The sequence below is a fragment of the Bidens hawaiensis genome, unplaced genomic scaffold (assembly GCF_021521415.1).
Source record: "Bidens hawaiensis isolate Kalapana, Puna unplaced genomic scaffold, B.hawaiensis_p1.1 tig00040808_1, whole genome shotgun sequence".
Classification (NCBI taxonomy): domain Eukaryota; kingdom Viridiplantae; phylum Streptophyta; class Magnoliopsida; order Asterales; family Asteraceae; genus Bidens; species Bidens hawaiensis.
The window spans coordinates 1-71,115 of record NW_027497224.1 but is presented as its reverse complement, the minus strand read 5'-3'; the positions used below and the strand labels follow the sequence as shown (position 1 = coordinate 71,115).

The 71,115-nt window shown below is 35.3% G+C and overlaps 6 protein-coding genes and 3 pseudogenes across 11 annotated transcripts; 6 read left to right on the top strand and 3 right to left on the bottom strand.

Annotated features, from left to right (window-relative positions):
• Nucleotides 1–24,381: 24,381 nt before the first annotated feature.
• Nucleotides 24,382–26,037, top strand: LOC143592455 (glycosyltransferase BC10-like; annotated as a pseudogene). The gene is made up of 2 exons (XR_013145931.1): nt 24,382–24,934; nt 25,401–26,037. The product of XR_013145931.1 is annotated as a glycosyltransferase BC10-like (transcript).
• Nucleotides 26,038–26,311: 274 nt separating this feature from the next.
• Nucleotides 26,312–27,717, bottom strand: LOC143592454 (uncharacterized). Its single transcript, XM_077072369.1, has 8 exons — nt 27,621–27,717; nt 27,404–27,522; nt 27,191–27,297; nt 27,052–27,117; nt 26,853–26,935; nt 26,697–26,743; nt 26,507–26,585; nt 26,312–26,434 (listed from the first exon to the last, which is right to left on the bottom strand). The coding sequence occupies exons 1-8, from the start codon at nt 27,693–27,695 to the stop codon at nt 26,357–26,359; spliced, it is 654 nt and encodes a 217-aa protein (XP_076928484.1). The 5' UTR covers nt 27,696–27,717; the 3' UTR covers nt 26,312–26,356.
• Nucleotides 27,718–33,952: 6,235 nt separating this feature from the next.
• On the top strand, nt 33,953–38,987 carry LOC143592453 (uncharacterized protein At4g15970-like). Of its 2 annotated transcripts, none has more exons than XM_077072368.1 (4): nt 33,953–34,278; nt 35,658–36,017; nt 36,126–36,616; nt 38,821–38,987. In XM_077072368.1, the coding sequence occupies exons 1-4, from the start codon at nt 34,042–34,044 to the stop codon at nt 38,879–38,881; spliced, it is 1,149 nt and encodes a 382-aa protein (XP_076928483.1). In that variant the 5' UTR covers nt 33,953–34,041; the 3' UTR covers nt 38,882–38,987. The 2 variants fall into 2 exon arrangements, with proteins under 2 accessions (XP_076928483.1, XP_076928482.1); XM_077072367.1 differs by having other exon boundaries at nt 35,655–36,017.
• Nucleotides 38,988–43,271: 4,284 nt separating this feature from the next.
• LOC143592452 (SH3 domain-containing protein 1-like) lies at nt 43,272–46,420 on the top strand (annotated as a pseudogene). Its single transcript, XR_013145930.1, has 10 exons — nt 43,272–43,470; nt 44,516–44,620; nt 44,688–44,757; nt 44,835–44,983; nt 45,079–45,184; nt 45,263–45,453; nt 45,536–45,598; nt 45,694–45,816; nt 45,912–45,986; nt 46,127–46,420. The product of XR_013145930.1 is annotated as an SH3 domain-containing protein 1-like (transcript).
• Nucleotides 46,421–47,182: 762 nt separating this feature from the next.
• On the top strand, nt 47,183–49,996 carry LOC143592451 (cytoplasmic 60S subunit biogenesis factor REI1 homolog 2-like). The gene is made up of 4 exons (XM_077072366.1): nt 47,183–47,298; nt 48,705–49,402; nt 49,510–49,725; nt 49,837–49,996. Exons 2-4 carry the CDS (start codon nt 49,032–49,034, stop codon nt 49,994–49,996), a joined length of 747 nt encoding a protein of 248 aa, XP_076928481.1. The 5' UTR covers nt 47,183–47,298; nt 48,705–49,031.
• A 1,252-nt stretch (nt 49,997–51,248) lies between these two features.
• LOC143592458 (L-arabinokinase-like) lies at nt 51,249–54,053 on the top strand. Its single transcript, XM_077072370.1, has 14 exons — nt 51,249–51,456; nt 51,663–51,770; nt 51,877–51,945; nt 52,036–52,116; nt 52,198–52,274; nt 52,452–52,518; nt 52,680–52,737; nt 52,827–52,894; nt 52,981–53,047; nt 53,122–53,171; nt 53,301–53,400; nt 53,465–53,574; nt 53,666–53,785; nt 53,892–54,053. Exons 1-14 carry the CDS (start codon nt 51,358–51,360, stop codon nt 54,051–54,053), a joined length of 1,236 nt encoding a protein of 411 aa, XP_076928485.1. The 5' UTR covers nt 51,249–51,357.
• A 148-nt stretch (nt 54,054–54,201) lies between these two features.
• LOC143592456 (glycosyltransferase family protein 64 C3 pseudogene) lies at nt 54,202–55,628 on the bottom strand (annotated as a pseudogene). The gene is made up of 2 exons (XR_013145932.1): nt 55,123–55,628; nt 54,202–54,760 (listed from the first exon to the last, which is right to left on the bottom strand). The product of XR_013145932.1 is annotated as a glycosyltransferase family protein 64 C3 pseudogene (transcript).
• Nucleotides 55,629–57,277: 1,649 nt separating this feature from the next.
• On the top strand, nt 57,278–57,786 carry LOC143592450 (uncharacterized). Its single transcript, XM_077072365.1, has 2 exons — nt 57,278–57,506; nt 57,599–57,786. The coding sequence occupies exons 1-2, from the start codon at nt 57,278–57,280 to the stop codon at nt 57,784–57,786; spliced, it is 417 nt and encodes a 138-aa protein (XP_076928480.1).
• A 3,396-nt stretch (nt 57,787–61,182) lies between these two features.
• LOC143592445 (putative methyltransferase PMT21) lies at nt 61,183–65,596 on the bottom strand. Of its 2 annotated transcripts, XM_077072358.1 has the most exons (8): nt 65,459–65,596; nt 64,119–64,414; nt 63,842–63,990; nt 63,528–63,723; nt 63,233–63,443; nt 62,360–63,035; nt 61,933–62,010; nt 61,183–61,836 (listed from the first exon to the last, which is right to left on the bottom strand). In XM_077072358.1, exons 2-8 carry the CDS (start codon nt 64,383–64,385, stop codon nt 61,617–61,619), a joined length of 1,797 nt encoding a protein of 598 aa, XP_076928473.1. In that variant the 5' UTR covers nt 64,386–64,414; nt 65,459–65,596; the 3' UTR covers nt 61,183–61,616. The 2 variants fall into 2 exon arrangements, with proteins under 2 accessions (XP_076928473.1, XP_076928472.1); XM_077072357.1 differs by lacking the exon at nt 65,459–65,596 and having other exon boundaries at nt 64,119–64,448.
• Nucleotides 65,597–71,115: the final 5,519 nt, after the last annotated feature.

The following is a 71,115-nucleotide window of genomic DNA, read 5'->3' as shown; positions in this document are numbered from 1 at the left end:
CTACCTTAAGATCAATTTCGGGTAACGGGTAACAATCTTTGGGGCATGCTTTATTCAAGTCTTTGAAATCTATGCACATGCGCCATTGTTTGTTAGACTTCGGTACCATGACGGGATTTGCAACCCATGTTTGATATCTGCTAACGCGTACGATGCCCGCGTCAAGGAGTTCCTTGACTTGGGTTCTACACGCGTTAGCTTGTTCTGCCCCCATTACTCTGCGCTTTTGTATGACTGGCGTAAAAGCCGGGTCACACTTGAGCTTATGCTCTGCCTTACTTCGGGGTACACCAGTCATGTCAGCTGGTGTCCACGCGAAGATGTCAACGTTTTTCTGTAGCAAGCGTTTGAGTAATGTGCGCGTAGGATCAGTGACTGTTGGGCCAATGGTAACAGCCTGGTCAGGGTATTTGCCATTGAAGGCCCATTCTTCTGGTTCGGTGATGGTTGGTTTAGCCATCGTTGGTTTAGGTGTTGATGAGACAGATGCGATGCATACCTGGGGAATACCGGTGATCATCGCTACACCCTCAGCTGTTGGCCATCCCATCATGCCGTGGACTGAAGATACCACGGCGTTGAATCTTGCCATCCCGTCTCTCCCGAAGAGAATGTCGTTTGTGTGGTGTGGCTTCCTCATTACGACAAAGTCCACGTCTTCTGTGCGGGAGTGTTTCCCGTCCGTGAGAATGACGGGAAAGATAGGATACCCAGGGGGGTGTTTGTGCTGCCGTCGAACCCTTCCATCGAGGCGTAGACCGTTTCTAGGCGTTCCTTGCTTTCGTCGTCTAGCTTGTCGAAGAACTGCCTGTACATAACCGTTGACGAGGCGCCGTTGTCAACAAGAGTGCGGGAAGTGATGTAGTGCCCCAGCTGGCTTTTGATGACGATAGGGCCTTCTTTGCTGGGTCCTCCTGGCACTCGCGGGAAGCGCACCTCAGCTTCCTTCCATGCGCATGGTTCTGTCGTTCGTCTTTTTCTTCCTCTGATGTTACTATGAACCATGTGGATGCTGATGTCAACGGGCTTTCGTCCGTTGCTTTTGTATCGTTTATCATTCTTCCCTCCATTTTTGATTGATGCCACAAGGTGTGTAAGTTTTCCATCCTTGACGAATGTTTCAACAATATCCCTCAAGGATATACACTTCTCAGTGGTGTGACCCTTTGTCCCGTGGAAGTCACAAGATTTGCTCTGATCCGCGTCAGGTCGGTGCCGGACCGTTGGAGCTTTTGGCCATGGGAGTTTCTCAGTGGCAAATATCTCCGTGACGCTTTTGGTGAGCGGCGTCCACCGGGGGTATCGGCTTGATAGGTGCGTGTTATCCCTTCCGCCTACTAAAGAGCGAGAGCTGGATGAGGTGTCAAAGTTCACCCTTGACTGCCAAATGCCTAGCTTCCTCTTTTTGTTTTGCCGGGCGGTCCGGACGTTGTTTCCCCTAGTCCCTTGCGTGTAGAGGTTTGTACTTTGGGGGAGATCCCTACCCAGTTGCTTCTCCGTTTCGGCAAAGCGCTTGGCCGCCGTCATGATGGCATCCCATGTGGATGGCATGCCGTCTTTACCCGTCAACGTGCAGATAAGCTCTGGGTATTCGGCGCCCTGGATGAAAGCGGCGCGAACAAGATCTTCGCTTATGGTGCCCAGACTCAGCTTTTTCGAGTTAAAGCGAGTGATGAAGTCTAGTAAAGATTCATCCTCCTCTCTAACACAGTTGAGGATCGTCCACTGTTCTTCAGTATATTTCCTCTGTTGACTGAAGTGTTGGCTAAACTTGTGTTGGAAGTCCGCCCAATCGTAGATGTGGTGGACCGGTAGACGGTCAAACCACGCTCTAGCCGCTCCAACCAGCGTCATCTGGAACATATAACACCACGTGGGTTCCGTCCAGTTGCTGACGGTTGCCCCCGCTATGAATCTGTTCAAGTGATCATCTGGGTCGGATATACCATCAGTGCCGATGTTGGGCATCTGCTTGGCACTCTTCGGGGCGATTGCTTCCGCAATGTCCCTTGCAAACTTGGATGTTCCCGCATTTGCAGCAGTTGGTCTAAAGGTTTTGGAGAAGTCACGTGGGTTTCCCCCCGCGTTCCTTTGTTTGAAGGTTTCTTCAAAATTCCTTCTCGGTTGGAAGTCCGTTTCGTTACGCTTCCCTTTCGCCCTATGGCGAGGGTTTGCGTCACTGTCGGATTCCTCCCGATCATCGTCCGAGGACTCGCACTCATTGCTCATGTTGAGCTGTTGAGTGCTTCCGAATTCGTCAGCCTGTTGGAGTGAACGTAAGCGTTCGTCCAACTCAACTTGGAATTCCTTCTGACGTGCTTCCGCCCACGCTTTAACTTGATCAAGTGTTTGGCGGGGGAGCCTCGTCTGTTGTCTTTCCGCCTGGGTATTAATGAATCCCAGGGGATGATTGTTTACTGCACTTGCCCCGGCTTGGGTAACCGGGGTAGTGTTCGTAAAATTTACTGCACTTGCCCCGACTTGAGTAACCGGGGTAGTGTTCGTAAAATTTTTGTACTCGCCGGTGTTCCTCCCAGTAGCTGGGGTTGTGATTACCGGGGTTTCTTGGTCACTCGCTGGCCTCGGGACCGGAGTAACGTTAACCATCTTTCCAGAAGTTTTGAAAAAACTGAAAAAGAATAAGTTCTAGCTTTTATGCACGGATGGCGCCAATGAAGAAACACTAGTCGACCCCGACAGATTACGGATAATCTGGGGGTTAAATAGATGTTTCCCACGAGGGTTAGGTCCGGCAAAGATGGTTGTTCTTCTGATGACCTGCAAAACAGACACCGTGAGCTCGTCACTGAGAAGGGGGGTACCTCCTTGTGACCACCCTCCGGCGTGAGAATCAGACTAGATTGCTCTTGAATATAAGTGTATATTAAGAGAAATGACTAGAGCAGATATCAGATAATATATGGAGATATAAGATGATAATAAGATGATGATACCGTTCCAAGGTGTTGGAGTATTTATAGCCGAAGGTAGGTGTCCAATAAGGTACAGCCGGCTGTATTATATTCCTTTTCTACCAACTGTGGGCTACGCACGTGCCGTGCTGGTGGTTGGTGGGTAGGCAGCGGCTGATAGTGACATGGCCGGCTGTGTACTATTCCTTTTCCACCAACTGCAGGCTATGTACATGCCGCGACAATGGTTGGTGAGTAGGCAGCGGCTGATAGTGACATTAAGTACTAGAGCGTGCTGCTCGTCGTACTGTTGTCAGTGAGCTGTCGCAGCTTTGGTCAGATCTTTTGTCCATACCTTGGCAGGTATAGTACAAAAGGTCCTCCAGTAGCGTACGGACTGGCTCATTTGGGCGGGAGAATTCCCGGCTTCGGGCGGGAGTATTCCCGACTTGCTCATTCCCTCTTCAGGTGACATTACTGAATTATTTGAGAGTTAGTGCCTTGTGCGTGTAGCCTTGCTGTTAGTGCGGGTAGCCTTCCCTGATGGCTAGTATCCGCAGCTGCGGGAACAGGCGGAGTACGTCACCATTGGGAGGTTTTTCCTGCGGGAACAGCTTGCGTACTGCGCGTAAGGACGTCATCTCTCTGAGCATTGTTGGTCCTGCGGATCCAGTTGGTCTTTGCGCAGACGTGCCTCTTTAAGGTGAGTCTTGCGAATTCAACTGCGCAGACGTCCCTCTTCGAGGTGAGTCTTGCGTGTCCAACTGCGCAGACGTCCCTGTTTAAGGTGAGTCTTGCGGGTCCAACTGCGCAGACGTCCCTGTTCAAGGTGAGTCTTGCGGGTCCAACTGGGCTCTGCTGGGATCTACCTCTTCAGCACCCCATTCATTTAGTCATCTTCATATAAGGCCCGGTCAATGGGCAAAATGCATGGCTTGGAGGTGGAGCCATCGATGATGTAGTTGGCACTTTAAGAAGAAAGTGATGAAGCCATTAACGACTAGCTTGACCAGCATGACTCACACTCTTGATAACTGGGTCCATGTAGCACTTGTGCTATTGTTCCTTCATTTTCATATAGACATCTCCACAATCTAAGAACATGCATGCATTCTAGATTATGCGATTTGCATATATATGATTCTTTCTAATTAAAGTGAAAAGTACATCCTCCCTTACAATTAATCTTGTCTCTCTATTTGACCCCTTAGTCCACCAATTAGGATAGAATGGAATGGAATTGATTGAGCTATCAACATCTGGATGGGAAAATGCAATTATGATATTAATATTATTGGAGTTCTTGAAATGCACAAAATAATGGAGGATTATGACATAGTAACTAATCTTGTAAGTAATTGAAAGATTGTTTTCCAATAAAAGTTGTTGATGTTGCATACTCAAATCTAATTCTTAGCTTAGTTCAGTTGTCACTTTTCTATGTAACATTTTTATTTCATATGCATTAAAAATTGTATGCTACATATTAATGCAATGATCAACATGCTTCTAGTCTAGCAGTGTCAATGTATATACATAATGATAGTTCTCGTTAAATGGCTGAGGGTTTAGTCACGTGATGTACATATATTTCGGTTTAAGAATAAGATTAAAGGATGCGTGAGATAGTGATAACATTGTGAAAAAGCGTATCCCGTCTATTCTTACTCACATAAAACAAGCGATAATATTTCACTTAAGGTTTATTTTTCACTATAAGAAGAAGGATCATCGATGAAAATATTTTTGACTAATTGAAACGACAGTTGTTTATTGTTCTGGTGAGTAAATTACAAAAATAATCCTTAGACCATCCGTAGTGAAGAGTTATGGGGTAGCTTTATGGCCCATAACTCTGGGAAACACCGCCCCCTCTAAGTTAAGAGGTTTTTTTCTTTTTTCAAGTTATACATGACAAAAGGCCCGATAATGACACCAAAATCAAAAAAGCGCCTTTACTTTTTACCTTTAAGAATTAAAAAAAAAACAAATAAACAAAGTTATGGAGAGTTATGACGAGTTTTTTATCAAAATGGGGGAGAGGGGAAAAGTATTTACCAATATGGGTGATTTGAAAACTATTTACCAAAATAGGTTTTCCTTTATAAATTTATCTTTTCTCACTTTCATTCTTATTGAATAATTAATTTCTATTAAAAATTTATATATAAAAAAAACATATATGAGTTTGGAAAATGTTAAAAAACATGGGTTAAAATAAAATTCAACTTTTATATTTTTGTTTTTCATTTCGATTTAGAAATATTCTTATAAAATGTTTCATATTTTCACTTATTTATTATCAAATGAGTTTTTTTTTTCATTTTGTTGAAAAGATGTTCTTGTAAACTTTTTTTTGTATTCATATTTTTGTTTATTTGTTATCACATGAGTTTAAAAAAAATGAGTTTGGAGTTGTTTTATGGTCTAGACCGATGTTTCAATTTTTTATGTTTTATTTTTCTCTTTTGAAATTTCATTTTCATCTTTTTCTATAAATAACATACATGAAAAAATAACTTACATCTCCATTTAAATTTTGTTGAATGAAAAAATGTATTCGAACTAGAGCATTTTTTGTATCATACGCTACACGATTGTCAGTAATTTATCTGTACGATGAAAAATCGAACCAAACCAATTCCGAGTAAATATCATTACCAATATCGATAGTATGTTCAAACTAGTTATTAAAGACTCCTATATAAAATAACTTAAAGAAAATCATAAAAATAACAATAATAAAGAAATTAAAAGCAAAGAGAATAAAAAAATACTTTTTTCTTCTAAATCGTTTTTAATACAACATAACGTAAATGCTGGAAAATTCCAGAAACATTTTTTTGAGTAATTTTGTTTTAAACGAAATGAAAAAAAAGTTGTATTTTATTTAAATCATTTTTTTATCTATGATTTTTATATAAAGTTTTTAATGGAAATTAATTTATTTAATAAGGATGAGTGGGAGAAAAGATAAATTTATTAAGAAAAACATATTTTGGTAAATAGTTTTCAAATCATCTATATTGGTAAATACTTTTCCCCTCGACCCCATTTTGGTAAAAAACTCAAGTTATGACTACACTTTTTTTTTTTTTTGTAAAAAGCCATAAGCGCTACGTGGCGCATAACATCCAGATGTGGGCCTTTATGACTACTCATGGTCTTATAATCAAAATAGATTTAATCACATTATCAAGTGGTGTCACTGAAGCCAAACAGATCCCATGTGTAATGAACTCTTATACTTTACATATAAAACACTTATGAACACCGAAGTTATTATATATATAGATAAAAGTTCAATTTTCGGTGCCACAAAAGTTTCTTTTGAATAGCTTATTAGTTCATACATAATATTTAGTTATATCATTTTGGTTTCTAAACAATAAACATGTTGTAGCCTGATGGTTGTTGGCAATTTGCCTAAACTTTAGGCTACGATGGTTTAGCTCAAGTTCGAGCCCCATCATTTGCATGCTTACGTTTCTATAAAGCAATATTACTTTTTTATTTGATTGTTTTTCTTGGAAGGATCAAGAGAGAACTCATATTTTGGGAGAGAACTAGAAAACTCCTAACACTAGGGTTATAATTGTAAATTTGGTTTTCCTTTAGGTGTTAATAATCGAGTTTATTTATGTGACCTTCCTCCATCAGATGGACTTTACCTAACAACCTACAAATTGTGAATCAACACATCTTGATGATTTAGAACCCTAAATCATTGAATATCGATCTTCTATTTGTGTGTAATTACGCATATACAATCGTTAATCGTGTCTCCAACTTTGATTTCAACCTTGAACATGACAATTGAAGGTATATCTTTCTTATTCATGTGTATTTTTACTAATTTTCATTGTTTCCTTGTTAAATTGATCATATATTGCTTTATCTGAAGTTTTACAATCAATAAACGTACTGTAAGTTCAGAATTTGATGATTATAGGTCAAAAACGGCTGAATTTGTTAATTCTAGGTCAAAAACGGCCAGAATTTGATGATTATATGTAAAAAACGGCTACTAATATAAGAAATAAACATAATTGGTTGGCTTCATGTGTTGATTTGATAGTTTAATTGATTAATCACAAATTAATAGATTATAAGGATATAAATAAACATAATTGGTTGGCTTCATGTACAGACATGTGAACACGTGAAAATCAATTGAATGATGTTCTTTATCTGCTATGATAAAGAGGTTAGATAGGAAAATAATCTAATTAACTACTGTCATATTTATTTTCATATTTACTTAAATGATGTCTTTACCAACTATCATTTTACAATTGTTATACTAATTTTGTTTTTTTTGGGCACTAGGCGGTTTCATGTTGGATTCTTATAGGATCAAGGCAGCCTGTTGTAATCAGGTCAAGATATGTCCAGTTCATACTTAATCAAGATAGAGCAAGGCAACCGATCATGAAACCACAACTGCGAGAAGGTCCATATTGTGAAAGAAGCTGATGTTGCTGCAGTTGATGCCACTGTAACTAGGTCACCGTCCGATCATGTTGTCGACCATTATGTCATACAATCGGACCGCATTGTGATTTCGTACCTTTTACATTGCGTATACGCATTACATTGTTGCATATACTCGGTAAATGCGTATTACACGTGTGTTCATATTATACCTTAAAAACATTGTTATTAATGCCGATCTGTCGACTATTGAAACCTATATGAATGTAATACATGTGCGTATTTGAGTGTTATCCTTGAGTTTTATACATTGCGTATGTGCGCTACACACATATGCAAACTCTAGTGTCTTATGGTGTATTACTGTGTGATATATATAGTTTACGCATTGTTTTGATATATACATGGTCATACTGTAGTACGCATGTGCCACTCAGTTTTATACACATGTTACAGGCGTGTAGTCATATCTTTGTGTATGTGTTTATATACTGCGTACAATCTGCTATATTTTTCTATCTACAAACACGTCGCTTTACATATATACACAACTTTTTGAGTTTTATCTACATTTTTTAAACATCATGTGTACCCTGTATTCTAAAATCCTCGTCCAGCCTTATATGTTCGTGTTAAACTTATACATTATATGTTTTACATACATCATTGAACATTCTATACATGTCTATTGTTTATACCTTACGCATATGCATAACGTACATGTAACGTTTAATCTGTTTTTAATTCAAGTAACAATACACCATTAATGCATAAAATGTTTAACGCGTGTGTCAATCACATGTTACTAGTTTAGGTCTTTAATATCCACACACTTGTATCAAACAAACATACATAATAACACATACATACACATTCTTCCATATCGATCAACCGTTTTCATTCAAGTGCATGTATCAAACAAACAAGCATTCATGTCAAAATGATTCGCATTATCATAAATTACCTAACGCCTTATGCTTTTACAAAACGGTTATTTATTTCATTCATAATGATCAACTATTATCCATCAAAACCCTTAAACAGGACATTTTTAACCATTAACTTTTTTTAGTTTTTGCTTTCCAAATCTCTAGCATCTTACAACATATGCTTCTTGATAGTTTTGGCGAGCTATGTATTTCATCCGAAGAATATTGATTGGTTAAACCATCCTAACATCATCCGTGCTGAAATCAAAATCAACCTAGTTGCTTCCTTTATAGCACCGCATGTGCTGCATCGTGAATATCCGACAAACCGTGACATTATCTGCCCATGGTAACTTCATTTTCCTTGGCCTTTCTGAACTCGCAGCTTCCACCTTCGGGTGTCCAACTAATTTATGTAATTGGAAAATATGTTAGTTTGCGTAAACAAGTGAAAAAACAACCATTATAACAAACATATATGACGATAATATGTATTACTAATTTATTACACATATGCATTGTTAATATGATTAGAAAATATGTTTTTACCTGAATTGACATATGTGTTTCCTGTTGTCCTCCCCTGTTTCTGTGTTGCCTGCTGTCCTCCCCAGTTTCATGCCCTGTTTTTGTGTTGCCTGTTGTCCTCCCCTGTTTCATGCCCTGTTTCCTTTCTTGCCCACACGTTTTCTTGTATGTTGTTTCAATAAAACAGTTGTGTTATTATGTTTGCTCACGTATACAATATGTGTATTATGTGTGTAGTGCGCATATGTAGTACATCTGTAGTGCATATGTGCAATACACTATAACAACATATATGTGTAATACATCTGTAATGCACATATGTAGTGCATCAATAATGCCAGTAATACATCTGTAATGCATATATATATAATGGACCATACTTGCATATGCATGTAATGCATCAATAATTTATCTAAGCCTAAAAGATGACATCATTTATGAAATTTGAACATTACAGCTGTTTACCTACTTTTTTTTTCTTATGATTTATGTTTGATTTCGCTGCATATTTGGACAAATTAGACGATTGAAACAACATTTCTGAAACAGATAATTGTCATTCATTGATCACATGTACGACATACTTAAGTAATATAACTGATTCAAATATATGTAATCAGAATACTATATGTATAAAATGTATCAGTTTGTCTAACCATACTATCAATACTCCTATATTTGTCACTGTTTTTTGAAACGTCTTTACTTTCGTCGTTAGTAATTTTTCCACTGTTTTGCTATCAGTCTGGACATTATTATCTTTATTACGTATATGTATTATACATAACAAACACTCGAACATTATCATCAAAGCTGAAGATTACCATTACTATGTTCAATAGTACATATGTACACTATCAGTCTATAAAGAAACATGCTAAATAACATTACCATTACTATGTTCAATAGTACATATGTGCACTATCAGTCTATAATTAACAATTCTATAGTGAAATACAACATTCATGTATTATATCTATGTAATATTCCATTAATAATGTAAATAATGGACTGATGTATGACACCACGTATACAAAAGGCTCATAACTGGTACTTATGGACGTCTAATCGACACTGCGCATACGAACTGTTCAGATTTGACGCAGTGTACACCTAATCGGCACCTATAACACACATAATCTACAATATATACACAAATCATTCAGAATAGACGCAATATATGCCTAATCTACACTTATTATGTAACTAATCGACACTATTGTTCTTCGATTAACAAGAAAAAGCAAAAACAGAGATGGTTGAACGCGATTTTAGTTTAATGCACCTAATTGATGTAGTAATGTATGAAATTGACTAGTATTATTGCTTACCTGATAGTGGTCATCGTTTTTCTGCTTGAATCCGTAGTCAATTGGACGAAACAGATGATCGATTGGAAGAATAAAAAAACCCTAGGATGATAGTCTGCTCGATGTTGAATGAACGAGAGAATAAAGACTGATTGTTTTTTCTTGTGCAATTCCAAGTTTACCCTTCTTCAATAAACCCCCCCCCCCCCCCCACCATTTTTTCTTTTTGTCCCCTTCTTATTTTTAGCCATTGATTTAGTAAAATCAATTGTTCTAGTGGAGTTCTCTAGTTTTCTCTTTAAAATGAGTTCTCTCTTTATCCCACCCCTATATATATTTATATGCATTTTTATCATTCTATTTTTTTAATATTTTAAGTTGAAGAGTTTATTATCTAGGTTTATTTTTAAAACCATAACAAACAACTCTGATACCGATCGAATTCAAATAGACTCATCGTCGTAATGCCCGCACTTTTACGATTGAGTAAACATCATTTTAAATATGTTACTTGTATCATAAGCTATACAAGTACCGGTATCGTAGCCAAGTTCGTGTCATTTTGATTATAAGTTGTACGCATGCCGATGCTATTTTTATCGACAGTTACACCTTTTTTTATTAGTGTTAGTGTCGTAACGAACTTAAAACCCATACCGTCTGAATTCGAGTTGTTTCGAGAAATGTTATTCTTGTTCCCAAACCATAACGAATGTAGCCAATACCGACCCAACTCGCCGCTAAAACACTCCAATTTTACCGACCAAATGCACGTTAATGCATCGCCGCAACGCGGCGGGGAAATCACTAGTTCTGTTTACCAATGAGATATTAAGATCCAAGAAGTTTTATAGGTAAATTGTTTTGTACTAAAAAAATTCTAATTTAATATCATTAGCCAATAATAATCTCAACTGAGAATATTTTCACTGGTGGTCCAAACATTTAAAAATTTTACACACATTGGACATTCGTTAAAAAAACTTAACGGCGTTAAGTTTTATCTGAATTTCAAATTGATGTTTTAGGGCTTTTGATGGAAGTATGATACAATTCGATTATATATTGTAAAACTTACCACAAAACGATGTTTCAATTCGTGTTTTTGAAGTTCTAGTTTACAAAAATTAATTCAATTGGAGCACAGTTTCAAGATAAGTTTTGCATTAACCGACTCGTTTTCTCTTTTCGATTAAAAGACTTAAAACATTAATTAGAAATCCAGATAAAATTTAACCCCGTTAAGTTATTTTTAACGGAGATCCAATAAGAGTAAATTTTTTAAAATTTCGGACCACCGGCGGGAATATTCTCAGTTAGAATTATTATCGGCAAATGGTATTAAGTGTGGATTATTAAAATCCTGTTTATCAAAAATATGTTAGAGAAGCTTGTGGCTTATAAGATTAAAAACCCATGAACTAATTTATTTTTATGTCAAATAAATAAATAATTTTTTTAAGAGGCAATTAGGCAAACATAACAGGAATAGGTCAGTCAGTTCGTTAACATTAAATAAACTTACATGAAAGCCTTGTAGCTTTAAGTTTTTCTTTTCGAAAAATAAACTTTTATAAATAAACGAGAACACCAAAAAAACCGCTACCTTCACAAAAGGAGCGTAGCCACCAACAAAAAACCATATAGAATAATATAATTTTATAGAATAAAATGTCAAAATGTTTGAATATTTGGGACAAATGTTTGAATCTTTTTATTATGTATAATAACACTAGCAGTTTAACCATTGATTAATTTGATCACTAGCTTAGGTTATTTCTTACGCTTCTCATGTTAAATTTAATATGTATTTTATTTTTGGTGTGCGCATATATCATGTGTATATAAAAATGATTTTGATAGTTAATCTCATTGATGTTATGTGTAACAATTATAAAATAGAGTAGTAATTTTGTCTATAATGAGACTCAAATCCTCAACCTTTTTATTATAATTTTTACTTAAAAATATGTTTCTTGTATCATCCATTCAAGTATCATACAGTATAATCACACCTACATTCATACTAACATACCTATATACACACAGAAAGCCATACTTAATAAATAAGCAAGTAAGCAACTATCTATTGTCACGTGTCATTCTATGAGTCAACCTACTTTTACTCGCTTTTCATTCATTCTTGATATATAAATTTACAACTTATAAAATTAAAACGAAATTTGATTTCAGTTTTAAACAAATCGAGTTTAAAAATTGATTTCAGTTTTAAACAAATCGAGTTTAAAAAGAAAAATGATCCCTTCTCACCGACTCACTTTCAATCGTATCCTATCTTCTAAATATGACTTGAACAGTGAACCTAGAGGTGTAAAAAAAAACCCGTTTGGGACCGGTTTTAGGCAAACCGAACCGAACCGGTTTGGGTTTAAAACCGGTTTCACCCAAACGGGTTTCCAAACTGACCCAAACCGTCAGTTTCAGGACCGGTTCCCCTTCAAATATATCAAACCGGTTTTAAAACCGAACCGGTTTGAGAAAAACCGGTTTAAAACCGGTTAAACCGGTTTATAAACTGAACCAAACCGGTGTGACCAGGTCGGCCTATATTGCTTCGAAACCGGTTTATAAACCGAACCGGTTTTGACCAGGTTTTGACCAGCCTTTGACCAAACCGATTCGGTTTATACAAACCGGTTTTGACCAGCCTTTGACCAAACCGATTCGGTTTATAAACCGGTTCGGTTTGGGTTTAAAACCGGTTTTGTATACCTCTAAGTGAACCTAGTACAGTAGTACATAGCAAGAAGCCCACAAATAGGGTCTGGGCCTGAAAGCTCATTTTTTTTGGGATGAATTAACCTTTGGTGCCGACTTGCTGGCACATGCATAGAAGTCCACAAATAGGCCTAGGCCTGGGCCTGAGCCTAAAAGCTCATTATTTGATAAAAGGAAAAATAAATAAAAAGAAATGTCCATCAGAGTTCGATCCTGAGCCCTGTTAGCTCAAAGCCCTGAAAAACGTCAAGAAGTCCAAAGCATATTAATACACTTCAATATTGATAAATGTAGTTTTCTAAAGATTGAATTTTGCAATTAAAAGGGTATGCGACGTAACTTATTGGCCGTTTGCCTTTTATCTTGATGTAAACATTATATTTTATTAACTCGTAAACAAACCGAACTATTTATTTAAGAGAAAATAGTCTTACTATTTCCTAACAAATTGTTTTCTTTTCTCTCGTTACACTTTGATTGAGTTGTCCATTTACTAAATCAAGATCATAAGTTCATAATTTGTGACTCAAATTTAATGTTTTTATTTGCACTTCCTCGCTTCTTCTGTGTGGGGTATGCTATTATTTATACAAGTTGGAGATCTTGTGCATTGCAGCGATTTCAAACTTGATTTGAGAAGGAACCCTAACGACTCCGTAGGTTACCTCATTGGAAACCCAAAAGGATCCAAACCCTATATATGTAGTTGTTTTAACCCGGTGTGTTGCGGTGATGACACGGTGGGAACTCATTCGGTAACGGTTTGGTTCATTGCACTACCATCAGAAAACTATTTTGTGACTAAAGTTGAAAATGGAAACATGTTGGGTTAAATGTGAAAAAGTTTTTTGTGACCAATTTGTAACAGTCTAAATTTTCGTGACCAAAGTTGAAAGGTTAAAACTTTATGCAATTTGTAAAAGTTTAAAATTTTTGTTGTCAAAGTTGAAAGGCTAGAAGTCTTACTACAATAGTTAAAATGACACAAATAAAGTGTAAAAGTTAAAGTTTTCTTGACCAATTTGTAAAAGTCTAAAAGTTTTATTGTCGGAGTTGAACGTGAAATAGTTTGGTGGCCAAGGTGTAAAAGGGAAAATGTTAGGTGTCCAAGTTCAAAAGGCAAAAGTATAAAGGCAGAAGGTTTGGTAGCTAAAATTTAAAAAATAAAAGTTTGGCGATCAAAATAAAAGGCCAAAGTAAGTTTGGTGGTGTTTGCTGTTCGTTTATATAGTGTATAATATTAGAAAAAATAGTATTTGAAGATGAACAATAATAATAAGCAAAGAGTCTTAACTTGCAGCTCTATAAAGATGAACAATTCACTTATGGTTATGCGAGTTAACAACATGATTCTTACCTGACTTGTTAGACCAATTTTGATGAGGATTAAAGATATAACCGATCTTGTTATCGTCGGTTAATGCTGATTTTGGATTGGACCGGACCTCAAACCCAAAAATCATAAATCCATAAATAATAGACCATATCGAATCTTACACCTCTATTGACAACTACGAACTTAAACACATTAACCCTTTTAAAAAGACGTTTTATCCAACTTCATGATACCGTTTGACTATGATGACCCATTTTTGTTAACCCAATACTTTCAGTCTTTCATGTAGTGTATCTGAAAGATGATCGTCTTGTCCTAAATGGATTATCTTCTAGTATAACATTTTCTTGATTATTAAACAGTTTTATTATTTCATAATATTAACTTTAACATGAGATTTTCCTCATTACAAAAACAGTAACCAAAAAACTTTTAAAACTTACCATTTCGTAACTGTTATATTAGTCTATTAACTAATCTAAATGGAAACTATCTATAAATGCACAGTTATAAAGATCATGGAAACACAATGGTCGCTTTAACTTTAGTATATATACTATCCTTGTACCTGTGTCCCCTTGACTGGCTTTAGTAACTGAGAATAGAAAACCAAACACCAAAGTTAAGGGATCATTGTTTTTTTACATAACACACCTGTCTGTAATTAAATTTTTTTTGAAAATTGACTTTCATTAAAAACAAACACAACCAACGACTATCACCAAGACGGAGAAAGACGCTGAAATCCAAAAACCAAAACCAACAATCACGTTACATCAAATAAACACCAACTTTTCCAATCCACTACCCCTATCTTAGATCTATTTTTGTACCAAAGAAAACCCAAAGATTTTATATCCGCAACCATTTCTGCCACCTTAGTGTTCTTGCCCGAAAAAATCTTTTCATTCCTAGCCCGCCAAATCCTCCAACAAGTAATGATGACAATTCCATGAATAATCAATCTCTTATTCCCCGTCGCACCACAAACCTTATGCACTTCCACCAAATCATTGACATGAAAAACAAAAGATCTAGGGATGTTGCACCATGAACCAATCGCATTCCAAACGGCCATAGAAATGAAACACCCGGTTAACAAGTGCTCGAGCGATTCCTCATTACTCTCACATAAAGCGCAACTATGATCATCACAATGCAAATGACGTCTAGCTAAAGCCTGCTTGGTTGGAAGACTATCCAGAACGGCCCTCCACATAAAAATATTACATTTTTTCGGGACCCAATCGCTCCATTGGAAACTGGAACTCCCAGCATCCACAACGGACCGCACCATCCATCTTTTAATCGCCGAAACCTCGAACTCTTTGCAGCTACCAACCGCCCAAGACCATGAATCTTCACGGTCAACCATCACCACCCCTTGAAGGAGATCTTCCAACTCCTGCTTCTCGATCACCTCCTGTTGGGAGCAAGGAGCTCTAAGCCAATCCCACACAATGCGACGAGAAGATCCAGTGACCACCAACCGATCTGCTAACAAGACATTTTTATGTTTTTCTACCGCATATAAGGACGGATACCTGTCCATAATCGGCGCCGAACCCAACCACAAATCCGTCCAAAACCGAACTTGGCGACCATTCCCAACTGTGGCCCGGATCACTCTATTAAAACCCACACCATCAACCTTAAATTTGTTCCAAAACATAACACAATTCTTCCAAACCCCGGGAACTCCATTATTAACCGGAGCAAGCCCCCAACAGCGCGAGGACCCGTGAATAGACAACACTACTCTTCTCCACATCGCGTGATGATCATTTAGAAATCTCCCAAGCCATTTAGTAATCAGCGCTTGATTATTAACCTCTAAACGAGCGATACCTAAACCCCCTTCTTTTATAGGTTTGGTGACTACCTCCCAAGCCACCCATGACATCTTCCTAACTTCATCCGAACCACCCCATAAGAACCTTCTCATCAAAGCTTCTAAATCATTGGTAACCTTCTTGGGTGCCTTAAAAAGCGAAAAATAATAAGTGGGAAGACTATCCAGCACCGATTTAATAAGGGTTAACCGACCGGCAATAGATAACGAATTAACTTTCCATTTAGATAGCCTCATCTTGAACTTGGACACAACCGGTTCCCAATTAACCACCCTATTCATGTTAGCGCCAACCATAATCCCTAGATAAGAAAACGGGATTCTACCCGGCTTACAACCCATGAAACCAGCTTGGATATCGATCTCACCATCTTCTACACCTACTCCAAATAACACTGATTTATGGAGATTAATCTTTAGCCCCGAACACAAGTAAAATATGCGAAGAATACGTTTCAAGTTATCAAAATTAAAAGAAGACCACTCTCCCATAATCATAGCATCATCCGCATAAAAAAGATGGGATAAAGTAGGACCTTCATTAGGAAGAGTAATACCATGAAACGCACCTATATCACAGGCTTGTTTCAACATACCTGAAAAAGCCTCCATCAGAATAATAAAAAGAAAAGGCGATAGCGGGTCACCTTGACGAATGCCTTTATGACATCCAAATTCGAATGTAGGAGATCCATTAACAAGAACAGACGATCTGCTCGCCAACAAGATACCACTAATCCAATCGCACCAGACCGAAGGAAAACCCATCAAAGAAAGAACCGACAACAAGAACTCCCAATTCACATTATCAAAGGCTTTATCGAAGTCAATCTTGAACATAAAAATTCTTCTCTCCCTCTTCTTAGCCCAAGCAATAACCTCATTAGCCACCAAAGGGCCATCAAGAATATATCTCCCGGATAAGAAAGCCGACTGATGCTCTGAGACAATCTTATTCATAACAGTTTTGAGTCGATTCACTAACACCTTCGACACAGTCTTTAAAATACAACCAATGAGACTTATCGGTCTAAAATCCCCCAAAGAAGACGGATTGTTTACCTTAGGAATTAAGGTGATAAAAGACGAACCAACCCCCGAGCAAAAACTTTTAACCTTATGAAAATGATCAAGAATATCCACAAAATCCTTCTCGAACAACTCCCAATAAAACCGAATGAACCTAAAATTAAAACCATCCGGCCCAGGAGCTTTGTCACCACCGCAATCAAAAACCGCCTTCTTGATCTCATGCACGGAAAAATCACTGATCAAAAAATCCGCCTCCACCAAAGACAAGACCGAAAACCCATATCCAATCAACCGAGGCCGATGTGTAATAGATTCTTTAAACTTACCAGCAAAGAATCGCAAAACTTCCTTTTTAATGAGAACCTGGTTTGTTTCCCACGCCCCATTCACTTCCAACCCCGGAAAATAATTTGAAGCTTTACGTTTATTAATAAAACCGTGAAAAAATCGAGAATTTTCGTCTCCATGAATCGCCCAATTACACCGAGCCTTTTGCTTCAAATCCCGGTAATAATGATTATCCAACTCGCCTAGCCGTCTTTTAATTTCGCTTAAAGACCATGTCTCTTCTTCCAACAAATCCCGGACCTCCAAGGTTTGGTCCAAGTCACGCAACTCTTGCTCCAATAAAACCCTCTCCTCCTTTTCTTTGGCTTTACAATCGATCGCCCATCTAGTGATGGCATCACGCAAAGCTTTAAATTTATACAACAATCTCGCGTCCGGAGAACCATGAAACGAGCCATCAACAAGCGTCTTCTTAACCAACGTCCCAAAATCCTCTCTACCAAGCCATGAATTGAAAAACCTAAACGGTTTGGGACCATAGTTCTTGGAAGAACCAATTTTCAAAACCAACGGACTATGATCCGGCTTATTCCTTTCGAGAGCAATATACTCCGCACACGGCCATTCCATAAAGAAATCCCAATTAACGAAGATTCTGTAAATACGGCTTAATTTATTTCCTGCGACAAAAGTAAAACGCCTCCCTTTCAAGGAGTACTCGTGAAGATTCGAATCATCAATGAAATCGTTAAACTCATTGGCCTCACCCACATTAAACAAAGAATTCCGCCTATCCTCAGCACACCGAACTGAGTTAAAATCTCCTGCCACAATCCACCTCCCATTACCCTCCTCGATCAAATCACGAATTTCCCCCCAAAGAGCTCGTTTAGTAACTAGATTTTGAGGAGAATAAACATTGAGAATATGATACGAGCTACTATTTCCTTTCACAGTGCCCGAAACTAGAAGCCAATTATTATTCTTGACCACCCTTTCCATACGAAAGACTTTAGAATCCCAGATCGATAATAACCCACCCGACCTTCCAGACGAAGGAACCCAATCAAAAGAATACTCACCATAACCCCAAAACCGTCCCACATCCACAGAATCCAAGGAAACAAATTGCGACTTTTGTAAAACAATAAAACTAACCTCATGATGGACTCGAAGACCTCGAATCCAATCGGCTTTGCTAGAACTCCCTAACCCACGAATGTTCAGAGAAAAAACATTCATTGAACACCTTCTTGATAGCCTTCGGAAACAAGAACCTCTTTAACATTAGAAACAAAATCTTGCAAATTCTCAACACCTAACGCCTTACTCAACTCAATGGTCTTCTCCAACTCCACCTCAATCGGACCTTGGTGTTGCACCGGATCTATACCTCTACCAATCATCGAGGGCTCCGCAGTCTCTCCCTCGATGTCTCGAACCACCTCCGTATTAGTAGACATCCCTTTGTTAAGATCCGGTGTTAAGAACACTCCTTCAACACCTGTCTCGATACCCCTAGTAACATCCGAAGGCACGTGCATAATACCGATGAACCTATCAAGATCAAACATATCTTTATCCTCCCTTGGTCTCTTCTTAGGACGCTCCCTAGAACCACTACCCCCACTCCGATTAGAAAATAAAGACTTCCGTCTGAACTTCTTATGTCCCTTGCCTTTCAACACAGAAACATTAGTACTATCAACGTTACCATTCTCGACCGCCTCCTCATTAGAATGATCATAAGAGTTCGAAAATTCACCGACCATCACGTTAGAATTATCATTCACACAACCATCCAACCTATTAACAGCATGTTCCCTGACAGAAAACTCATTAGCTTGAGAACATTCGCCCTCTTCACGATGCACATTATGGAACTCATCCTGCACGATATTATCATCACACTTATCCTCCTCCGGTAAAACGGAACCATCATCCTCTTCATACTCTACTACACATTCCGGTATCCATTCCCCAACATCTTCATCCACCCACACTTTAAAAATTTTTCCCCTCCAATTAATGTCCACCCGATCCACAATCCGTTTGCACTCTTTACTCAACACACCGATGAGAGTATACGATAAGTTGTTCTCTTCTCCTGATAATTAAATGATTAACGTTTTCTTGATTTTTCATCCTTATTCTTATTCGGACTAATACTTTGTTCTATTTCAAATTTTAAGATATAATATTTTATACGAATATGAATTAAAATGTACTACTAAAGAAACACGGATCCACTCCTCGGGTATGAGTCCTGGATCCAATGAGTCCACAGGGTACAATATGATAATTACAGCCAAGATATGAGTATAACTTCCCAAAGTCCAATGACCGGAACCTGCAAAACAGACACCGTGAGTCTCGTTACAGGAAGGACAAGAGGGGGGTTCTTCCTGTAACCACCCTCCGGCGTGAGAATCAGTAACGTTCGTTATGAAGAAAGTACTGAAGTAAATAGACTAGAGTACAGTGGGAGTGAATGAATACCTCATACAATTTGACAAGGTATTTATAGCCGAAGGATGATGGAAGATGATTGGGACAGCTGTCCTCTTCTAGAAGATCTCTAATAACCTTCTGAACACGTGTCCTCTTGTGATAGGTTGAACTATACGTCTCATGTGCATGAGTATAACAACCTGGACACGTGTCACCAAATGATAGGACGGATCGCACCCTGGCCATGTGCATGGTTATAACAACCTGGCCAGGTGTCCTTTATTCACTGGTTAGTATGTCACGTATTCCCCAAGTTAGAATCGTAAACCTTCTTCTAGAGAGTACTTGAGTGATGACAGCTGTCCCGCTGGCACTGTCTTCCGGATGTTTAAGCGGACAGATGTCCTGTCCTGCGAATGACTTTTGAGGATGCCAGGATTTTTCCGCGTGTGTTATGAGGATGTTCCTCCTCAATCGTGATATGCGGGTGATCCATGTGTCCCGCGGGTGTCCTACAAGAGAATTCTCTATGACCCGCTGGTGGTACTTAAGGGTATTTTAGTCTTTTTGGTACCCTACCTCTACAAGTCCCCCCAGTCCAGTGTTTCTTTCGTGTGAAGTCTTTGTGCGGGTGAAATTCTGGACTTAATGTATGTTGGGGATTTTTGTTGTTCGGAAGTTAGGTAGAAAATATCTTCTGTTGGTATGGATAATCATGAAAAAGGACAAGTTGACCACTCGCAGGCGCGTGAACAGATGATGGAACGTTTTTTACGGCTGTCACTGTACCCGACTGTACAACTTTTTCTTTTTTCGAATTTCCCGCGTGACGTGGCAAGTACTGGTTGGGTGATGTTTTTCTCTCTATACTGTTCATATCCCATCGCATTAATTGCGATGGGTATAAATAAGGAGAGACTCCTTTTCGAAGTTTTATCACTTTTTTCTTCTGATTATCTTCATAGTTTCTCTGAATTTTTCATACGTCTTTTCTTCTCTCTATTATAATGTTGAACGTACAAAGTGAAGTCGACGAAATAGAAGTCTCGTGGGATTATGCAGAATACGAAAAACTATTGGAAACTTATGGTATTCCACCTGAATGGGGACCGGAGTTCCCTTTTCCAGGTTCCATAGCCAGTTTCCCACCGCCTGGGAAAATGGCTGTGTATGCTGACTATTTCTTTCATGGAAATTTCCGTTTACCCATAACGAAATTTTTTGAGAGGTTTTTAACCGCCTATGGGATCCATTTATCTCAACTGCATCCGCGTGCTATGATGCGAATTCGTCATTATGAATTTATATGTATAGCGCGAGACATGGTGCCTCAATTGATCGATTTCCTGTTTTTTACCGTCTTGCCAACCGGAACGATTGGTATACGTGTCAAGGATTTTCCGACCGGAGCCTTGGGTATGAAGTTGAAAAGTTGTCCACTGACTGGCGTAATAAATTCTTTTGGGTATCTGAGGATGTGGTGCCTCTTTCAATGGTTCGTCGCCCCGTGAATTCCGCCCTTCCGGAGATTATCACAGCTGCTCATGAGGGTCAAGAGTGGTATCGTGTTCTTACTATGGAACCCTCACCTATGCGTGCGTTGCCGGATGAAGCTTTAGTGTGGGCGGGCATGAGTCGTTTGTGGCCAACATAATTCATGATACCCATTTTTGCAGATCTGAATGAGTGTAAGTTGTCCTGTTTTGTCTCTTCTCTTTCTTGAACATTTTGATGATCCGGGTTCTATCTTTTTCAGGCCGGAGCTCTATGTTCAATGCTCTTTTTGAAAACAGGGGTTGTGTCAGCAAGAGTATCCGCGAGGCGGGAGACCAACCTATTCTTGAGAAAACCAAGTCTCAATTTTTATTTCCAAAGAAAGTTCGCGCTGAACCTGTAACTTCGGATGCCACCTTTGGAACATGTGCGTATGTTCTAAACCCTCTTCCCCTTACTACCGTTGCTTCCGACGGAACGATTGCCATCTTATCATCAAGTGATGATGATGAAGATGTTTCTCAGTTTTCTGCTTCGGAAGAAGAGGGAGACTCTGATGAGGGTGCTTCTGAATTTTCCTCTGTCTCATCTTTATTAGCAGAACTGGAGAAAAAGAGAGCTTTCATAGCTTCTCAAACAGGTCATTCGAACGTGAAGGATGCGGATACTGAGGCGGGACCATCGAAGAAAAAACGAAAAGTGCACCGTCATAAGAAGCCGCAATACAGCCTTGCTGACCGCATTAACATTGTTGAAGGTATTCGTCAACCTTCAAATACTGTATTCTTTTTTATGAGTATTTGGCTTAGTATAACTTTGTTATGTAGATCCGTTGATCTTTAGTGAGGATATATCTGAGAAGCTGTCTACTCCAACTCCTCATGCTGAAAAACCATCATCTCCTTCTCCAAGGGAAGATGTTGAGACTAAGCTGTCTACTCCACCAAGTGACCTTAATATAGAGGGTCAGTCGACCCTTTCTCCAACTGAGACTATTGTGGAAGATAGGGTGTCGACCCCGCCAGCTGATACTTCAACGGAGGGAGCTAATATCCAGTCTGAAACTGATACTTGTTTTGACTATCTTTTTCAAGCTGGAGGTGGTACTGGTGATCAGCAGGACAATCTGCTGTAAATGAAGAAAATGTTAGGAATGTGGAGTCTCCTCCTCCACAACAACCTTTTTCTACCCCAGCTCGCCTCAAACCTTCGGGTTCTCGTTACTACGGGGATACGGGCCTGGACGACAATCATGAACTATTTGTTCCTCCATGGAATATTACCAATGGGTCCCGATTTTCTCATCCTAGGACTTGTATGGACTTTGTTGAGCATTGTGCGCCTCCTGCCGAGATGATGTATCAACGTGATCTTTCCCTCCATGACCTTCATACGAATGTTGCTTATCATCTGGCTAATGCCTTAGCCGGTAGCCAGAAGGTCTTAAGTGAGTGGTGTATTCTAGGCGAGAAGGTGGGGGAAGCTCGTCGGACGGCCGAAGTTGCCAAGAAAGAAGCTGAGTAACATCGTATTGACTTGCTTCACTTGGATACAATTATGTAATTGACGTATGTCCTTGTAGTAATAAACCTCTGATACTCTTAAAAGAAGTTAGTCTTATATTTACTTTATCGTTGACTATATGTATTGGATATTTGATTAACTGAAATTGAAAAACAGTTGTCATGTAAGTATGAAGCTTTCATAAACTTTTTCTGCAAAAACGCATAATAGTTCAAGTAAAAACACAAACAAAAAATACATTTTTATTTATAAAAAGAGTTGGATGGTTTATTTGGTTAGAAAAAAGTCTGGCCCCACATCAAAGCGCCTGACGCATGTTAAACCCCTAATGTCCAAGCCCCTTGACGCACTACACATGTTGGAGTTTAATGCCCCTGCCTAGTGATGTAGCATGCGACATTATTTGGCTATACATGGTCTTGTAAGAACTTAGTTATACGTTTAATCAATATCTTCAATTTCTAACCAAGCATTTAATAATTTATAAATGAAAAAAAACTCAATTTTATATCCGATCAAATGATCAACGACACCAAACTACCAATTTTAATAATAATATATTTTTTTTCTTGAACGGACAAAGAACCCTCCAAATAAGGCTACTACTAAATTTACTATATTGGGATACGCTTGACTTTTGATCCGAGGAAAACCCTCAGTTAAGGCCAATGCCCGTGAACACTCACCCAAAGACACGACAGTGTGTCAGTGTGGTGAGTTAAAACTCGCTCAGTTCAAGGATCTCACTAGTGAATGCCACCTACTTGTCATTCTAATATTATCACATAGTGCCGCCGAAACTAAATGATGGGGCGAAAATTGAACCTAAGTCACATAAAACACCAAATCTCTCACTTATCATACTCGATATTCTCTTTATTCTAGATATGCAGACAAAATTCCTTTAAAAAAAACTGTCGTGGCGTTTCACGTCATGAAACCCCTCTCACGCACACAACATGAGCGGGGCTGTAAACTCACATTTCATTCCATAATTTGTTCAATCATTTCATACATTGTCTCGTATACATCAGACACCAGCAAGCACACAAAGTCATTTTCTTAATCAGTTGGCATATATAAATTAACCAGCACCAATAACATTAATTCGTACTATTATTGTTCCAAGGTCTCTTTTTCCCACCAATTTCTTGGTATGCCATGTTCTTCTTCACTATTTCCCTCTTTTCATTATCTTTAGATCCTTCAGTTGCTTTGATTATTATAAAATGTTAAATCTTTTTTAGATATTGTAGTTGGGATTCTGCTGTTGGATGTAAATTTTTTGGTATTCTTTGTCCTTGGTTAGTTTTAACATCCCTACATTTATAATTTATAATCATAATATCATGATAAAAATCATTACTTTTTTTTTTTTGTAGAATCCAATGTTATTGTCATTTTGCAAATGGGTTTATCTTCTTTTTATTAGATTGATCAAAATCTTGATTGTTGTATATATTATTATGATATTTCAGGGTATACAAGAAGGTTAAAAAACAGTTAAAGATCCATAAAACACCATACCCACATATCAAAATCTCATCTTTTTGTGTTGTGAAGATGAATTCTTGATAATTTACTGTTACCAATGAAGGAAGCCAAAGATCCTCCAACTACCATTACAGTTACCACTAGACCAAACCAATCTAGGGCTTTACTACAAAGGCTTCTTCAACTACTTGCCTTGTTTCTTATTTTATGTTTTATCATTTCTTTGTTTAGTATATATGATCCATAAAACCAGTGTCATTACAACGGTAACTTCATCGATCCCCATTTTACAACCATGTGTCCAAGAACAATCAGTCGAAAATCTTGACCGTTGGATCACGCCTCGTTCAAATCTTATCCATACAATGAGTGACAAAGAGTTGTTTTGGAGAGCTTCTTTTATGCCACATGTGAAAATATATCCGTTTGCATGAGTCCCAAAGATTGCGTTTATGTTCTTGGCTATTGGCCCGTTACCATTGGCTCAGTTATGGGAAAGGTTTTTTCAGGGGCAAAAAAGTCTTTTTTCAATATACGTTCATTCGCTTCCATCGTATGAACCCCGTTTTCCATCCACATCTGCTTTTCATAACAGACAGATCCCAAGTAAGGTATAATACACTTGTATGATGAGTTAGTGTACACCGAAGGGCATTTTAGGCATTTCACTAATAATAAAAAACATCATCATCATCATCATCATCGTACTCAGTATATCCCACCAATAGCCAAGCTATGGTAGGGTCTGAGGAGGGTAAGATGTAGACAGCCTTACCCCTACCCCATAGGGATAGAGAGGCTGCTTCCGATGAGACCCCCGGCTCGATAGTAGTTTTGCATCAAGCCTTGGACATAAGGCACATAGCACTCAATCATCGGGACACCGGCTGATTGGTGCATGTACCATTGTCTTTCGGCTATCAACGCCACCACATGATGCCTGATTAACCTTCTGCCACTTTTAACGTTATTTTCACGAGATTAGTAAAATAACGTTAAAATTAGTGCAATTAGTGCAATAATAAAAAACAATATGTTAATTATTAAATTTTATTAAAATTTTGCATGATTTTGCAGATAGCTGAATGGGGTCAAATGAGCATATGTGATGCCAAAAGAAGATTATTAGCGAATGCGCTTCTCGATATCTCAAATGAATACTTTATTCTTGTATCCGAATCTTGCATTCCCTTATATAATTTCACTATAACTTATGATTACATAACTCGATCCAAATACAGTTTCATAGGCTCGTTTGATGACCCGGGACCACATGGACGTGGTCGGTATGACTCAAACATGTTACCCGAAGTCAACGTCTCACAATGGAGAAAAGGGTCCCAATGGTTTGAAGTCAACCAAAAACTCGCATCGATTGTAATATCTGACGTGACATATTACCCAAAGTTTTTGGAGTTTTACAGGCCTCCTTGTTATGTCGATGAACATTATCTCCAGACTCTGTTAACGATCAGGGTACCAAATATGCTAGCAAACAGAAGTTTGACTTGGGTTGACTGGTCACGAGGTGGGGCCCACCCTGCAATGTTTGGGGCAAATGACGTTACAGATGTGTTCATGAATAAACTTCATGAAGGACGTGAATGTGTTTATAACGATGAACCGTCTTTGATTTGTTATCTGTTTGCTAGGAAGTTTGCTCCTAGTTCTTTACAACGGATGCTTGATATTGCACCAGAATTTTTGGGGTAATGATTCGTTTTAAATTGATATATGCTTGAAGCGGTTTTTTTTAGGTGTAAAGATGAAAATATGAGTTCTCTTTTCTATATTTTCATTTAAAGATTGGGTTTTTGTAGTCTATTAGCTTAGAATTTTGTTAAAAAACCTTAAATATTCAATTCTGTTAGCAAAAGGCTGAAGCTTTTTAGATTTTGGGCTTGATGCTTGTTCTTTGACTGATATAATGGCAGACTGTATATTGAACTTTCAAAAATATCTTTTGATGTTTAAAACATATATACATAGTAATAAGTAAAACTAGTCCTATACAGCTAGTAATATTTACCAAATTAAACGGAGCTCGGGGTGAAGATCTGACCAATTGCTTCAAGAGGAGAAACACTCCAACTTTCTACATGTTTAACAATCTATCATGTGAAACAATATTGGTATTAGCTATGAAGCATTTAGTGTAAATAATAATATTATTTTTGACTTACTCTAAACCGATTATCCAGATCATAGACTGTAATCCCGTCAATGCAAATAAGAGGCCTCCAAGGCAGCTTAAGATACGTCCTGCACATTCGACTTCCAGTTGTTAAACTACTCCTAATGAACTTCAAACCGTGGTTGCTTTAATGATTAATCCCACTTTGAATATTGTTCATCTTAAAATGGTATACAAACCTTAATCTCCATGTTGCCTTCACAGACTCCGTTTCATCATTCAGAACCTGTGTTCCACCACATCAATGAAAACAAGATATCACCAAATAGTCAAATACCCAAAAAAAAAAAACATAACCTTTAACTTAATGAAATACAATAAACAAAAAACAATACCTTTGTAATGTTTTTCAATGAGATTGATGGATCGTCAAAAAACGGTACAAGCAATTTCAAGTTGCGAGAATACAATTCCCTACCTGCAAGTCCACACTATCAGGATACACACACCGATCATTGTACTAATGAAAAGAAGATTATATAATCATGCAATTTATATCGCACTTGAAATGAGTTGAATCATTTAAGTTGTTACCACTGAAACTAATGGTCGGATCTTCAAATACACAATCGTCCGCATAAATCCCAGATGTAAACTTTCCTAAAAATAATTACATAAAGTTATAAAATATGCCTGAATTTGATAATAACATAAATGCAACAAGGTTACCTACCTGTAACAAAATAAGCATTGTCATAGTCTTCCTTCAATACAATCATAATATCATCAATACAAGTAACCGAGGTTTCGTATTTCGGTTCCGGAGCCGCTTCATATAATCTACAATAATAATAAAACATCAATCCCTACAACCTCTTAGGAACCCTAAACTTGTATATCATTATCATCTAAATGATAGAATTAGTACCAAATTAGCAGTGCTTACTCATTTTTGTTGAATGAAGAGAAGAGTCTTAGGATCTCTGTAGCTCCACTGACAACAAATTTCAAGATTTGTGGTGTTTCTTTTGTGTTTGAACATCGAATAATACGATTACGAAAGCTCTGCAGATATTTTGGGGGGAAATTATAGGGTTTTGATGTGTAAAACACTGCGAATTGAATGATAATTGAGGATGAGTTTGAATTTAGAATAAACTTACATGATGTGGTTGAGTATTATTGTGTAATGGTAACCGCACATTGAAGTAGATGGCTCCCGCCATGTTTGTTATCATCGTCTCTCTAGGACGACTGTTTTTCTTTTCTTCTTGAACGGCCATTTTGGCCAAATTTAAAGAGCCCGTTGTCGGGTATGTTGTTTTAACTGGGCTTACCTTATTTCAGTTGTGTTTGATGTAATTTCAAACTTAGGGTCTGTTTGGTATGGGGTAATGGAATGGATGACGTAATGGAATGGACATGGTAATGGAATTGACAAATGAATGAAATGGGTTATTACCATTCCAATAAAATGTTTGGTTACCACATGGGAATGAAATGAATTATTACTTTGTATTGTTGGTAGGTAAGAAAAAAATAAAAAAATAAAATTAAAATGGTAGTGAGTTGTGGTGGTGGTGGTGGTGGGAGCGGTGGCGATAACGGTGGAGGTGGTGTTGGCGGTAACAGTGTAGGTGATGGTGGGCAGCGGTGACAGTGGGCGGCGTGTGTGATGATGGGAAGATTATTGATGGATGCGGCGGGCGGCTAGAGGTGGTGGGTGGGTGGCACTGATGGCGATGGTTTGTGGAGGTGGGTGGTGGCGGCGGTGGACGCCGATGGTGGTGATTGGTGGCAATGGCGGCGGTGGTGGGAAGCATTGAGATATATGTGGCGGGCGGTGCTGGGTGGCTAGCACCAATGGCGATGGTTGGTGGAGGTGGTGGTGGCGGCGGTGGACGGCGATGGTGGTGACTGGTGGCAGCAGCGGTGGTTGGTGGTGATGGTGGTGGGTGTTGATGTTGGGTGGTGGTGGTGGTGTTGGGAGGGTGGTGGAGGTGATGTAGGGTAAAGGAGAGAATATAATGGAAAAAAACATGGGGGTATGAAGGGAATGAAATTGGGGTATTTTAGAGGGAATGGAATGGACTAAGTAATGGGTCATTTCATTCCTTTGGTCAACCAAACACACTATTTTCCATTCTCTCACAATGGGTTATTCCATTCCATCCTCCATTCCTGCATAACAAACGCTACCTGGGTCACAAGTCAATGAACTTGAGAGACAAATAATGAAAAGTCGGTCATAATTGGTTGTGTTTTCTAATTACAATATGTTTCCGGACTATTTGTAATTATAATATATAATGTTTTAGTTAACAACTTAGGTTAATCTATCTAAACCCATAATAGTTATACTGGGAATGGCAAATGGGTTGGGTTTGGTCGAAACGGGTCATGGGTCGGAACAGGTTAGGGTCGAAACAGGTTTGGGTCAGAATGAGTCAATTAAAAAAAAGGTTGTTTTGGTTCGGGTCGGAACGGGTTAGGGTCAACAGGTTCATGTCAGAACGGGTCCGGGTCGGAATGGGTCAAGGTCAAAACGGGTTTCGGATCGGGTTATTTTTTTTTCGAGAACAACGGAAGAAACATCTTTTTTTTTACTTTTTTCGTTTTCGATTTATACTTTGAGTTATGACTTTTTTTTATTAATTTTTTTGTATTGTTTTTTAGAGGTTTTTATTAAGATCAAAAACCCCTAAAAAGAATTAATAAAAAAATATAACTCAAAATATAAATCAAAAACGAAAAAAACAAAATAACTAAAATGTTTCCTTCGTTGTTCTCGTTAAACTGAGAAATGAACTGAAACCGAAAAGTCGACGAAAACAAAACTTAAAACCAAAACTGAACCGAATTGATCGAAACCAGAAAAATCGTTCAAAACGAAACTAGAGAATTGAAACCGAATGGAAATGAAACTGATCAAACCAACCAAAACGAAACAAAAAACCGAAAACGAATCCGGAATCGACCAAAAAGAAACAAAAGAAACGGAAACCCAGCCCGTCCAGTGTGAAAACTCGTGTAGGCTCGAAACCTGGTCCGAGCCAAAACCTAAACAGAATTCGTTTCAATCCAAACCCTAAACCGAACTCGTTCCAATCCAAAACTTGTTTCAACCCGAACTGCTACTTTTCCTTAAGACAATAATCCACATCGACCAATTTCTTTAAATTTGTCGACCTATTTTGACCCGAAAATAAAAAAGTGGAATTTCAAGTGAACCATTTTGACTCATCTTATTGAAATGAGTCTTTAAGTGTCATTTTCGTCATTGTGGTTTGGCAAATAATGCGAATTTTAGTCCAAAAAATTTATTTTTTGCATATGAACCCTCCACGTTTCCCGGTTCTTGCAATTACATCCAAATCGCTAACCCCATTAAATTTAATCGTTAAGTCTGGGATAGACATGTCTTCTAACTCTTTCTTTATTATAATACTTATGTCAGCGAACTGCGGTTTTCGTTATTGTGGTTTCTCCAAATATGTGTTTTTAGTCCAATAGTTTCAAGTTTGCAATTTTCGTACTTGTAGTTTCATTACACTTGCAATTAAACCTGAATTTATTAACCTCGTTAAGTTTGATCGTTAACCCATTTGCGTGCCCTTCACGTGACGACCAGTTTTGTCGTTTTTCTCTCTAAATAAACCTCAATCCTAATTAGCTCCCTCACGTGAGGGGCTCGGGTGTATTTAAGGAAAAAGGAAAAAAAGAATGAACAAAATTGTCCCTCACATGAAGGGCACACTGATGGGTTTAACGACCAGAATTAACGAGATTAGGGAATTCAGGTTTAACTACAAGTGAAATGAAACCACATGGAAGAAAATTGCAAATTTGAAACTACTGGACTAAAACTGCAGATTTGGACAAACCAGATAGACGAAAATCGCAGTTCACTGAAATACGTATTATAATAAAGAAATGGTGAAAAGACATGTCTATCCCTGACTTAACAATTAAATTTAACGGGGTTAGTGATTTGGATGTAATTGGCAAGAACTGGGAAACGTGGAGAGTACATGTGCAAAAAATAAACTTTTTGAACTAAATTCGCATTATTTGTCAAACCACAAGGACGAAAATGACACTTTACTCTATTAAAATCTATGACCCAAACCAACCCATATGATTTTTAATACAACCTAAATTAACTCATTCGAAATGGTTTGGGTCAACATTGTCACCTCTAGTTATACATTAGAGAACACGAGGTGCAACCGAGTTAGGGTTCATCAATCATAAATCAAAACAAGTTAGGGTTTGTCATAGTTAAATCGCTTAGGATTTGAGATATTGTATTCAAGTTTTTGAGATAGTTTTCTTGATCAATAAAGTGTTTGGGAGTTACCGAAACACATGTTCGTTTTTGTGAGTTATATCAATTCGATCTTGAGGCTGTCACTTAACAGTTTTGTGTCATCACAAGAGCATAACTTTATAGCGTAGCGCACGGTGGGACGAAAACCCGAGTGAGCTCGGAATTCAAACTGACCACCTCACAAGACCGAACTCAAATCATTCATTTTCATAGTCCACCAAAAGTAACACAACTAGGAAGGGAGGGAGAGAAAGATATATATATATAGAGAGAGAGAGACGGTGTAACGATATTAAGGAGAATGAAGGCGAGTTGCAGGTTTCCGGCGGGAGAAGAAGGTCCACGTAAGCAAATCACTAACGGAGTTAACATCCATTAGTTGCGGTCCGTTAAAAACAAATATCACTTTAGTTGGGACCGCCACCAGCCAAGTTTAAAGTTATGACTTTTATTTGCCAATAGGGCATAGTTTGGATTATTTAAAACCAATATTCCTTTTTTAAATAGAATTTGGGATTACCCTCAATATCTGAGTGATTCTTTTTCAGAAACGAGATGTCAACTGTTTATACTGATTTTGAGTATTTGACACTCCCCTTGGTCAGTTTATTGCTTGACATATTTTTTTTATTTTCACCTTTGTTCCTTAATAGCCAAACGAATTTTAAATTAATCTAATGAAATAAGTGAACCCTAAATCGATGATCGGTCTCATCTCCATCAATTTTGAATTGCTCTCTTTCGGTAACCCTTCGTTACAAGCTTAACTTATTCATGCTAGTCCCATCTCTTTTCAAAATCTTAACCATGATGGTTTCTGATCTCTTAAATCCACAATTTTATTTGAAGTTTTACATATATATGAACCAAATATGAAATTAATATTGTTGACCATTATGAGTTACAAATTCAAATCTTATTTTGTTTGCTTATGATCTTTAAATGTTTAATTTGGTTTTCAGTCGATTTCTATGGTATTACTATCAAGTTTTATCTTATCTCATCTTTGGTTAACATTAGGGTATTTTAGTGTATTTTTAGCTTGTATTTGATATTTTCAATTTGTAAGGGTTCATATATATAATTGACCCTATAAAAACAGATAAGATAAAGATGCTGAAAGAAAAAGAAAACGTAAATGATGTATAGCATAAAACGTTAAGGGTGTGAGTTGAAAGTAATAAGAAACGTAAAGAATGAATTTTGTAATTTTATAAAAGTTCAACATCTTTATATTTTCATATTTTAATAAACTTTTTTTAAAATGTAGGATTTTGTTACATATGAAAAAAAAATATGAAGTAATGCGTGACGAAAGTGATTACAATAATTATAAACGTCAAAGCCCAAAGATGTCTAAGCATATAATGCACACTAGTGGATGGGTTTGCTTGTCATTTGATTTCGATTTTGGTGTGACATATGTAGAATTTAACTTTGGTTGACGAATTAATAGGTGTTTCTTTTTAGAAAATATAATTAACATTATCCATCTTATACAACTATACTAGTAGATTAGAGCCACATATCTGGTTATATAAACGCATGAAGGTTAATTAGAAAATTATACAGAAGTACCAAAATGATCGCAAAACTGCTATGGATAAATAAGATAACCAATCTTGTTTTGTTTTGGCATAAACGAATCAAACTCAATAAGTTACCGATGTTCCTAAATAGTTGAATTGACATACAAAAAAATACTTACAAATGAATCAAAATTGATACCCTGTGAAATAGAATTTAATAATAGTGTCTATTTAAAAAGAAAAAAACAATGTTTTTTTATATATGATAAAGTATGTTTCATTAAATTATTAGATTTACTTAAAAGTATTTTTAGAACGAAAATAAAAATGTTAATGTTGTCTTGATTTAATGTTAAGTTGCGTGATACCATCGTAAAAGAAATTTGTAAAACTATATCTATCTTGCTATTTTCTTTTAAACGTCTTCGATCTATTTAATTACTTTATAAAACGTCTTTTATATTTGTTATATCCTTATAAACGTTTTTTAATGTAAGTATTTTAAAATTCTCATAGTACAGGTTTCTATTTATGTATTTGAATTATATATATATGTTTCTCTTTTTTACGAACTTGAGATGAGTCTTTGTTTTATGTTAATTATTTATTTATACACAAATTTAATTGATTTTCTAACGTTAATAGTGTTAAGCTCAAAACTTGTTATGAAATGAAAACCATGTAACTTAAATGTGTAATTTTTAAACTTTGTTAATTAAAAAGTGGTTTAAGTTCGTTGCTATGTAGGGGGTGTGACATTAACTAACCGACTAAAATAACAAGTGTTATAAAAGAATAAGTGTTATAAAAGAATGTTAGTTAACCAAGATATTTAAAAAAATTGGCTGAAATGGGATGATCTCCTCATTTTAAGCCCTTTGGGCGTTACCAGGTTAGCCAGAGAGGGGGGCTGGGTGGCGCCAAGGAGGGTATTGTGGTGGGGAGAATGGTTAATGATTGACCTGAATTTGGAGTTACACCCCTCCACCTTCACAACAATTAATCTGGTATAAGCCAAAGTATATGAACTATTTATGTAAAAGAAAAAAAAGTTTATGAATGACAAACTCGCACACCTGTAAATTACATTGTTTTCCCTAAATGCGGATTTGAACTCCTGTCAATTTTAATTGATACACTTTTTAACGCTTTGACACTATTAGGCTACCAATCTTTGATACTTATGTAATTAAATCTGTAAATACAATAATGATTATCAAATATATAATATTAAATAAAAATTATATATAACATATATCCAAGTCAAGCTTGATATATATGTTCACGTTTGAGCTTATAAAAGAAGCTTCAATATAGGCACATGCTTGTTAAACCCGGCTCAATTTAAGCTATAGCTAGCCTATCTCATGTAGCTCATAATACACTTTGCTCATTTACACCTCTAGATACAAACATTTTTTAAAAACATTTTTATTTTTTGTTTTCTCTATCATTTTTTTATAAAGATTTACCCTTATAAGAATTTCAAACTTGTTATTGATATACAACATTTTGGTGTGTATATTGTATTTCTATTGCCATAACTTGAGTTATAAAAATCAACACATCCCTATCACTATGCTTGCGTTATTTAGTTGACAAATTTTTTCTAAATTCTAACAAAAAGTTTAGACTTAATCCAAGTATCCATCCAAGGGTACTAGCTGCCATATACATAAAAAACCAAGAGTCCAAGACATCCCACTCCAAACCACTTGCCACCTTATGGCTGCCATCGGCCAACAACATCACAAACCTCCACCACTATCGCCGCCACCGGAGTTCAACAACCACCACTATATCCTTTCCAACCACCTGAAGTTCCTTCTACAAACTCCTAAAGTAGTTATCATCTTTGCTATGGTGGCACTTTCATCCTTGCTTTTGTATCACTCTTCTCCATCAGTACGATTTCCGGTCTACTATAACCCGTTTTCCGCCACGAAACACCAGCCTAATTCAGTAAGTATTTCACTATTTTGCATTTCTATACCAAGTTATAAAACCATTAGGTTTTTGTTGTTTTTTAGTTTCATCAAGTCATATTAATCTGGATTATCCTAGACTATTATAATCTTTACTTTACCAATTCATAATTTTAAATCTAATAATAACGGTTGAAACTTTGTTAAACATATGGCATTTTAATAGATTAATAAACAATATTTCCATAATTGAACCAGTTCGAAAACTTATTGTCTCACCATTTCACTAATCAGACTGGATTCCAACTAGATAACGTCACAAATATTTTGAATTATGTATATGTATAACTATTTTGATAAGAAAATATGAAGCTGTGTTTATCGTTTGATGTGGTGTTTTATCATTTAACCGTGGATTTATAACTTTAACAAATTGTAAAATATGAAATAAAGAAGAGTGAAAATATTTATTATGAAGCGTTAACAAATCATTAAATGAGATTTTTGAGAAAAAAAAACAAGTAAAAGGGAAAATTGAAATTCAGTCTAACCACCTAGACTGGTTATGTAGCAGGTTTACGATAGAAAAAGTCTTACCATGTTTTAAGAATGATGTGAAACTTTATATAAGTACTAGTAATATAAGAAGATATGGTGGTAACACCAAATATTATGTCAATTCAGTCGATGTGTTTACACTACTAAATGTGATAAAAGTCTGAGTTGGCTAATTTCTTGCAAAACTAAAGTCATTATATACATTGTTTTTCTTCTTTTTTATTTGTCAAAAATGGTACAATTCTAGAAGACCAAATATATCTTGAAAGGGAAAAATAAATAGAAATGAGTATACGATTCAATGTACATATATAGAGAACCATGAGTATGCGAAAGAGAAGGTAGAAACTAAAAGGAGAGTAATACTTAAATAATAATAATAATAATAATAACAACAACAATAATAATAATAATAATAATAATAAACAAAAAAAAAAACAAGATTCCTATGAATGTCTTATGACATGGGTATTATGAAATATTGAAATCTATAAACCAAAAACACACCTTTTTTTATAAACTTTCTTCCAATTCAAAACCTACACATCAAACACGATTTTACCTTTCTTAAGTTATATTAAAATATTACACTAATCTTACTATAATCACATTAATTGATAAAAACAACGTGTCAACAAGAGAAGTATACTTAAATCGAGGGGCCCATTTGTAATTAATATATAGTTATTACATCTAGTTATAAGACTTTATTGTTCATAATAATATTTTAACTTATTCATTTACTTATTTTGAAAATCTTATTTACTGACTTATTTACTACTTTGATCCGGTTATAAATAAATGATATTAATAGCATAACTTATTAATATTGTTTTGGATTCTTTTTGTGCGGAGAAGAAAGTTGACAAACTGATGAGCATACTGAAAGGTGCCGCAACAAGCAACAAGACGATTATAATAACTACTATAAATGATGTTTGGGCGGAACCAAACTCCATGTTTGATCTTTTTCTTGAAAGCTTTAAAGCCGGGAATGAAACCCAAAGATTTATAAAGCACTTAGTTGTTGTAGCTTTGGACCATAAGGCATACACTCGTTGCTTGTTGTTACATCCTTATTGTTACAATCTTAGTACCCATGGAGTCGACTTTTCTAAAGAGGCCTATTTTATGGCACCTGATTATTTGAAAATGATGTGGAGAAGAATCGATTTCCTACGTACTGTTCTAGATTTAGGGTATAACTTCATCTTTACGGTACTACTTTTTCTTTGTCATATATCTATACACAGTGTTCTATTTACACAGTTCTCAACATAATACTGCTTATGAAATAAACGCAACTTTCTTATTTTTATATTAAAGGATGCAGACATCATGTGGTTTAGGGATCCGTTTCCACATTTTCATAAGGATGGTGATTTTCAAATTGCTTGTGATTACTTTAGAGGGAACGCGAGTGATCTAAATAATTTGCCAAATGGTGGTTTCACTTATGTAAAGTCAAATATTAAGACGATTAAATTTTACAAATTTTGGTTTGATTCACGATTAACTTATCCAGGTTTACATGACCAAGATGTGTTCAACAGGATCAAGTTTGATCCCTTCATTCATGACAACGGGTTACAAATCCGATTTCTTGATACGGCTTTCTTTGGTGGATTTTGTGAGCCAAGTAGGGATTTCAACAAGGTGTGCACCATGCATGCAAATTGTTGTGTTGGGTTGGAAAATAAGGTTCGTGATATAAGAATCATGCTCCAAGACTGGCGAAGATACACGCAGTTGCTCGGTAACCAAACTAACATGGTTAGATCATCAGTTAATTCTTGGACAGTTCCTCAATCATGCAGGTATAGTGTGTACATACTACATGTATCATATATGTTTGGTCTCATTTTATCATCACTTTATTGGTCAAGAGCATAAAAGGCTTTGTTAGATTGATCGTATCTAAATAATAATCAAACTATCAAACTTTCTGATAGGGGTGAGGAAAAAGTTGATTAATCGAGCCAAAACCGAATTAACCGACAAAACCTATATAACTAACGACTTGTATTGCCTTTCTAATGATAATTACAGCTCAGGTTTCGTTATGCATTGTTCCCAAAAGAATGGTACCACACCAAACTTGCTTAATGTTTTTATTGGATTTATAACACTAACATAGATTGATTATTTTGGGCCAAAAGTTTTATGTCAAATTTATTAACATGTGTTTAACGAAAATTAGTCTAAAAGTTTGGGGCTAAAATTTATTATTCTGAGCTATTTATGTGTTCATACTCAAAACATTCCACGATTAAATATAAAACAAAAATTGAGCCATAAGAAATCGAACTCCTACATAAATCCTGGTACCAAGAATTCGATTTTAGTTCGGTTTGAGCTCAAAATGAACCCAAATCAAGGATGTGTGTCCTTGATATTGGAATATAGTTAATGGCGCCAACAACTCGGAACGAAGTTCTGTTATTTAATGATGTTATTTAATAATGATAGGAATTATGCATGTGAGGAGTATTTAAGGAATAATTCCTAAAATGATTCAAAACAAGAGAGAGAGAAAAAAATCCTAAATGGATCCAAGTTCCCAAACTAACCCATCAAATATGTATTGAGGAGACGTTTTGGTAAAATAAACGACGGGATTTTAAAACCAATCAAAATGTGACATGTGTAAAGGATCTGACACACCAGACGAGATTTTGTTCCGACCATATTTTTAACTTAATTCACTTTTTATAAAACAATCTACCAAGACGGTTTTTTTATGTTTCTTATCTGGTCCGTTCAAATTATTATTTTTCCTAACTTCATCTTCTTCATCTCTTCATCTTCATCTTTAATTCTCCACAATATTTTTCCTAACCACCAACTCCACCCCCATCACCACCACAAACCACCGTCATAATCCCGATAATACCCTTCTTAACCTCCTCCGGCAAAGAAAAACCGTCGGTGGTGGAAGCTTCGTGTAGTTTAAACCGAGATGGGTTTATGGTGGGTGGGGGTGGGGCTAGTGGAGGTAGTGGTGGTGGCGGGGTTGGGTGAAGGTTGTGGTGATGGATGGTGGTGGTGGTGGTGAGGGTGGGGGTATAACGGTCATTACGTCGTGAAATTGAACCGGGGTAAAGCTCCGGCGAGTTGTTCGGTGGTGGAATCTTCGTGTAGTTTAAGATCGGTTTATGAATTTGTGGAGAACTAAAGATGAAGATGAAGAAGATGAAGTTAGGAAAAAAAAATATGAACTGACCAGATAAAAAACATTAAAAAACCGTCTTGGTAGACTGCTTTATAAAAAGTGAATTTAAGTTAAATATGGTCGGAACATACGAGATTTTTAAAAATATCGTCTGGTGTGTCAGATCCTTTACACATGTCAAAATTTGATTGGTTTAAAAATTCCGTCGTTTATTTTCCCAAAGCGTCGGCTCAGTACATATTTCATGGGTTAGTTTGGGAATGTGGACATAAATAAGATCTTTTTTTCTCTCTCTCTTGTTTTGGATCATTTTGGGAACTGTCCCAATATTTAATTTTAATTTATTCTATGAAAACGTGTACTAGGTCACCAAACTATATATTTGATTTTATTTAATTATAAGAATTTTGGTCAATAACAAGAAAACTTTAAAATTTTGTAAGAAAGGCATTTCATGATGTGTCAACATGTTATAGGTCCCAACTGAATGTCTTCCCGTTTTCTTTTACAAATTACAAAATGCTATATGTCTAGGTTGAATTTATATATCTTATTTTTCTTCGTTTATGTTCATTTGTGTGTGTGTGTGGGTGGGGATGGAAAATGTACATTTAGTTGGTTTAGAAAAATAAAGGAAAATGTATGTGAGTAACCAAGTACTTTTACTTAAAATAAAACAAGCATGTTAGTTGTTCATCGTAAAAAAAGAAGTGGGATGATTAATCAACAAAAAAAAATCCTAACAACTTTGAATTGATATTTAAATATTCCTTATTATTATGTCAAAACTGATTACTTTGGCTCCCTTTGTTACACGTAAAGATCATAATAATTTGCGGGTATTTTTAGGGGCTCTTTCCAAAGGCCTCGTGCTCCCAAGAAGAAAGACGATGATGGAAGTAAGAGTTGATCAATGATCTTGTGAATGGAATGGTGAAAACTGAAAAGTATGTTGATCTTATAAATTAAACGAATATTAATTGTATCGTAATGGTAGATATAATCGTAAATACACTCAAATAATTGTACAAAGCTATTGTGGCCTCTTTGCCTTTATTTTTTAATTTGCTAAGTTAATTGTATCAATACATACTTTAAATATATGTTGTCTTATTTTTATTTTATTTTTCTTGTTTATCTTGAATGGTCTCACATATATTGTAGAATGTTATATTATCTATACATAACTAAACAAGAAAAAGAAAATGAGACTGGTTATACATTTACATAAAGTGGATGAAGTGGTGATCCTGAAGAGAGATTCGAAAAGGATTTTGCCTTGGTGCCGACCATCACGGGAAAAATGAATACACTAACTTATTATTATCATGTAAATAAATTATCATGACATAATATGACAAAAGATAAATCACACGTAAAAAAAAGAGGAAATTGATTTTTAATAATTTAAATTTGACATGATGGTCGGGATTAATCTCAACTTAGAAAATGTTTAGACACAATCCTAACTTTGAACATATTTTTCTCCAGTAATCTCATACTAACTGAAAGTTAACTCTGTTAGTTTTTGATTATGTGAATTGCCTATGTGGCAAAAATATTAATATTATTTTGTAACATACATAAAAAGTTGTCCACATCATAAAAAAATAATAACAACGGGGTTAGCTTAAGTTAGTATGAGATCGTTAAAAAAACCTTCAAAGTTAAGACTGTCTACAAATATTTCCCAAGTCGAGATTAATCCTGGCTACATACAGGATTCTTGTTTCATATTCATCTTGAATAATGTTTTGATACGTGAGATATCACTTTCGTATTAAAGTGTAACATCGTGAAAATTTCGAGTTCAAAATGTCACATTTCCAAAGTTAAGGAACTGGAAATGCCAAATTCCAAACCTTAGGATTTAAAATGAAAATTCTGATTTCTTGTCCTATCGTGATACGTGACGGGAAAAAATACAAGCCCATCGCGTACCGCGACAGAGCTTGGTCAAAACTTCTGGAAGAAGTCAACAGCGATACGCGATCGCTGCTGACCCACGTCATCGCGTGTACCGCGATGACGTGGTCTGACACGTTGTGACACGTGTGCCACGTGCCACGTGGTGCCACGCGTCACAACGCCTGCCACGTGTCAACACGTGGCATGTCTACTGTGTGCGTCAGCAGGCCTATATCGCGATACACGATAGGCCAGCCCAGGGATCCATCGCGTATCACGATGGGACCCAATTTCATGTCTATAAATAGCAGGTTCGGGATCTAATTCTTGGCACACCAAAATCAGTCTCACTTTCTCTCTCTAACATCTCTCTAACTATATTATCATACCTCGAAGTTCGTGCCTTGTTTCCTCGATAAGCGTGCCCCGATTCCTCGATTTCCGTGTTGACGTTTCCTCGATAAGACCAAGATGATATTTGTTCTCGAAAGGCGTGCCATCAAATTTTGAAGATTTGTGGTCATCGTTTGGAGTGTCGAGAAAAGTGAAGCGGCGTTGGAGTGCTGCTCGATTTCGTAGGGTTTCCAATACGCCAATAAGGTTAGGCGTAACAACAAATTTAATATAATATAATATTATATTAAAGGCTTAAGTCTTGAGTCAAGGTTATACTCGATACCTCGATAAAAGAAAAGAAAACATAACAAAGAAATAAAAGAAAGATAAGATATTGAATTGATACGTATATATGTGTGTAAGTATATATGTATGCTCTTTGTTATGAAAATATTATTTAATGAATAATGAGTATTCTTAAATAATAAAATAAAATGATTACGTTTCTTAGAGAAGAAGAAACGTCGGGTTTCAAATATAAACTAAAGGTTTATAATTTACTTTTAAACTAAAGGTTTTCAAGTAAAAGAAACCGAACTAAAGGTTCATCGAGATTGAGATATAAAATAAGACTAAAGGTCTTAAGCCGGATCGTGTATCTGACTAACAAATATTTATACTCGTACTATAGGTACGAGATAAAAAGGGAAAGACCCTCGTACGGTGAGTGAAGCCGATCCCAAAGCAATAAGGTGAATACGCCCCCAAACTTTTATAACTTATTTTAAAATAAGTCAAACATGTTATATGAAATTGTTTACAAGGAACTACGTGTTCCAAAAACCGTTATAAATAAGAGTATGAACCTATCCCTCAGGCTGTGCTATACGTGTGTCTGGATCCTTACATAGGTGATACTACGCGATAAATGGGCACATCGCACCACCCTTGGTCGTAGGACGCTCTCCTGCAGGGAGTACGCCCGTTGTGTATATTTACGGGTACTTAACTAAGTCGAACGCTACGGTGTTTGCTGAGGTGACCTAGAGTAGAGGCTCAAGTTTATAATGTGTTGTTTATGACTTTGTTATTCCTAAGCCACGATAGGCCGAGGCAGGCGTAGTCTCGAGGGGTAATAAAGTAAAATAAGTTATTTTGCGTCAGCGTGTTAACTAGCATTCGTTGCTGACGTATTTTATTTACATTTTGCAGGTGAACAAGTTTAGCACTTGGAATGTCGAAGTGCTACATATATACATCCGATGGCTCGGATTTATTTTGTAATCTTAACATATTATAAATGGTGGTTTTGTAATTAAAAACCAATATCCCATATATATATTATATATTTTTTTATTACAATTTTATAACAACAATTATAAAAAAATATATTGATGACTGATTATTTATTAAAAAAATAAATATATAAACAAATAGGCTCAAGCTCAACAAATAAACAAGTTGTGAGCTCGTTCAAGTTCAGCTCGGTCCAAGTTTTTAACAAGCCAATTTTAAGTGGCTCACAGATCATCAGACTCGTGTGCAAGTCTATAGTTTATAGATTATCTACTACTCCAATAAAAGAATACTACTATGTGTCACTTGTCACTCTCTCAATAATCCTCGCATTTTTAAACCCATTTTGTTATTTGGATCTCTTGTGGGTCATTACCCAACCCAAAATAGCCTTATTCTTATTTATATATAAAACAAGTGTGTTAATGTTTATTTATTTCTTTTTTTTTTCTTTTTATATTTTAACGTCATGTTTATCCTTAAGTAATAAAATGAAGCAATTTAGCTATAGAAAAAGAACATGCCAAATGAGATTGAAGTGGTTGGAACATTACTTTATTATTATTTTTTTAGTATTTTCAGGTATATAAAATAAAAGTCAATTAAAATACTTTCTTCTTTAAAAATTTTTGTTATATACATTGACTACAATATCATAAATTTGTTTATCGACATACTAACCATTTAAATTTATTATTTTGGAATGTTTTGAAAGGCTAGAATCATGTTCTTCTTTTCTTAGCTATCATATATATATATATATATATATATAACTAGGTTTTATTCCCTGTAATATAGGCTTGTTTTATATTACTCATTTATAATATTAATATATTTTTTAGATTTTAATTTATTTATTGTAAGGAAGTTATAATATACTTAAGATTTGATGATGAAAGGGTATCACAAATAAATGAGATGTTATAACCCGGTTTAAAAAAGCTATATGAGTTTGTTGAGACCTGTGACCCGGTTTTTTACTATAAAATTGTTTCTTAAATATAAATAGTATCTTTAAAAAAAACCGGATACTAATTTTTAGTATATCCCTATTTTATATGATTTTCATATGAAATATTTGATTATTTTAATTTTTAATATAATGAGATGTTATAACCCGTTTAAAAGGCTATTTGGGTTTGGTGAGACCCATATCCGTAAATTTAGTTTAAATGCATGATAAACCTTCATTTACAAATAAAGCAATATGACGGTTTGAGAGAATTTAAGAAGATTTCGTTTATATATATTTAAGATTAAGATTTAATACATAATATTGTTTTATTATATATGGTTGCCTTGTACTTGAAAGAACCGGTGTTTTCACACGAACATCTATATCGCTTTGTCAAGATTTACAGGCAGGCATTGATATAATTTTGATTATTGATAAACTAGATATATTGACCAACACAACCGCAAACGTATTGTACAAGTAATTTTTTCTTATTAGTAAATATTTGCGTAATGTTTATTTAGTAATTCCTATAATTTTAATATAAATTATAATTTTATTAACAATATATGATAATTGTGTTATCGATTGTATTTTTATTATTGCTCAAATTTTAAAATGTTCATCTACTCCTCGTATAACACATGTGACTCAAACTAGTTTGCTATAAACAGCAACCTATGGCAATAAACAAAAAGGGAAGAATCGAAAACTACAACAGAGGTAAATAATAATAATAAAAATAAAAAAGAGGCGCGCGTAAACAGTTATAAACTTTGTGAGATGTTTGACGAACTTTCTGTCTATACGCGTCACTATTCGTACCTTTTTCCGCCACTCCAATACCTTCATTCTCTACGCGTTAATAACAGTTCCTTTCATTTCCCAATTTCAAAATCAAAAATAACTTCGATTCTGGGTTAAATAATAATAATAATAATAAAATGGAAGCTATACGAAGGCAAGCGAGCAAACTCAGAGAACAAGTCGCCAAACAGCAGCAGGTATGGTATATATAGTATTATTACTAAACCCTAAGTTACTAAATTTTTATATTAATCAATCACGTCCGATTTATATTTAACTGGTGATTAAAAAGTATTTACTTTATGTTCAATTTGTGAAAGGTTACATCTTTTGTTTTGAAATTTGAAGAAACAAACTGGTTGACTTTTAGTCAACAACTGAACTATCAATTGGAATTTAGGTCAACTCAACTCTATGTGAAATTAAATATTGTCTACTTGTTCTTGTTACTGTCATCAACGAGCCGAGTTGCTCGCAAGCTACTTGAGCTTGGATAGATGAAAAGCTTGTTTAGTTATTGAGCTCGAGCTCGAGTCTTTTTTTATTTTTTTTAAGTTTTTCCTCTTTTAGACTGATATTTATTTTAAATTGCACAACCAAGCTAGAGGCGAGCTTTAGCTTGTTTAAGGTACTAGACGAGCTCAAGCTGAGCTTAGGCTCGTTAAAGGGTTTTTTATATTTTATTTATATATTAATTTTTTTAAAAGATATAAAAGTAGTTAAAAACATGTATACATTAATTAATAGGTAATAAACAAGTCGAGCCCAAGCTTGAAAAGAAAACTCACGAGCCGAGCTCGAGATATCGTAAGTCAAAACAGTTCGGGCTCGGCTCGGCTCATTTACACCCCTGGCTTGGGTCTCGGTTACTTGAAGACATGTTTTATTGGGTATTTGGATTAATAAACAAGCCGGGCCCGAGCTTGGAAAGACAACTCACGAGCCGAGTTCAAGCCCGAGATCTCGTAAGTCAAAACAAGTTGAGCTCGGGCCTTATATCTCTTTATTAAAGCACGTTTATATTTTTGTTCGTGTAACCCTAGTTTAGTCTCTATTTAAACATATCTTGTACTTGTAATTTCTGATCACCGGAGAAGTGAGCAGCAATAATATATTATGGTTAACCACGTAAATCCTCGTGTTCTTATTTTTCTGCAGTTTGTTTGTGTGTGTTTGCAACTCGATCCTAACAATACGAACTATATTTAAAATTGTGATTAGTGGAACTATTCTTTTATGCAGGCTGTATTAAGCCGAATTAGTAAAGATGCTGAAATATTCGATGAACATGAACTTCAATCTCATCAGAAACTTCAAGATCTTTATAATTCTACAAGGGCAACCAAGGTATGTTTGTTTAATTCTTTACTTACGGTGTAACAATCAAGAACCGATCTATTTCTTTCCATGTCAGCATTTCCAAAAGGACATTGTTCGTGCGGTTGAAGGGTTTATGTCAATAGGCAAAAAGCAAAAACAAATAGGTATGCTTTTCAGGATTTCATTGGCTATTTCATTTCTTAGAAATGAAATATAAATAGTTTTCTTTGGCATGTTTTAGATAAAAGGTTTGCCGATGATTGTTGCAAATACGGGACTGAAAATGCTAGCACTGGTTTTCCGCTTGTAAAAGCTGCTTTAGAACTCGGCACTTCACGTAATTCTATTGAAGATAAAAGGGAAACTATGCTTGAGACACTTAACCATTAGGTAGCTTTATTTGTTCCTTTATACGTGTCTTGTTATAATGAGCTAATTTGTTTAGCTTGTTATCTTTATTTAAATGCTTACTAACCTTATTTTAGGTATCCGAGCCACTAAAAGCATCAATAAAGTCCGCTTCATTGGAAGATGCTCGCCACCTTGCACGCAGCTGTGATAGACTCCGCCAAGAAGTTGAGACTCAGGTATGCTTTAGTTCCTGCTGTATGTGTGTATATGTAAGCTGTGTGTCAGTGTGTGTTTAATTGAGATAAACTTTTTGGTTAGCAAATGGAAGTAGGCGCCAAACGAAGGTCAAAGATCCGACTCCTGAGAGCGTGCTAAAACTTAAAAACATGGAAGCGCGGTTAAGTGAGCTCAGATCTTCAATGGTCACGCTTCAGAAAGAAGCAATATCTGCTATGTTATCAGTAGAGGAACAACAGCAACAAATAACTTTCCAGAAGCTTCTTATGATAGTAACTTTTCACTCATATTTGCTTACGATAAAATAGTAGTATGTGGACGGTTAAATGTTTAAAAGTTTGTTCAAATTTGTAGGTGGATGCCGAACGGTCTTATCACCGTGATGTTTTGTCTATTCTAGAGGAGTTACACGCTGAGGTCAGCATTATGTACCAAATCTATACATTGTTAGCTCGAATCGGATGCTTTATAAACTATAACAGATTTCGCTAACATTTTCTTATTGGTGTTAGATGATTTTGGCAATGCAAATGCAAGAATCGTCTCAAACTGCTACCAAGAAAGATATTATTGTTACATCTGGCGAAGTCGGTGTACACAATGAAAATAAAGATTATGACTATTTTATTGGAAAGGTAAAGCAGAGTAGTATTTAACTACTTATAATTGTTTATAGTGAATTCAGCTGCTTTGTTGTAATTCAGTTTAGTTTTTTTTTGTGTGTTATTAGGTGATTCATCCATTTGATGCTCAAGCAGATGGTGAGCTGAGCTTAAGTGTTGATGATTATGTTATAGTTCGTCAGGTAATGGGTCAAAACGGGTCATATTTAATATGGGCCAAAAAGAGGTGGTCGGGTTGACCGATAGACATCTTATTATTCATCTTTAATAAATACGTGTTAAATAACAGTAAGAATATTATATTTGGATTTGTGTGTGATAGGTGTCTCCTAATGGATGGTCTGAAGGTGAATGCAATGGAAAGATTGGGTGGTTTCCATCTGCTTATATAGAAAGACAAGAAATTCAGAAAACTAAGTAATTACAGTGTCTGTATATGCGACTGATGTATTAGTTGTATAAATGTGATTATTTGTATACTTGTATATTGGAGCGATAAACAATCTTTGTATGGTATATAATATATCATACAAATGTACTATAGTTGTATTCAGTGTTTTAATTCGCTTTGAGAGTTGAATTCATCGGAAAATGGTCAGAAAGCGGAATTATTAGGTTATTTATTTACTTAATAATAAGTTTAATCATCTATATTAACTTATTTTAGTAAATAAACAAAGCAATGTTACAAGATGTATCTATCAGAATCTCAAAGAAAAGAGTTCATTTCAATATCTAATCATGTTCTCATTCAGCTATTTGCATTAAATAGAGTAGATTACCGACTTATTTTAGTTATTTAAGCTAGTTATCAGCCAGAATCTCAAAGAAAAGAGTTCATTTCAATAATTGTTAGTTTGATGTTAAACTAAAAAGGATAATTATAAAATAATAACTAGCAATCACATATATTTTATTTACATCTCCTAATTTTAAAAAGATTAAACATTTTAATAAAAAGATCTGAGTAAATAAAAAATATTTTTAAAGGAATTCAAATCATTCTCTGCGTTGTTAATGTATAGAAAGAAAAAATGAAGGCATATGGACAAAAAAATGTATTTAGTTTTTATCTAAAACAAAACACGTGTGTGGTTGATAATGAAAGTTTGATGAATAATGTGTGGCTCGTACTCAAACTCTAACCACCGATAGCGAATGGGTCTACTATACACCGACCATCCCAATCTAATCCCGCATCATTTTTTCAAAAGATGGTTTTAAAAGAGTGTGACATATTTTTCTTCGTTCTTGAATGAAATACTTATTTTTCTTTCTAATTATTATTATTATTATAATAATCCTAACAAATGAGAATGAATTTTCTTTTTCTTTCAAGTTTCATTTCAATATAAGAAACCTCTTCTTCTGTTCTCTGTCTGTGATAATATGTTAGGGTTAAGATGCAATGGCTGCAACACAGAATTCATCGACGAAAACACTCAGAAGATCCATTACATGTCTGAATGGCATCGCTACAACCTCAAACGCAAGGTACTAACAACCATTAGTTTAATTAGGTTTTCAGCTTAATTTCTGTTTCCTAAATTGGTAATTAGTCTCGAGTTAATAGTTTCTCAATTGGTTTGTAACTGGTGAACGATTTTGATCTCTCTATTAATATATATATATATTAAAAAGGAGATTCGATCCTCCTCGCAAAATTACTATTCAATATTTTTATATTTTATTTATTAAAACCACTAAATCCCTAATTCCACATATACAAATGATGGTTTTTATTTCTTTTTATTTTATTTTTTGTTTAAACTAATTAAAATATTTAATAAACTATATTTTTAAACATTAATTTTGGGTAAGTATCGGCTTTACATGTTTTATTTGTCGGTTGTTTAAATGATTTTCTCAAACTTTGCTTAGTAATTTTGTGCAAGTATCTGGTTGGGTGCCACACACCAAATTTGGGCAACCAAATTTTGGCAAGTATCGGCTTTACAATTATCAAAACATTTTTCATCATTTGAAAATATCCACTCGTCGCATGGTTTTATATCCGTGTTTCAACATTTAATACATCGTCTTAAAATATATTTTTGGCTTACTAATTTATGTTTATGAATTTCTGTTGGTACCGCTGATACTAATCGAATTTGTGTTAGTTTACAACTGTAACTTGCAAGTTTTTTTGGTTCTACATATGATATAATTTGTTGTATTTTGGTATTGACGGGTTTTGTTTCTTTTGATTTTAGTTTCGATGTTGTAACTTGATACAAACTGCTTTCGCGTCGACTTGCAACGAATTTATAGTTTTACTTGTGTTTTTTTGTTCGACTAAACGGTCCCGTCCTAAATCCTAGTTTTTATTAAACCTGTCAGTAGTGATCTTTAATTCATAACTTTCTTGCTGTTTTAATTAATTTCATCATCTATGTTAACCAAACCGAACAAGGCCTTGTTCACGCAACAAACGGAATTTCTTGTTCGTGTTCGTCCATTAAGGATATGGACTTGTTCTTGAGTGGTTCACGTACACAAACGAACGATCACAAATGAACACAAACAATGTATTATTTGTTTTGGCTAGCCGAGAATGGCCAGTGTCAACGGTCGGTCCGACTACCAAGTTAATTTACGTATAAATTGATCACATGATATTCACATATATTTTTGTTTTATAGTTAGTAATTTTGTTTATGATAACATAAACAAACAACTAATTGAACATTCACAAACAAAATTGAATGAGTGTGGCCTTTGTTCGTGTTCGTTCATTTAGTTAATGAAACGAAACTCCTTGTTCATGTTCATTTATTGGTTAAACGAACAAACATAAATAAACTTCCTGGCGAACGCCTTCGGTTCATCTACAGCCCTGGATATTCTCATTTGACCAGTATAATTATTAATGTTACTAATGTTGATTTTTGAAATATCAGATTGCAGGTGTTCCAGGAGTTACAGAAGCACTCTTCTTAGCCAGGCAATCCACACTCACCGAAGAGAAAAATAAGCTGAACAAGCCACCTATGCTGTATACATGTCGCATATGTGGCAAAGGATACAGAAGTTCAAATGCACATGCTCAGCATCTAAAATCTAAGGCTCATACTACATTGGCCTATGAGAGTAATGATTAAAATGAGAACACTGCAATAATAAAGCCACTTGCATCTAAGCTTCACCAACATGAAGACGAAGAAAGTGATGGAAGTGATGAATGGGAGGAGGTTGACCAAGATGTTGACTTATCGTCTTTGAATCATATGGAGATGGATGGATCATCCTCTGATGTGGATACGGATGAGGATGAAGATGAGATGGATCCAACTTGTTGTTTTATGTGCGACAGAGAACATAAAACTATTGAAAGCTGCATGATTCATTTGCACAAAAGTCATGGTTTGTTTATACCTGATGTTGAGTATTTGAAAGATGCTGGTGGCTTTTTTACTTATCTTGGACTTAAGGTAAAACGCGATTACATGTGTTTATATTGCAACAATAGCCAACCTTTCAATAGTTTAGAAGCGGTTAGGAAACACATGGCGGCAAAAGGTCATTGCAGAGTGCACTATGGTGATAATGATGGAGAAGAAGAAGGTGAACTAGATGAATTTTATGATTATAGCAGCAGGTATTAAACTATTAAACTATATGTTATAAAATTTCTCATTTTATTATCTTGCAATTCAATTAATGTAATTTTGTGATTATTGACTTAATTTTTTCTTGTAATTTTAGTTATGTTGATGGAAATGGGACGCAGCTCGTTACTGCTGATGTCAGCAGTGACAGCATAGAGCTTGGAAGTGGTGGGTCTGAACTTATTATTACCAGATTAACCGATGATGGAATATCTACAAAAGCCATTGGTTCTCGGGAATATTTGCGTTATTATCGTCAGAGACCACGTCCGTCTGCAAATAGCGTTGTCGACACCACTTTGTTAGCTGCTAGGTAAACATTGCTCAGTATGCCACTTTTTTTCGTATAAACTGTTAACGAAAGATGAATTCTGTTTTTGGTTTGAAGTATGTTGTAACAGTGAAGGTATGTGTGTGAGTGCAGGTATAGGAGCATGGGTTTGACAACAGTGCAGTCGAAGGAGAACATGGTGAGGATGAAGGTGATGAAGCAGATGAATAGGTCAGGGATCGAGGTGATGCGATCCAAAATAGGCATGAAGAGTAACGTCATTCGTAATCTTCCAAAGAATGTTACACATTAGGTCTTTAATATTTACAAGCTGGATGCACTACTTATATTTCATATTGGTCACATTATAAATGCATCATTTGTTTTTAAGGGAATATTTCACTCGACAGTAACCAGTAGGGTGTGTTTATGGGTCGGTTATTCGTTTGGGTAGTATCTATACCTTCTAAAGGTGCAATCAAATCCAGGTAATGGAAAGATGTCACTTTGATATTCATAACATAATGCAAATTGTAAAACTACATAAACAAGAAACTACATTAATTTGACCATTCTATCGACTTTTTCTTTAACCTATGTTTAAACTAAAGAAATCATAATGACTTTATATTGCCTATGATCTTTTCATCTTCACATCTTTACCCCCCAAAACTCTTATCATTTCTCGTCTTCCAAATTCTCCAACAAGCAACAATAATTATCCCATAGAAAGCCGCTTTTTCTATATTCCCAAACTCATCGAATTGGCAAGACCTTAAAGATCTCTCACCTAAAAAACAAGGATAAGAGGAACTTTACACCAATGTGTAATACTCTCCATACAAGCGAAGAAGACACATAGCAACTTGTAAACACATGGTCAGTCGTTTCCACCCTGAGTCACTCAAAGCACACAACCAATTAGCAACCGAAACATTTCTCCAAAGCTAAAGCCTCTTTAGTATGAATCCGGTTCATCTCTAACTTTTCTAACTTGTAGTGCATAACTTCCTACAATAAACAAAACTGTGATTTCGTCATTGTGGGTTGACCAAATATGTGGTGTTAGTCAATACTTTCAAATTTGCGGTTTTCTCCAATAATTTTGTTTTCACTTGTAATTAAACCCAACCAAACTAACACCGTTAACTCTGGTCGTTAAACCCATCAGCGTGTCCCTCACGTGAGGGTAAAATGTGTCTGTTTTCTCCTCAAATAAACCCAACCTTAATTCCCAAACCACATTTACATTTTCGCCGTTCTTTTCTTCAACTTCCACAAACCCTACACAAACAAACGAGGATTACAATTCATCTATGGTGGCTTCGATCATGACACATATGGTAGATAAACACAGCAAACGATTACACAACCAATTAAGAACAATATTGCCCCACTCCAGGGCCACACCGATGAGTTTAACGACTAGAGTTAACAGGGTTAGCTGGGGCGAGTGAAAACAAAAACTATTGAACGAAAACCGAAAAAAGAAAAAGTCCGATTAAAATAGAAAATTTAATCAAACCAGAAGGAAAACAAAAATGAAAATAACAGATTTGACGAACCACCAAATCAGTTTTGTATCTCACACTCCTTCAGAAACTCCATATTTGCTCAGATCAAATCATCAATACTTTAATCAATACCTTCAACTTCAACTCACATTGCTCAGATATGACGATTGAAGATGGATCAGCTTCCCGAAATCCTCATCTTGTGTTCGCCTATTATGTTAGCGGCCATGGATTCGGTCATGCCACACGTGTCGTTGAGGTAATTAGGGTTTAATTCTTTCTTATGATCTTACATTGCCAACTCAAACCATATATCATACATAACTTTACAATTCATTTCTAGACTAAACTGCCATCATCATCCCTAAGGTTCGGTCAATTTCGTCCAATTTGCTAACTTGTTTATCGTTAAGTCAGGGGTATTTTGGTCATTTTACCTATTTGTTTAGATCATCACCTGTGTAGGTTGTTCGGCACCTCATTCTTGCTGGTCATGATGTTCATGTGGTCACCGGTGCACCGGACTTTGTCTTCACTACCGAAATACAATCGCCACGGCTTTTTCTTCGCAAGGTTGATATGGAACTTACTACCAAACTATTTGATATGAAATGATTTTATTATTAGTTATAAATTTAGATCTTTTGATTGTTCTTGATTTCTTTACGTCTTGTAATAGCTAGTGTTGGACTGTGGTGCTGTTCAAGCAGATGCTTTAACGGTGGATCGGCTCGCTTCGTTGGAAAAGGTGTGCCAAGAAACTTGGTTATTATTATTATTATTATTATTATTATCCTTGTATTATTTTAATTTTGGTATATCTTTTTGGTTGATACAGTATTCTGAGACGGTTGTGCATCGTGCTTCTATATTGGCTACAGAAGTTGAGTGGCTAAAATCCATCAAGGCAGACTTAGTGGTAACGAATAATATGTTTAAATACTTATTTAAATTTCTTAACCAGTTAAGATTCACGTGTGGAAATTTTTTTGTGTAATAGGTAACAGATGTTGTTGCGGTTGTATGTCGTGCAGCAGCTGATGCTGGTATACGTTCGGTTTGTGTAGGGAATTTTAGGTAACTGTGAATGTCTAAAATGCCATTTTGTAATAACCAAATGTATGAAACTAGTGGGAACAAAATCAAGTTTACTAATCTCAAGTGATGTGTATCGATGGTCAAAAAAGTAACTTTTAATTTAGAACTTACCTATACCATTGCTCCTGTTATTGTTCTATTATATCGTTATTGCAGTTGGGACTTCATTTATGCAGAATATGTTATGGCTGCTGGACATCATTACAAGTCCATAATTAGTCAGGTACTGTTTTTGCTGTGTTATTTCATATATATTTTCCTTTTCTTGGTTATACAATAAATAAGTTATATTTTCAGGTTTTTTAGTAAATTTTTTTTGTGTTTAAACTTACTTGGTTGATTTTGGGAATAATAGAATTTAATTTGTTTTGATAATTAAAACAGATAGCTGAGGACTATTCACATTGTGAACTTTTAATTCGTCTACCTGGATACTGCCCAAGTAATTGTCCTACATTTTCTTTATTTACATATGCTTGAATATCCTCAAGTTTTTTATTAATATACTTCCTTGAAAAATATCACATGCAGTGCCTGCTTTTAAAGACGTTATTGATGTGCCTTTGGTTGTAAGGAGGCTGCACAAATCACGCCAGGAGGTTTGTACTTTGTAACATAAAATTAAATTTTTTTCCCAAAATTATTTTGATTCGGTATTTTAATAATGTACACTTTTTTTTTGTAGGTGAGGAGTGAAATGGGGATTAGTGAGAATGTGAAGCTTGTTATACTAAATTTTGGTGGACAAATACGTTAATTATTATAGATTGATTTGTTATTTATCTTTATAAATAATAATGTAACGTTTATGAAAATTTGCAGCCAGCAGGTTGGAAGTTAAAAGAGGAATATCTGCCTCCCGGTTGGCTATGCGTGGTATGTGGATCATCCCAACCCAACCTCATCCGGCCTGTTTTAACCTGAACTTATTTTGACCCGCTAAATAACTTGCCATCAAAAAGTATTATTGTACATCAGAAAAACTTCTAATTTATATCTTTTTAGGTTTGTGGGTCATTTGAACAGGAGCTTCCTCCTAATTTCATAAAGCTGCAAAAGGACGCGTATACCCCTGATGTCATGGCAGCATCTGATTGCATGATAGGTTAGTGATGGAATTTCTATACTTTTTAATTTGATAGATTTTAGTTAAATGTATAATATTTTAGGAAAAATTGGATATGGAACTGTTAGTGAAGCCTTGGCATACAAGTTACCCGTTGTATTTGTTCGCAGAGATTATTTCAATGAAGAACCATTTTTGAGAAATATGCTTGAGGTAAATGTTTGATTAGATGGGCAGTTCAGGCGGGTTGGGTAATGGACTAAAGGGTCAACAGGCTCGATTCTAACAAACTTTTTCTTGTTAGTATTATCAAGGTGGTGTAGAGATGAAAAAGAGAGATCTGTTCGCGGGTCATTGGGGACCGTACCTTGAAAGAGCAACTAGTTTAAAACCGAACTATGATGGCGGGCTCGGCGGTGGTCAGGTATTTTCAGTTTCTTCATTATTATCTTTTATTACCATTTCTGGATTCTGGATAAATAAAGTTTCAACTTCATTTATTCTTTGATACTTTTTTCTTATATTTTCAGGTCGCAGCTCGTATTTTACAGGACACAGCTGACGGAAAGATTCATGCATCTTCTGGAAGAGAAGTCAGTATCCCAGAATGGTACGCGAGTGCTGTAAGTGAACTCGGTCTACGAACTGATTCAGTAGATAATAATTGTTGTAGCCTATTTGAGAATTGTTAGCATGCTAGTGTGACATGTTGTCCATCATTCTGCCTTTATTATTGTGACCTCAACTATATAGAGGTTGACATGTTGTATTCATTGAATTCAAAGAAAAGATCATTATACCTTTATGCTGAAAAACACATAAACATTTACAAAAATATTTTTAAAAAAAATTATTAATTTTATTTGAAAATTGTTGATCACAAAACACCAATTTCCCACCTTTCTCACAAAGCCCTTGTTCACTAATGGAGTCAACCATCTTTCCATAACTATACCTCAATGGCATCTTCCCTAATACCCTATGAAACTCTGTTATACAATCCCCTCTCCTCTTTCTATGATCCTTCTTCTTACTACTCAAACCCACCGCGACCTCCTCCGTCGCCATCAATCCCCTTCCACCTTCATTCCTCGCGTCACCCCAATCCCTCACCCGTTTAGCTCCGACCAAAACCGACCCCACACCCGTCGTATTTGCCACTACAAAATTCATCAATATGTCTTCACAATTCCTCATTTCATCCACGATTAATCTCGCTTGCGCCATTGATTTGCCTCCTTCACAACTGTACCGGTACAAATACTCTGTTTTCATTAACATAAATTTGGTGAGTAGGATCGAGTAACGATCTGGATGGACGGTGTAGATCCACGCGCGGTTGGTTAGGTCAAATTCGTGAGATCTAGCGAATAATCCTACCGGTTGTTCTGGATTATTCCTGTAGAATAATGAAAATCCTGTGAGGTGTTATGCATTATTAATCAGCTATATATAAAAACACAGCAGACAAAATAGATAAAAAGCTAAAGGTCGGAAAAAAGGTAATGTGCATAATCTATTGAGTCGCATTGATGCCCCAAACGAGTACATATCATTTGTGCGTACATTTACACTTCAAAGAGATTCATTAATATGACCGAGTGGTGTAGGAATCTGTTATTGTACTTGTAACTTTTTTATTTCGTCTTGTCAGGGGTGTTTTAATAATAATAAACCGCCTTTAAAAAAAATAAAGGAATGCTATCTTCTAATCACACCGACAATATAATCCTCAAACTCTAATAATATATTCTCCAATACCTCCAAATATTAAACGCGAATTCATTCGATTTCCGATCGATCTCAACATCGTCATCGCAGATCAGGACCGCGCGAGTCGAGATCCACGGACGGGGTAAAAACCGATCGTTAAGACTAGACGACGGTTGTCGGATAACCGAGATCGGCGCATCGCCAGGAGACGAAGCCGAGAGGTTATGCGAAAGCTCTAGTAGTGTTTTCACCGGTGTCTTAGGGTTTCCCCATAGCACAACCACCGCAGCTACAGATGGAGAGCTTGAATAGATTCCGGTGATCGTGTGTAAGATCGGAATGCGAGATTCCGAGTAGCCGTTGATCAGTACGGTGAATTGGTCTGATCGGAGATGTTTTTGTGGCGGGAGTGTCCGACGGTTGCAGTGGTGGTTGCCGGAAAGTGGCCGGAAGGAGGTGGTGGTTAAAATAAGTGATGAGGTGATGGTGAGGAAGATGAATATTAGTTGACCGGTGGTCATTATTATTAATTATGAAGCAAAATTAGCCGTTAAAAAGTGTTAAAAGTGTTAAAAGTGTTACGTAATTTGTTGGTAACTGGAAGATTAATATTTAGTTTTAGTGGGTGGTGGAGTGTCCTTTATTATGATTGTTAATGTCTATTGAAAGGGTTGAAAGTGAAAAAAAGAGAAAATTAATGATAAATGTATAAAATGTATTATGTAATTAAAAATGTGAGATAAAATATAGTGATTCTGTCAAACACATAATCTTATATGCGACCTAAAAAGAAGTTGTAATAGGTAGGTTATTGGACGAAGAAACCCATTGCAAGGTTTGAGAGACCAACATTGGAAGAAGATTGAGAGACTTCTTCACCATAATATTTTTTTCTTGTTCTCACCATAATGAATTCGGATTGGTATTGATGACCTGGGTAGCGTAGGGGCAAAATGTGATGTGATTAATAAAGCTGCAGGTAGCGCAGGAGAGATATTGATGACCGTAGGTAGCGCAGGGGAGGAATAAATTGCGTAGTTGAGACAAGGCTGATCAATGCAAATGGTTAGGTTTTAACTTCATTTTTCAAAATACTTATAGAGATAGAGAATTTGCTAGAATGCTCTAATTGACTATCTAGATGTTTTATTTTTTTCAATTTCATCATAAGTGAACATATTTTGTTAACATATGCAGGGTCATCTTTGAGAATTGTTAAAAAAAAAATTGGCTGAAGGTAAAAATAAATTAGGCAATAAGTAAAAGAGGTTTTTTGTTGAGTTTAAACAATTTAATTTTTAATTGTGCTAACTTGGTTATGATTTGGGTTGTATAAAATTTTTTTTGTATAAAAATAGGCTTAGACCATCCACTATCACAACCCAAACCAAACGAACCATTTATTATAAAAATAATTTCTCTCTCTTTCGCCTATCAAACCAACCTAATTAAATATTTTACTCACTATCACAACCAACCTAAACGAATATTTTATTAAATAAAAATGCTTCATCTTTTATAAAATTTATATCAAAATGTTCAATATTTTTTTATAAATAAAACCATGTTGTTACACTTTTTTTTTAATGTTAAAAGTTGTAATTTCATGAAAAAACCAAGATATATATACAAGTTTGTTTGCAAACTTGTGTTGCTGGAATAACCTAGGTTGCAGCCGGTTGTAGACAAAAAAGAATTTTCAATTTTTTAATTAATCTTTTTTTGTCTTTTTGTGCCAACTCGAAACCGATTGTGATAAATGGTCACTATATTGGATAATCTTAAACATGCCTCAAATGAGACTAGAACCAATTCCTTTTGGTGAGAAGTCATACCTCTTTGCCACAAGACTCCTTCCTTTTGGTGAGTTTAAACATTAAATATACATATTGTTTTTTCATAACTATTTTGGGAGAGGAAGGAGTCTTGTGGCTAACTATTTTGTTCAATACCATCTTCAAAACCGGCAAGATGCTTGATGAGTGGAGGAGTAGTGTAATAGTCCCCATCTATGCAAACAAAGGATATGCCTAATGCTGTGGGAATTATAAAGGAATTAAGTTGCTAAGTCATACTATGAAACTCTAGGAAAGGGTTATTGAAGCTAGAATTAGACGGGAAACTCAGGTCACATTGAACCAGTTTGGATTCATGCACTGGCAGTCTACTACGGAGGCGATCGATCCATATACTAAGGAGACTTATGGAAAAGTATAGAGAGAAAATGAGAGATCTGCATATGGTGTTCATTGACCTGGAGAAGGCATACGATAGTGTGCTACGCAGACTACTTTGGGATAGCCTTAAAGGTAGAGGCGTACCAGAGAAATATGTGGACATAGTTCATGATATGTATGCTAGGACTGAAACAAGCGTGCGTGCGCCAGTGGGTGATATCGCCTCCTTCCCCGTGGAGATAGGTCTCCATCAAGGTTTGGCACTGAGCCCATTTCTTTTCGCAGTAGTTCTAGATGAATTGTCAAAGTTAATCCAAGGGACAATCCCGTGGTGCATGATTTTGCAGACGACATTGTTCTAGTTGCTGAGAGTAAACATGATCTGAACATGAGGCTAGAGGAGTGGCGAGCAGCCTTAGAGAAGAAGGGTTTAAGGATGAGTCGTTCAAAACCTGAGTATCTTCACTGTCCCTTTAGTGGGGCAAATGATGAGGAGGAGGTCCAGATTACCATTGAAGGCCAAGTGGTTCCGTAGACAACTAAGTTTAAGTATTTAGGATCGTTTGTTTAAAGCGATGGGGACATAGATAGGGATGTGGCACATCGCGTTCAAGTTGGTGCATATAGAGAGCAACTACAGGAGTTTTATGCGACAGGAGGCTCCCAACTAAATTAAAAGGAAAATTTTATAGGGTTGCCATTAGACGGGCGATGTTGTATGGACCAGATTGTTGGGCCATCAAGAAGGTACACTCATGTAAAATGGAGGTAGCAGAGATGAGAATGCTGAGGTGGATGTGTGGGAATACAATGTCTGATTGAATAAGAAATGACGTTTTTCGAGAAATATTAGGGGTAACTAGTATAGCATATAAGTTAAGGGAAGGAAGACTGAGATGGTTTGGGCACGTAAAGAGAAGAAAAACGACCGATCCTGTTAGATCAGTAGAAAGCATTACTATAGAGGGGAGGAGGAGTAGAGGTAGACCCAAATTGACTTGGGATGAGAGTATTAGGCATGATTTGATAGACTTGCACCTCTCCAAGGATATGGTTGATGTTAGGACTTCTTGGAGACATAGGATTAGGGTTAAAGACTTTTAAGGGTTCGATATAACTTTTTTGGTTAGAATTATGTCTTATGGGTGTAACTTAACGTACTTAGTATTCGTTAACAACAACAACAATAACGACAACAACAATTATTATTATTATTGTTATTTATTTAGCTATATTTTATTTATTGGTTTTTATTTTTATTCTTATCTATTTTTATTTATTTGTTTGTTTACATTTTTAATTTTACTTATATATTTCTTATTTTGTTTGTAGCAATAAGTATTACACATTCTTAAATTCCTACTTTATAATCTACCTGTTTTACTGTTATGTTGCTTGCTTTGGAGTCGGGGGTCTCGTTGAAAGCAGCATCTCTACCCCTAGGTCTAGAGGAAAGGTGTGCTTACATCCCACCCTCCCAGACCCTACTAGTAGCTTGACTATTTGTGAGATTTACTGGATATGGTTGTTGTTGTTGTATTGTTTTTTCATAAAAATACATATAATTTTTTAAAAAAAAATTCGGGCCTAGTAGGGTGTTGACCATCGTGCCCTCCTTGAGAGCCGGCCTTGGGTCGTGCCACCAAAGCTAAACCACAAAGAGAAAGGTGTTATAGAATAGTTCTATAAATGAAATGTTTCTAAATTGTCATGCTATATGAACTGAAATCATCTCTTTGGTCAACGGGCGGCACCTTGCAATTTTACTTACGAATTTAAGCCTCATGCACCCCTAGCGTCTTCAATATGACGCAGGTTGAGCACAACTGTTAGTCAACGTTTATTTTGTATGTTAACAATTAGGGAGGGTAGGGGTAGTATCTTAAAAGCACACACAACAAACAAACCCTAAATCAAATAACCTCTAGCTCACTGGGTTCGCCTCGTTTGTAATCTCATAGTCGGTCTCGCCTTCCGTTGTCATTCACCGGACATCATCGCCTCGTTCACCCAACATCATCGCCTCCTGTCGTCGATCAATAATGACAATCAGAGTATATGCAAATTTGTTGCAAGTTGTATGCAAGTGAATTAGTTAATTAGTTTGTTAATGTAAGTTAAACATGTTAGTTAATCATGTTAATTAGTTAATCGGTCAAAATACAGCTTAGTTAATCAGTTAATCAATTATAAAACTAGCTCCTTTATAAAATGTATTTAAACAATTCAATAGTCAAAATGCAAGTTTTGGTTAGTGAATTAGTTAGTAAATTAGTTAATCAGTCAAATGCAGGTTAGTGAAAGTTGAAATCAGTTTTACTATGGTAAGCACCACAAAGTTATCAAGTTATAAGTTATAACACTACCATTTATATTGTGAACTTGATTGTTATGGTGTTTTTGTCATATGAACCCTTTGTTTGAAGTTGATATCAAAAGTTTAAGTCAAAAGTTTGAAGTGGTCAAACTATCGGGTCAAAGTAGAGTTCTATGTAACAACATAGGTTGAAGTCAAACTAAAGTTACTGAAAGTTATATATGTTGAAGTCAATAGTTCTTGGATTGGTCAAAGTCAGTTGGGTCAAATGAGTATTACCGGGTCAAAATGAAAGTTACTCAGGTCAAAGGGGTATTTAAAAATTAAAATCAAGTGTGTAATAAAATGAAAGTCAACATAGAGGTCAAACCGTCAAACTAACTATTAAGAGTCGAGCATGCATTATTTTAGAAGTAAAAATAAAAAAAATCAATTAATTTATATTTTGGAGTGAAAAACGACATGGGTGCCAATTTCTGTAACATCAACCATAGTGACACAAAATGAAGGGGAATTATGGTATTTCAGACTGATGGATGGGCTCAAACATATCACACTGAAGACGTCGGAGATGCAAGAGGTTTAAATTTGAAAGTGGGGTTTCAAAGTACATCCGTCCGTTAATCACATAAATGAAAAAAATGTACTTAACTCTTGTTTCTATTTCTTAAAAGCACGTTCATTTAATATTAAAAATAAAATAAAATGCTTGACACAAAAGAACATTTTTGGGTCTTTGGATAGAAAAAATCATGGGATTAAGTTCATTCACATGTGAACAACATGGTTTAGTTTCTTTCATTTCTTTTTTTTATTATTTTTTTTTGGAACAGCATGTGAATAACATGTCATATGAACTTTTCAGAATTATTATACATATGATGATAAAGGAAAATAATTCCCTTTTGATCTAAATACATTTAGATATGTTCCTTAATTTTATTAAGTTTTTATGAGTCGTTTTTTAGTTTATTTTGTAGCCCAAACAGATATCATATATTTCAAATAAAGCATACATTCTCTGATACTTTGGTTATGTATAATATTTATTTTGGGTATTAGCCAACATATCCTAAACTCTTAACTATTGACACCCAAATTCGAAGATCATTTGCACTTTTCAAGAGGGTGTGCGTAATTTGATTCGGTTCGATTTTCCTTCTAACATAAAAATAAGTTAGGTTAAATTCAGCTTTTGGATGTATGTTATATATATACAAACCATTGAGATTACTTTATAGATGCGCTTTGCTACGTTTCTTATTCAGTAAGTCAAGTTTAATACACTTTTGACTTTTTCTATAATGTAGTGATAAACAAATGATTCCCTATCGGTCAACTCATGTTTCCACTAGCCTCTTATCATATGAAGGCTATATAACTTCTTTTCTTGAAGGCCATCTTGCCGATGCAAGTTGAAAATGTACATGATCTCATTTGTTAGCAATGTATTGGTAGGTTGTTGTAAGTTTTTTGGTTCCAGCTCTCTTGGTTTCGAAGAAAAAAGTAGTTTAATAAAGTTTTGAGCTTTTATAAATAACACTTTCCTGAAGGCCAATGCTCCAGGGCACCCACATTAGTAAGTAATTACCAATAAACATTGATATAAGTTATGGTCCTTTGTGTACTCCCATTTAAACCACTTTAACCAACACCAAGTTAAACAACCATAGATCATTACTTACACAAGCAAGACATGTTTTGCAAGAACATCACAAACATTAAACAGCCGCGCAAATCCAGTTAAATACAACAAGAATCCGGAGTTACAAAAAACCAACTTCAAGAACATAGGACAAGAAAATCATAGCATACCTGGTTCTGGTTACAAAAATAATCAAAATCCACTTATACTTCTTCTACAACACAAACATATCTATACCAGCTTCATTTTAAATTTATGGCCAACTAATCCTCCTTTTTTTTTTAAAACTCTTATAAATATATATAACTTTATGAAACACCAACTTCATGATATCTTTAGTTTAACTATCTACCTGCTGGTTTCTTGAAAAAAATGATAACTTTTTTTTTAATCTTTGTTGTTACTATGAGTTTTGGTGTGAGTACCAAAGCTTTTTCTTGCAAATCAATATCTTTTCCTTGTCATTATTAACATCTTCAGTGTCTTCTACATGACAATCCCATCTCAACCCTTTAGCAATCGCTGATATCGCGTCCACAAAATACCTTGATTCCCTTATTAACGCGTACCCGTTCGGCCTTAGTATCCGATCCATCTCCAGCAACACATACTTCAGCTCACACCTATTCATTAAACAATAAAAATTCAAATGTCAAATGTCATAATTTCAAGATTTCAAAGATACCATTTCTTTTTACTCTCTAGTTAACACAACATACCTATGACTTTCCGATGTAAAAAGCCCGTCTAGGTGAAGAAGATCATATGTACGAGGATAAGTCGAGAACGCTTCACACCTAATAAAAAATCAAACGAGTTAAATTCGTATAGAAAATATCACAAGACCATCAATCATATATAATGTATAAGGGTTTGGATCAAATACTATTTGACTTTTATTGTGAGAAGTGTACAAATAACTAGAGTAATTATGTTAACATTAGAGTAATTACTATTACTCTATAACTTTTGAACTAGATTAATTATTATTATTATTATTATTACACTATTTTATTTTTTTATAACATAATTACTCTAGTTCAAATCGTTAATTACTCTAGTTATTTGTATGTTTAATATGTTAATTTTATTTGTACGGGATCCCACCCCTAATTATAAAACATTAAACCTATGCATATTTCTTACCAGTCGTGATAAGTTCCGATTAAGCCTCTATCATACACCACAGGAAGTGTATTAGGAGCATAAGATGACACAACATTCATCACCCAAAGCGGATCAGCAATCAAACTAGCAGCCAAGCCTCCATAACGCGTATTCATATCCATCACATTTCGTATCTTATCCGTTCCAATATCCGAAAGCAACGTCTTATAATGATTCACTCTCTTTTTCCACTTCTTATCATCACGGTTAAAGTCACCAGCACTGCTGCCTTTAACATCACCAATTCGGTCAGGTACCACATGTAACCTTTCGGGCCATTTTGGGACCGTTTGCAAGCTCAGTTTATTGTGGTTTAAGTTAGGCACGACCACACACGGTCTCAATGGGGTGTACCACGCAGAATCAGGCTCGGTCCCATCATCGCATTTTGTTGGGTAGTTATCTGGTGCATCAAGCTGTTTGTAACAGTTTTTGTCTGATGATTTCTGCCAAACTGCTATATCACCTTTCTTGTTATACATTTTAAAGCACATTGATGTTAAAAGTTTTTCTAGTTTCTCGTAGTCCGACTTTTGATCGGCGATTGTTGTGTTCCAACCTTGCCATCGCTTCTCGTAGTTTATTGGTGGGCCCGATAGGACCCAAAAGCCTCCTGGTCTTAGGATTCTGTGTACTTCTAGAAGGTAAATTCCACCTGAAAATGTCATTCAAGAAATATATTTAAATAACACATTTTGATCTGAACCCGTTATCCTACCCGCACACCCATTCAACCACCCCCCCCCCCCAAAAAAAAAAAGAAAAGAAAACCTAAAACGACCAATTTTGACCCGCCCGTGTTTCCATCTCTACCACAACATCACTAGTGTGAAGATTTGACAAAAAAAATACCAAATTCAGCCCACGGGATTAGGCATCTTGAGCAATGTGCCATATCGAATGAATTAGAGGGGAACGGAAGACGTTGTGTGGATATGATTCCAAGAATTGCGGGTATCCCTCGTTCCAATGCAAACTGGACTTGGGCCTCATGGTTATCTCTCGGGGCAAGAGAAACGGTTAGGATGCCACGATCAAGCAAGTCACCACCCCAGCTAGCAACCTGGAAAATATTAACTTTCAATATACAAGTTCTACAATACTAAAATTTAACCAATTTAGTTGAGATTAATTTTAGGAAACTTACACCACAACCGGTATCAATGGCGGTACGAACACTTCCATCTTTCATTCCCGGGATTAGATTTTCCATTAGATCAACGTACGCGCTAACGCCATTGGGGAACATAGTACCACCACCCGGAAAGTAAAACTTTTCTCCTTCTTTCCTTAGCCAATGCTGGTTTGACTTCTGTTTGTTGATCCAGTCATACGGGACATTCCTAAAATTGTTAAATATACAAACGTTAAGTTAAAAAAATAGCTCGAAGAGAACGGGTCAAATACTCAAATGGGTCAACCAAGATTGACAGAAAAAGATACAAAAGATTAAAACTTTACCTATACCAACATTCGTCTTTGCTCTTTGGCCATCTGATCGGCTCTTTGTAGCCATCAGGTGGCGGTATCAAACACTCTTTCCTATCAAACACAGGCGGACAATGGCGTTCCATAAACGTAAGCCTATGTCGCCCGTATTTCATCCATCTCTGATTGACACAAACAATCACATTAATCATTAGTCACACAATTCAGCCACAAAAATAGCAAAATATTTAATTTTAATCAAACAAAAAAAAAATATGATAAAGATTCTTCCAACTTCAAAAGTATGTACCTTTGGATCGGTGCAGGGCGTGTAGTCTTGCAAGTCAGCACTGCATTCGGGAAAAGAAACCGATTTCACCTGGATGATCCCGGAATCTATGGGGTCAACTGGTTTAGAAACCTGGTCAACAGAAAGAATTTTGTTCTTCTCAGAACAAAAGATCCCACCAAGATAGAATGAGAGCCCACATACAACCACAAGCATTATTCCTAAGGGCACCACCCTTGAACTTTTTTCAGGTTGTCTTCCAGACTTATTTTCATCTTTATACTTCATTTCTTGCCCTTATAAAATTAATGCACAACCTGTCACACAAAGTTCAAAACTTGTAAGAAAATATGCTATGGGCTGGCAGCGATTAACACATGTATCAAACATGAAAACGAGCGTGAAAATAATCATAAATGATGTACTCTAGGCCCCTAATTTTATTTTATTTTTAAATTTAAAACTGCATAGCACATATTTTTTTTGCTAAACAGGTCTTATCGTGTCTAAAGAGGTGCCCAGTTTGCCAGCGCTTTATAACTTGTGCCCAACAACCAAATTTTGCAAACCATCATATTAATTAAAACAAAAAGATTCAACTTAATTGTCATAACTTTTTTCTCAAGACTTACCTAAACAAGAAAGATTTTTGAGACAAACCTAGTTCAAGGACAGATCTTGATGATCAAAAGAACAAAAGTCAAAGTCAAAATAAAAAAAATTAAAAAATATTTAAAAGAAAAAGAAAAAAAACAAAAAAATTAGTGCATATTTGGTGGCATGATAAGTGGAAAAATCAAGATTATTTGTCAAACTCTGGTGCCAATACAAAATTTCTAATTTCCCAATGAATAGTCATAATTTTGATTTTTAGGTTCAATTTTCATGAACTCTAGTTAAGGGCCCCCTTAGATTGTGCCTTAAGGAAAGAGAAACTGGTTCAATTCACACTTTTATTATTATTATTATTATTATTATTATTATTAGTTACTTTTTTTTTACAATAAAACAGAGTAAAGTTCCAATATTCTTTGATCACCAAACAACCAACCAATTTCTACTTTTATTCTTCGCAAATATCAACAATTCACCAAACATGAAACAATTTACTAATAAAGATTAAAACATAACATAATTCCAAACAAACCCCGCTTCTAATTTAGCTAAAAAAAACAGAACACAATCAACCATCAATTCAATTCATCTAATTATCACATAAAAATCCAATCTTTTTGCATAAAATTAAAAACCCATCTCTTATATCGGATCTACAACACGAAATCACACACGAAAGACAATTGGGTATAAAAAAAGATTGAATAGTTGATGAGCTGAGAATAATTGGGTAGAAATTGGATTACCTGTGATGACGTATGCAATTGATTCTCCGAGAATTAATGAACAGGTTTTATGAAGCCTAAACGACGAACACGGATCCTGTAAATTGGAACCCGAGTTCAAAGAGAGAGATAGTGAACAGAGGATGGTAAAGGAATATATATATATACGGCAACATGCAATATATAATAATAGTATATAATAGAAATATAATATATGATTTATGATACTATATAGAAAAAAAGTAAATATGGTATGTGAATATTTGATATTAAAGTTACCAACATGTTAGTTTTTTTTATTTTTTACATCAAAAGTTTAAAAGTTAAAATTATCATTGCATAAAGTAAAAGGATAGCATATGTGTTTTAGTATGGAGAAATTAGAAAAATTGTTTTTATGGTTTATCGGATTAGTTTACGGTTTATTCGAATTATTCATATTTAAAAATTTTAAAGTTGAATTCGAATTTGATTAAGATGGAAAAAGTTTGAATTTTGAGCAAAAGATTAAAAAGATTAGGATAAAGAAAATTAACAATAGAGTTTAAAAATAAATATGTGGGTTTCATAAGGAAGTTTGTTTTTTTCATTTTTTTTATTATTATTTAATCAATATGTTTACAGATGTCATAGGCGTGGTCAAGTGCACATAAACACATGTTTTCCCTGGCTCGTACTTTTGTCGATGTTAAATACAAAGTAGAGTAAAAAATAAAGTAATTAATTTCGGTCATGTATGAAACAAACTAATTATTAATTTTTTATTATAATAAATATTAACAATAAGTGGTTTCATTTAAATTTATGTTATTATTTAAAAGATGTTAACTTCAGTATTTTTTAAATATTATTATGGATAGTTGGATGCCGTCAATCTTGTATCTAAATTTCACGTTCTTTGGAAGGACAAAATAAAAATATTAATTTCAAAAAGATATGTTCCTATTATGGAATATTTTATTTAATCTTACCATTCAATCACGTATCTAATAATAATATTAGGTTGGTTTAATGACAAAGTGTATCACTTTTTAATCAAAAATTTGGAGTTATAAATTCTAATTTTACTTGAGACATGGAGTGAAAAAAATACTAACAATTTATTAAAAAAATATCTAACAATGTTTCTTAAATAAAAGTACTCGTTAATGAAAATCATTAATAGAGTTCCTGCTATGTTATGATATAATAATGAAAAGAGTAAAATAAAATCATCTATAGGATGAACTTTTGACATTAATCAGGAAGATTGAATAAGTAAAATGATAATTCATAGTTATAATGATTTATTACTTGTTTTATGATGCATTTATCTTTTTAGATTTGTTGAGATTTATTGGAGTTATGTGCTAACTTTTATTTATGTTTACTTAACTTTAAACGTATAAACTCTAAAAATAAAATAACCTCTAAACATAAAAATAAAATAAAATAAAAATTAACTTTTTAAAATCCTAGCAAATCTGAAAAAAAAAATTAAATAGAAGTAAACAGATCTCAACAAACTATGAATTGTCATTATGCTTCTTAATCAAGATTTAATCACCTTCACGTGGTAACCAAAGGAAATATACATGCGTTTTTCAACAGTATCTCATTTTAACTATCTATTAAATATTGAAAATAATAATTGTAATAGTAATAGTAGTAATACTAATAAATAATAACAATAATAATGGAATTTAAAAAATCTAGTGGTCATTTTACATGGCAAATGATGGATGGCCCTGTCAATCCTGATACCGCCTGGATTTTACCGTTTGTTTCCAGACTCGTTCTGGTTAACTCGACTGTCGTGCCTTCAGGCGGGTTGGGGCTGTCGGGTTTTACCAGGAACGTCCAAGTCAAACTCGGATGTCAACGTGTTTCCGGCTAAGACAACATAATCTGGTCTGAGTGGGATGATGGGGCTCCTCTCATAGAAGTTGTTATTACCCTTAAATGAAAAGGTCACCATTTAAAAAAAAAATGAGCAAATATAAGTCATTACCACTTGGTGGGGTGATAAGGCGATGAATATGTAAACTAGAAGGTAAATAATTAAATTCTTTTAGAATGCAACACTTAGTTGGTTAAAAAAATAAAATAAAAATAAAAAGAATGAACATAAAGTTGAATGTTCTTTGCTTCTTACTTTCATGCATAGCCATATCTCTTGCTCCCGTTTGGGACCAAACTTTATAACAGGTCACAACTGGATAAAGATAGTTACTTTTGTGACTAGCAGTATGTGAAATATCAAATAGACGTTTGCTTAATAGTGAAAATGTATTTAAATATTAAATGAAAACAGAATAAATATGAGAATGATAGATATGGGTCAATTGGGTAGTTTTCATTATCCGAACATCACTTCAAGTAAAACGCGGACTACAATTATAAAGTATCACCGACGTCCCTATTAGTCAAGAAGGCATTACTAAGGAGAATTCATCGGTGATTAGCCATCGAAAATATGATCATGGACAGTCTGAATTGTGACAAATTACTGGCAAATATTACTGAGGGGATCACCGTCTGACCGACCTAATTAGCGACAATCACCAACAACTTTTATATTGTCGCCTATAGACAATTTTCCCGATAAATTACTAAGGCTCCATTATGACATAAATTGGGTTTCACGATTTCATCTTAGTTGATGTAAGTTATAGCATAAGTTTAGTTAACCTGAAATTTCTATGACCATGTTGTGTTTTCACTTTGCGCTTATATTATTATTAGAGAAAATACAAATTTAAATTAATTAAAAGTGTAAAACAGTAATTGTAAACAAGACGGTAAAAACCAACAATTGAATTACCTTGTACAAATTATTGTTTTTGTTTAAAAAATTTTTAATAATCAGAACATGGTAGACATGAAGATATCGTTTTTAACTTTTTATATTAAGTATAATTATGTTAGCGGCCTCGGGCAATATTTAAACCAATTAACTAGCCAAACCATTCTATTTGATTTGGAAGAAACAATAATCAATTTAATTAACAAAATATTAGAAAAAGAAAAAATTAACCTGTGAAACGGTAGCCACTTTTAATGGTTTCACCGATTAAAATCGAACCATATTCACGGGCCGAATATAATATAATATAAGGACCTAATATTTGACTCCATGCAATTTAAAATTATTATTGTTGTTTAACGTGCCGACAAGTAAATGGCACTCGGTTTTATATATTTATTTTAACTGAATTGATGATTTATTGAATCTTATTCCTCAACTACCTCCCATTATCATAACTACTAGTTTTGGCACTACGTTTAATAATTACTCATACAATCAATAGGCGTGGTAATGAAGGAAGAGTGAGGAATTAACTTAAATTACTAAACTAACAATTAATGATTTGTATAGGTATAACTTTATAACCTAAACACATGTAAGATCATTTGTAGTGGGGGCTTTATGAGAACTTTATGGGGTCATAAAGCATGGGAACACCGCCCACTGGCTTTATGGAGGCTTTTTGTTTAATTGTTTTTGGGTGACGTTTTGTAGATAACGTTGATAACAAAATTAATAGGCATGCGAATTAAAAAAAAACAAATAAACAAAGTTATGGAAAGTTATGAAGGCTTTATGACTACAGTTGTTTTTTGTAAAAAAGTCAAAACTCTGACTGGGCGTCACGTGGCGCATAACGCCCAGGGATGGGGCTTTATGACTACTCATGGTCTAAGATCATGAACATCAAGGTTTCACACGTAAGAATGAAGACGCGCAGACTAAAGTAAGATTACGATGCCTATATAAGGTGTTTTTTTTCCAGTGGTAAAATGTCTGCAGTTTGCATACCACATCTATGGACATTTCTAGAAAAATATATGGACCAAACCTCTGTAGCTTGTAAGAAGAAGACTATTTGTTTTTTAACGTTTGCAGACCACTAAATTAATTGGTCATGGTGTACCAACTATGGTAGTGGCTGGTGGTGGTGGACGGTGATAGTGGTAGTGGACGGTGGTGGTGGAAGATTGGTGGTAGGTGGTGAACGGTGGTGGTGGTGGTCGACAGTGGTGGTGGTGGTCAACGGTGATGGTCGTGGTGGTGGTGGGTGGTGGCGGCCGCTGGGTGGTGGTGGTGGACAATGTGTGTTGGTATGGTGTGAAGAAGTCTAAAAAAGTTTAATATTTGCTTATTTTTTAAGACTATAAAAGCACTTTTCAAATCTTAAAAGAAAAATTATCTCCAAAGGCTTATGTTTACGTGTCCGCAGACATAAGCCCATTGCAGAACTTATAAGCAAAAACAAACATAACCTAAGTCACAAATACATGACCAAAGGTGTTGGGAAATATAAAGCTTTGGATTGCTATTTTACTTTGATAAACTTTTTTCACAACTTGATAAATAGTAAATGGAATAACTAAAGATTTTAAGAGATATATATGGCACAACTGATTTATAGATGTTCAAGTGAATGTTAACTAATCCAATCTCCGATTCTTTGATCGAGAGTTTTCTTCACTTGTAGTTTCCTTAAACGGTAAAGATCACAAAGCACAATGTCTCACTAGGCAAAGATGGTGATCACCTTCTTTAATGCAATGATCAAGATAGTATTTCTTCACAATTCTTCAAACATTCACTATTTCAGGATAATGAGCTCCATGAACACTATATCAAAATCGTGTGTCCTCAACTGCTCATAACAATCACCACGCTGGGTCAAGATAGTGTTCCCAATCTAAATACAGTCACACATGGCCTAAGAGACTTGGGGTATGACCAACAGTTGATACCACTTTAATCAATTAATCAAAGTTTAATCACATCGCAAAAAATATTTGATTAACATATTAATTTATACAACATAAATTTAAATACCCTCAATCTGTTTACAAGACTTATGTTGTTCAAAATGAGTTACAAGGATAAAGTTTACAAATTTTGTTGAGCCATCAACTATCATTAATGCCTAAGGATCTTCAATGTCTGTGCTTTTTGTAACCTCTAATCTTGATTACCATAAAATACTTTTGAATATACATCAGCTAATGTTGGTGAATAACGCTTACTTGACTCAAAAGAATTTTCATAAACCATTCTGTCACAACAATAGCTGGACAACTTAATATATTCCATTATAAGTCACTGCAACTAAACTAATTACAGACACAAAACCATCACGAGACATTTCTTATACTCCGTGGACAATATGATTGCAATATGCCTATTGCAGACCATATATGTAAATATTTAGACACATGTGTATTTTAGCCTAACTGTTTAATAACTACATTGTATCAGCAATGTTTTAAGGATGATATCAATCATTTGCAAATCTTTTATGGCCCTTTATAACGGATAAACATTCAAAGTTTTAATAGAGGAACACCCGTAAAAGATAGGGCATATAAAGGAAAATATAAGATTGGATAGGATGAGAGAAGAAAAGAAAGTACATGCATATAATGCATTCTCAAGTTTAATGAAAAATGAAAGAAAAGGGGAAGAAAAGAAATGGTTAATTACATTCTTTAGTTTAAATGAAAGGAAAGGAAAAGAAAAAATGTGTAGTTTTACAAATATAGCTTTTTTAAAAACAATTATTAGATGTAGATTGAAGGGTAAAGTGGTAATTTTAAATATTTATCATTTCTTTTCTTTCCAAATCATGTCAAATTGGCAAGAAAACTTTGGGACTTAAAACACCCAAATTTTTCCTATCATT

Bases quoted from the DNA above. Each gene is read 5' to 3' on its own strand.
- LOC143592451 (XM_077072366.1), top strand. From the start codon at position 49,032: ATGGAGATGGATGGATCATCCTCTGATGTGGATACGGATGAGGATGAA. The intron at 49,403-49,509 runs GTATTAAACTAT...TTGTAATTTTAG, and splicing joins TTTTATGATTATAGCAGCAG to TTATGTTGATGGAAATGGGA. The intron at 49,726-49,836 runs GTAAACATTGCT...GTGTGAGTGCAG, and splicing joins ACCACTTTGTTAGCTGCTAG to GTATAGGAGCATGGGTTTGA.
- LOC143592450 (XM_077072365.1), top strand. From the start codon at position 57,278: ATGGAAAAGTATAGAGAGAAAATGAGAGATCTGCATATGGTGTTCATT. The intron at 57,507-57,598 runs GTTTGGCACTGA...ATGATTTTGCAG, and splicing joins GGAGATAGGTCTCCATCAAG to ACGACATTGTTCTAGTTGCT.
- LOC143592445 (XM_077072358.1), bottom strand. From the start codon at position 64,385: ATGAAGTATAAAGATGAAAATAAGTCTGGAAGACAACCTGAAAAAAGT. The intron at 63,444-63,527 runs GTAAGTTTCCTA...AATATTTTCCAG, and splicing joins CCATTGATACCGGTTGTGGT to GTTGCTAGCTGGGGTGGTGA. The intron at 61,837-61,932 runs GTATGTTGTGTT...TTTAATGAATAG, and splicing joins TTTACATCGGAAAGTCATAG to GTGTGAGCTGAAGTATGTGT.
- LOC143592453 (XM_077072367.1), top strand. From the start codon at position 34,042: ATGGCTGCCATCGGCCAACAACATCACAAACCTCCACCACTATCGCCG. The intron at 34,279-35,654 runs GTAAGTATTTCA...TTTTGTGCGGAG, and splicing joins CGAAACACCAGCCTAATTCA to AAGAAAGTTGACAAACTGAT. The intron at 36,617-38,820 runs GTATAGTGTGTA...GGGTATTTTTAG, and splicing joins ACAGTTCCTCAATCATGCAG to GGGCTCTTTCCAAAGGCCTC.
- LOC143592454 (XM_077072369.1), bottom strand. From the start codon at position 27,695: ATGATAACAAACATGGCGGGAGCCATCTACTTCAATGTGCGGTTACCA. The intron at 26,586-26,696 runs GTTTGTATACCA...TCGAATGTGCAG, and splicing joins AAGGCAACATGGAGATTAAG to GACGTATCTTAAGCTGCCTT. The intron at 26,435-26,506 runs GTAAGTCAAAAA...TTCACATGATAG, and splicing joins ATCTGGATAATCGGTTTAGA to ATTGTTAAACATGTAGAAAG.
- LOC143592458 (XM_077072370.1), top strand. From the start codon at position 51,358: ATGACGATTGAAGATGGATCAGCTTCCCGAAATCCTCATCTTGTGTTC. The intron at 52,738-52,826 runs GTAATTGTCCTA...TATCACATGCAG, and splicing joins TCTACCTGGATACTGCCCAA to TGCCTGCTTTTAAAGACGTT. The intron at 53,575-53,665 runs GTAAATGTTTGA...TTTTCTTGTTAG, and splicing joins TTTTGAGAAATATGCTTGAG to TATTATCAAGGTGGTGTAGA.